At 33.0% G+C, this 72089-nt stretch overlaps 3 protein-coding genes across 9 annotated transcripts in view; all 3 read right to left on the bottom strand.

Moving 5' to 3' along the window:
- The window catches only part of LOC128213808 (interferon alpha-inducible protein 27, mitochondrial-like), a 7250-nt gene extending 2774 nt beyond the window's left edge, over positions 1–4476 (bottom strand). The window contains exons 1-2 of one of the 2 annotated variants that reach the window (XM_052919899.1): positions 4336–4476; positions 645–689 (exon numbers count right to left, since the gene is read on the bottom strand). In XM_052919899.1, coding sequence (XP_052775859.1) covers positions 645–671 — 27 coding nt within the window. In that variant the 5' untranslated portion in view covers positions 672–689; positions 4336–4476. Of the gene's footprint in view, positions 1–644; positions 696–4335 lie in introns of both variants that reach the window. The other variant, XM_052919975.1, reaches the window with a different exon arrangement.
- Positions 4477–41126: 36650 nt separating this feature from the next.
- On the bottom strand, positions 41127–58194 carry LOC128229361 (interferon alpha-inducible protein 27-like protein 2A). Of its 6 annotated transcripts, XM_052941281.1 has the most exons (6): positions 55773–56206; positions 54859–54919; positions 48756–48801; positions 46415–46619; positions 45995–46120; positions 41127–41678 (listed from the first exon to the last, which is right to left on the bottom strand). In XM_052941281.1, the coding sequence occupies exons 1-6, from the start codon at positions 55795–55797 to the stop codon at positions 41587–41589; spliced, it is 555 nt and encodes a 184-aa protein (XP_052797241.1). In that variant the 5' UTR covers positions 55798–56206; the 3' UTR covers positions 41127–41586. The 6 variants fall into 6 exon arrangements, with proteins under 6 accessions (XP_052797241.1, XP_052797306.1, XP_052797520.1 ...); XM_052941346.1 differs by lacking the exons at positions 54859–54919; positions 55773–56206 and adding an exon at positions 53234–53256; XM_052941560.1 differs by lacking the exons at positions 54859–54919; positions 55773–56206 and adding an exon at positions 50120–50186.
- A 4349-nt stretch (positions 58195–62543) lies between these two features.
- On the bottom strand, positions 62544–70860 carry LOC128202636 (interferon alpha-inducible protein 27-like protein 2B). The gene is made up of 5 exons (XM_052935522.1): positions 70808–70860; positions 65396–65440; positions 63547–63748; positions 63104–63214; positions 62544–62884 (listed from the first exon to the last, which is right to left on the bottom strand). Exons 2-5 carry the CDS (start codon positions 65420–65422, stop codon positions 62766–62768), a joined length of 459 nt encoding a protein of 152 aa, XP_052791482.1. The 5' UTR covers positions 65423–65440; positions 70808–70860; the 3' UTR covers positions 62544–62765.
- Positions 70861–72089: the final 1229 nt, after the last annotated feature.

Genomic DNA, 72089 nt, shown 5'->3' with positions numbered 1-72089 from the left:
GTAGAGTTATCTAACTTGGTTAATTAAGTAGGTTGGATGGTTGAGTACCATTGTATCAAGTCTCAATGCAAATACATCAACTCGTTGCTGAGATATTAACCTATGTGTGCTTGCACGCTAAACCTTAACCAGAATTTCTAAGTCAAATAATAAAGGCCTATTATTTGCAATAAATGCAAAGTAGAGTTATCAAACTTGGTTAATTAAGTAGGTTGGATGGTTGAGTACCATTGTGTAAAGTCTCAATGCAATACCTCAGGTAGTTGCTGAGATATTATCCTATGTGTACTTGCACGCAAAACCTTAACCAAAGGGTGACGCTGACGCCGACGCCGACGCCCACGCCGACGCTTGGGTGAGTAGTATACCTCTTCATACTCTTCGAATAGTCGAGCTAATAATAATAATAATAATAATAATAATAATAATAATAATAATAATAATAATAATATTAATTGGCCATAATAAACAACATATAACTTCTTTGTTATTGCTGACCTACCATTAACAATAATAAATAATAATTAATAATATTTCCCATTGGTCCACACTTTAAAACATCTGTAGTTTTTCAGGCAAAATGAGCACATATTTATGGGCCTTCTAATCATGCAAAAGATTTATTAAATCGGAGTCAAACTTACTTTGCCATGTGGTCTGTACAGCTCCATAGTTTGAAATGTGCCAGTCTACAACTTGCAACATATTGTAATTAATTGACCATATTGTATAATGATGTTAGTATTAATGTAAATGTTACCCAGGTTTCGTAGTCATGTTTTAATATTAAGTTAATCCCTTAAGGAAAAGAGCAGGTTTATTTAACATGTGAACTCAAGTGTGACTAAATGGTCAGTTGTGTTGTACATGTTTTGCGTTGTCCACTGTCCTCATGGGTGATCATTATGTGTGTACAAGAACTGGGTTTTCAACTAATTTATTTTTATTAATAGATAATATTTTTATTGCATATTTCCCGCTCTTATTTGTACAAATCACTTTCAAGTCAGGTTTGGAGGTGATCGCAAATATCAGTTTTTCATATTTTATTCCACTGCCCGGAAAATTTTTGTTTTACTGTACTTTGTATGATTGGAAATGTGTTGTAATTGCATTTTAAATTTATCTTGTGCTTGATGTATTAGATAATCATTTATATTATTTGAATTGTGTAATGTATTACGTTTACTTGTATTAAGAACTTATTGGATTATTTTGTACATTTTAGGATTTATTCAAAGTCAAACCTTTGGAGTCTAAATAAAGTATGAATCTGAACCCCAAAACTTTCCTTGTAAATGCTATGAGACGGGGCATGGGTAACATATAGAAAACTTTTTTTCAAGTTCGATGTTTACTCATCATTATACATCAATAAGTTATTTTCAAAGACCCCCTGTTGATAGTTCTCATCATTAGCTGGGCTGCTATAATTACACACAATAATTATTGCAGTCAATCGATATCACACTAAGGTAATACAAAATAACAATTTATATTTCGGTGTTGCCAAAATGTGATTTCTAGCACACGTGGCATTTCAAGCACACCGGATAGGCATTTCCGGTGATTCAGCCGTGCTGGAAAATTCCATTCCCCCCATGGGCATGCCTGCGCTGTGACGGTATACTTTTTTATTTCTTTTATTAAACACTTTATGTAACCACAACTAGGAGATTTCAATAGATGAGTTCCATAAACATAAACTTTACAAAATATACATTCAAAACAAAACAAAATAATCCTTTAAAGACGTGATACTGAAGAATTTCTTGAAGTATACAGTGAATAAAAATTACTTCGCGTCATGGAGTCAGTAAATATCACCATTGTTGGGGAAATGTACAAACATGCGCTTTTATATGTATTTCTTTTTACAAAAAAATAAATAATTTAAGTTATGCTAGAAAAGATGTGATCATGCTCCTAAAATATGTAATGTAAAATCGTTAACCTTATACAGGTAGCTATGAAACAGACTGTCGAGTATAAACACATTTTATTTTGCATCATTATTTCATGTACACTGGTTTATAATAGGCTTCAGCCATTTCAAATTTTATCAAATTTTAATGAGGCCACCAGGTATTCGAAATTATGTGTATCGTGATATATGTTTTGCCATTATAATAACCCTTGTGGCATACTTTTGACAATGAATGGCCTGTTGTCCATGTACCGTTTAATAAATAAATGAGAATATATGGGACACAGACGGAACCGTGGGGAAAGAACTTAATGGCATTAGGCCAAATGATGCAACATAAAATGTGTGTATGCTCGATAGTCAGTTCATAGCTACCTGTATCAGGTAAACGATTTTATATTGCATAATTTAGGAACATGGTCACAACACATTTCTTAAAAAAATGACATAATAACCCTAGCGATGCAAAGGCGATTGAAGTTATCTTCCCTTATGCATCTCATGAATATTATCACGGAAGGCGACCCAATGTTTGTACCGGTTTTATACACTCTTTTAATCATAAATATCAACATTTCGGGGTACCATGTGGCTATTTATAGTTAATTAGATGATGAAATATTCTGGAAACCAGTCAGAGTTCACTGAAAAGGTGGTTTTTCTGAAAGAAAAACGAAAGTTGAAACATGATTAAACGTTTTTTTTCATGTTTTAAGACAAGTACAAAGGATTATTTGGTTTGTTTTAAATTATGGGAGAGGTCTCTCATAGTCTTTTATCACTTTTGATACGAACACAACGTTCTTAGACCATTTATAGTCTTTGCCAAAATGCAAACAAAAATCCAAAATGGCGGCCGCGAAGTGAAACTACAGTTTTCTCTTAGTCAGATGATTGATGATTAATGCATGAAACAGTTGCTGACAGCTTCTAACTAGAAGAACACCTTGTGTAAATAGGTCTAAACATTAAGAGTGAATACATTTTATGTTTATTCTTCAAATATTTGCAAAAAAACAACAATGTTTTTCACAAAAGTTTGTGTTTATCCCCAGTTTCTAACCGTTTCGTTCCCAAATATATTTATGTAATAAAGACGTGTTTGTATCAAATAAAGCCTGAGAAAAATGCTAGATTTAGGTGACACCAGTAGTTTTTGAACTAAAACGTTGTTTTGGTGTAATCTAATAGTAATATTATAATTGGTTTGATCAATATCACATTATTAAATAGCAGTGTAATAAATAAAAACTGTAATTGTAATTAACGTAATACTCGTGTCAGTTTGTATATAAGTATGTACTTTTGATACCTATAAGTCAGTGTTTTTAATCAGATATTTCCCATTTATACCAATATGACCTTTGTTATAAGATTGATAAATAAGTAAGTTCTCTTTAGCATATGTAAAAGCACTTCTTTTATATATGTTATTTTTACAACTTTTGCTTTGACTATGCATTGTATGGTGTCATTTCAGATTTTCTGTCCTGGTTGACGGCAAATTAAAGTTCATATTTTCGTCTGTAAGTAAAATTGTAACATCTTTTTCGATATTTTGTTAAGTAGAAGAATGTTTATTTCACTAACACTTAAATGATAAATGAATATTTTGGATGGTTTAAGTCCAAGAGCAGGATCTTTATATTGTGAATTGCACAAAAAGACAATTGTCACTAAATTGCACAACACTTATTTATTAACAGAATGTCATGTTTTGGTGGTTGTGCTAAATATTAACCTTGTAAAATTTCAGCATAGACGTTTGATGTAGTTTAAAGCTTTTTGTAATAATATATTTTGTGTATCGTTAGAGTCAAATCTTCTTGAAGGTGTTTGTCCATTAGTTTGTACGAAAAACTGCTCGGCCGAAGGGATACTAGACAGGACCCCCCCCCCCCCCCAGCTGTGACTTGTAAGTACAGTTTATTTGCTGTGTTTTATTCAGTTATCATGTTTGCGTGTAGAAAAAAGGCCTTTTGAGCAGTTCTACATGCCTTACAATGAAAATAAATACTTGGGTCAGGATTTCGTGACATTTCAGTTAGTGCATTTTAATGGCGGTGAAGGGTGGGTGCATATAAATTGCTATACATGTATCTTCACTTTAAAATGAGATATTTTTATAATTCCTGCATGTTTATACTCACAATAGATGTATATTAACAGAAATGATAGGTTTTGGAATGCCAGAATATTAAAAAGAAGTAATGTTGCAATGCTAATAACACTTATATTTCCAAAAATCGAGTCTGTGGTTACATCAACACAACAACAGTACGAATTAAGTGAAATCGGTTCTTAATCCGGTGTATTAGCATCAACTTTAATAAACAACCTATTTACGCTCATGCATACTTCAGTAGAGATGTAGAGTGATATTAAATACAGACGAAATTAAAACTTACCGTTAAGTATCCTTTTTTGTTTTGAGTTGACCTAAGCACGAACGTATTTTATAAAACGAAAGCAAAGGAATCTTTTCAGCGTTTCTAAGAAATAGTACATTCATGTAGGTCGCTTGTTTCTGAAAATGAGCTATTTTTAGAATGTGTGTTGCCTGTAAAATATTACGACACGCAGTGCTTTGAAGCGATACTACAAATAACAATAGTAAAGGCGCATGCACGGTTGTGATATTTCAATTTCAGTGAGGTTTATACAGGTAATCAGAGATTCAAGATGAATATTTCATCCAGTTTATCTTTTAAATAGGTCACTGAAAATAACGTTTAAAGAAACAGTTAATAAGGGACATTTTGCTTTGCTTCATCATTTATGAAAAAAGAAAGCGCATACCATAATTGCAGTTCTAGTTTAGTTATATATGTTATAGTTTAAATATTATAATCCCCTTAAAATTTAATCGTATGTTTTCTATTTCATTTCATGTTATGCCAATCATTAATATTTATCATCTTAACATTAAGTTAAATAATGAAATAAACACAGTGTTGATGTCCCAACAACCAACAAGCAGGGTATTTCATCGACAATGAACGAATATTCAAATATTGATAACACTAAAATTTTATACGTAACGGGTTTCAAAAAATGCGTATAAAACAGTTTCAGATAATGTTGGATAGAACCTAATGTATACACAGTGCTTTTATTAAACAGAAATGTTATCATCTATACATGTCCAACAGTATCACTGACTTGATTACTTATTTGTATATGATGTAAAGGTGCTAAATTTAGAAATTTTCAGCACTCACAAACTGTTGAATGTTCATTGTAATTGCAATACATTTCTAATAATCTTATCATTTCGTTTATCATCCTGTTGGTTAAAATATTTTGTGAGGAGACGTCATTTGTGCATAAACACGCGTTGATAAGTTAAAACTTCAAACTCTGCTGGGCCTTTAAGAAATTCAAGTGATATCAAAATTTGGTTTTAACTTTTTCCGGGCTAAATTCAGAATATGCTTTTAGTTGTGTTGCATATTTGTTAATGCGATAGATATAACAAATCATACCAGGGGGTTAAAAGTTAACATTACTTAAACATAGTTTGCCTTTAAAAGTCTTGATTTTTTAACATGAACTGAGGTTGTTTAAAATATAAATGAGTTGAAATTGCTGGTTAAGTAAATAGTTAATTATTAAACATAGCGTTTGTCAAATTCATTGATCATTTCCAACACTTAAAGGTATTTTAAAAGTTTATAACAATCATTGTTGAGATTATTCTGTTATGAAAGCAGTATTTGTTTTCGCTCTTAAAATTCACTTAAATTTTACTTTTTTGTTGTTATGTTTTTTTTTTTTTAAATTACAAACAGATAAGCATTTCTGTAATCTCACTGAAATGTAGTGATGTTGTGTTTGAGTTGCTTGGTTACAGATAGTTCATTTTCAATCAACAATTTCTACAATGTTAACAGTTAGGGATTTTTGTTTTTATTATTATCAGTAATTGAGTAAATGTTTGGCCATGATTAACCATCATTTTTAATAGGATTTTGCCCATTCAATTATAGTAAAAAATACAATTACTCTTGATTGTAACATTCTGCTGTGCAATCATTATTATGTGATCATTTTTTTTTCTGTCTGTTACATATTCTTCAAATGCGTTTGTGTACTTTATCTGAAATGCATAGAAGCTCTATTTAAGTTGAATGAGTAGGACAACTTTGATATATAGTATATAAATGCATTATATATATTGTACACAATATTGTTGTAGATATTTTTGTATATTAAGTAAACTACCAACAAGAGTTGAATTGCATCATATTTAAAATTGGGTGAAATACTCCCAAATTTCACTAACATATATATGGAAAACATTTTCCCTTCACTCCTAGTATGTTTCACTTAGTTATTAAGAAAACTTTAACTTTTACGTGTCCGGCAAAAATAGTTCAAGCCCGTAGAGGCAGCGCTTTAGTTCATATTAGTTGACTTTTGTTGCCATATTTGTGGTGTAAATAATCATTGTGACTTACATAAAGTTAAGACCATGCAAAGAAGGATTGCAAAAATATTTCTTATACAACCCCAGTGATCGCAATCCAATGGTTTATTGCGAGAAATTCAATGGTTAGACTAAAACGCGTAATGGCTTGGCCCCTTGTAACTTTACAGAGATGCTTCTTTTTGTAAACAAAGAACACTATTCACTCAGGTCGGCTTCAAAACGTGACTGTGCTGTATATGATGAAATTGATGTGGCTTTTGTCGGTGAATGAATGAAATTAAATGAAAAAAAATTGTGATGTTGCATTTGTATAATATAAAGTACAGTTTGTAAACCTTCTGATATAAATGAAATATTGCTGTGCATTTTTAATAAATACATATATTAATTATTTGATTCGGTATCATTCTAGTACGATGTGTAATCTTTAGGATCTACCTTCGCGACGCATCAGAAATACCTGCTAAAATCAGTCAAATTTTAGATACATTACATTACTTGATTTTAATCACGCCACCAATAGCATGTTAATAGTCGGGAACATGGTATTCAAAGAAGCATGAGGATAATCGCGAAGCAGGAAACACTTCCGTTCTATCTAGCCAACTAGTTGTTCGCCAATTCGAACTCACAAACTCTCCTCAGTTCTGCATATAACAAAAGTCAAAAAATAAAAACAAATCCTTCGAACTTTCACTTTTTTTCAAATGGCCGCGTTACGTCCTCAGGAAATTTGTCTAAACTCTTAAAATAAGTACCGTTTATGTAGCCAAGTGAAATTACAGTGTAAGAGAGATAATTCTGTAATCAGATAATGCAGCTAGTTTATCAGATTTCTCTCCCTTGTCTTTGTAAAAGAAGCGCAAAATCTCAAGCTTGATTGATTGTCGTGCACAGTTGAATTCTACAGACATTGGTTTTACTTGTTTTAGAAAAAATGATTGTTTCACTTGGAATCGGATGTTCTGATGATAAGTATTGATTTGCATTTGTTGTCTTTTGTGTTTGTCTAAGGTTAGGAATGTATTGGCATGCTCATTTTTCATTCAGCTGCATTGATTAAATTTTGTCATGCAGTATCACGATATCAGCAGATTGTGCATTTAAATCGAAATGGCAGTTCCATAACATTTTCTTAGCCTCTTTCCATATATGGTTGACGGTACATTTCCGAACAGGGTACAAATCCCGAACACAAGCTAAAACACGCTTTTTTTTGTTTACCATGATCGATTATTCGATGATCTAAATCAATACAAAGGCTTGCCTTGGTCACACTTGCGAAGTTTCATCTTGCTTTATTGAGTATTTTTCTAAAAAAAATGCCATTCAATGTTTATACGCTTAAAGATCAAAATGTAGCACACGGGGGAACTGACGTCAGAAGGAGCACGAGCATGTTTAGGTTGTGCAGTTATGCTGACCTACATTTAAGATATTTATAAATATAAATCACGCTTTAAATTTGAATTTCTTGTTTTGAAACATCGGAAACAATAAATAAATTTGCAGCTAAGTGTTTATTTAAAATAGCATACTTATTAATGATAATTGTATGACCATGTATTTTCGCTTTTCAAGTGTTCGGTATTTGTGCCCTGCATAGCATAAATTTAAGGATGATTTACTGTCTATAAAATGAACGATTATCGACATAAAATTGATGAGATCGTGAATCTGTACTTTGACAGATGTTGTCACATTAACCAAAGATGTTTCATACGCAATTTTAACTTACTATAACAAAAGCTCTCCAAGATAATTGTGAAACACCTCAAAAAGTGTTTGGATTTGTATCGTCAACCAGTACTTATATGTGTGTTTTTTTTAAAGCTGGTAACATGCATGGATAACAGAAGTCACCATGGGCAGCGGCGGATCCAGGACTTTCTAAATGGAGGAGCACAACTAATTATAAACATATCAAACTTTTTTTATTGCATTATTTTAATCATATTATGACATGGAATGAACATTTGTCTTCACTGTCAATAATGTTTGGCAGATCAATTGAATTGAAAGGATATGATTAACTAAGATAAACCTTTAAAAAATAAAACTTTTGTTTAATGCACATCATGCACATTCATATCTTGTTGGCACAGAATTATATAAACATATAATGTGCACATGTAAACAGTTTAAAACAACTTATATTTCTGGAATATGATATATTTTATAAACAGTAAATTTATGCGTATAACTGCAGCCATATTTGTCTACTTTTGATCAGCTGTCTGTGTAAAATGACTTTCGAGTACTATATTATACTCGATAATCAGGTTGTTTATTTGCTCATATGCTGACATAAAATTTTAATTGTTACAAACAACTAATTTTTACAGTTAAATCAATAAAGATGTCCCCACCAAAACATTACTTGCCGGCCCGCTTGGGGGAACGGGCCCTATGTGCCCCCCGGTAGATCGCCACTGATGGGAGTACGAGAGAGTGTTTGATTCCATGGTCTCTTGGTGCCAACCAAGTAAGTAGCTCAATACGTAGGACGTCACGTTCTTAGGAATCGACAAGGGTCCGTACCCTCCCCCACCCCCAACTGGTCGGTAAGTGTACCCTCAAACTCATAATTTTAACGTTAAATTGAGATATGAAGTTCAACAATAAAAACGCTGATATATGTGTCATTTCAACAACTCAACAAACTAAACGTTTTGAGGGGGTTTGACTGATGTGCCCCCCCCCCGCCCCCAGTTTTTAATTCCATGAAAAAAAGCGGTTAAGTCGGTTATATTTTAAAATCAAAACTAACGTACGTACATTGCGGTGTCTTCTTCCAAACAAACTCGTTTAATGTATAAAACACGAAATATAGGCTATACGTGTCATAATGAAGGTTCGCGATAACTCAAACAAACCTGGTACACATGTTCTTGTTACTTACAGTGTGAGATGGGTTTGACCATGTTTGAACTGTCATGTTATCTGCTGTTCAGCATCAACACAATATGGGACGATGCAAAGAGTGCATGCGAATAGTCCAACGCTTCGTTTGTTTCGATAACGAGTAAGGAGGAAGACGACTTCATCCAAGCATATATTAATGGAACAAATGGAAAAAATGGTACTCTCTGGATCGGAGCTAGCGAAAGGGAAGTGGAGGGAGTTTGGAAATGGGAGTCGAAGGAGGAATGGATCTATGAGCACTTTGCTTGTTTGTTTATTTGAGTTGATCAAGGTATGCCCGCGCCCATTGGCTGCATTATGGCCTGACCCCGCCGTAACGCCATCACGACTTAAATTGTGTTTTAAATGCCATAAGTGACATGAGATAGAAGTGACAGCAATTCGCAGTCAAATCCAGACATTTGAATAATTGAAGAAACAGAGTGAGATAAAAGAGATCCGGGTGCGATACCCTAGCAGCTCTTTGCGAAGAGACCTCTTGGTTCTTTTAACGTTCTCGGTGTAAAGCACCGATACACGGGATACACCTTTCCTGGGTTGAACCAGTACTAATTACACCACTTGTTCAAGCACAAAGCTCAGACACTTTAAAATGTGATCATGCCCCATTTTTTTAGACAAATATTGTCCCCATATTATAAATATTATATATTGTATTGCTATTATCATTTTGATGTCAAATATTAACCTTGTTGATGGCTTCTTAATTATTTTGACGTCGACGTCATTTCCTATTTTTTGTTTTGCACTGGTGGCGGCCGTCAAGGCCGAAAAGGTTGGCAGGCTAAGAAATTTGCCTCACCGAAACTGTTGCCACCAACACAATCATCAACAAAAACGAGTAAGGTATACGCCCTAGTCATGGTATACGCCCTAGGGACATCGAGACGTGGTTTGCACACTAATGGCCAGCAGACGTGGTACTCGCTCAAGGGACAACGGCAAGCAGTAAACGCCCTAGGGACAAGCGATACATATGATATTCACTACTGACAAGGACACATGGTACACCCACTATGGACAAGGAAACATGGCAGACACAATAAACACAACGAGACGAGGTACACGCACTTAGGACAACAAAACGAGGTGTTTGCACTTTGGGCAACGGAACGAGGTACATGCTATATGGACAACGAGACCTGACATTCGCCCAAAGGACAACTAGACGTGGTACACGCTATTAGGACAACGATACGAGGTACATGCATCTGGGACATCAATACATGACTTACACACAAGGAATTTCGAAACATTGGAACGCCCTAGGGACAAGCCATACATGGTTCATGACATTTAGGCACACACATGCTTGGGACAAAAGACATGGCAGATGCAGTAAGGTCAATACTACACGGTACACAAAATAATCAAATAAGGACAAGGTTCCCGCACTAACGACATCGAGACTTGGTACACGTAAGAATGTCAAGTAGACTTGATACACACACCTAGGGTGACGACATATAATTTGCTTCTTTATAATGAAACCTTCATAAGTAACAATATATTTAACCATCACATACTAAAAGGAGATCACAATTTTAAAGCAAGGACTTATTATGCCTCCCTCACCACATGTTATGGATAAGATGTTTAAGTTGAATATGTGTTGTCTGTATGTTTGTCTGATGTACCATAGAATGTCTCATTACCCCTCTGAAACTTAGGATTCACTTGTAATTTAACTTTATAGATCATAGATTTGTATGATACTAACTATGATTTTTAATTAGTTTTAAATTGAACAGTGTTGCTTTAATTAATATGTCCGAGCGATCCACTTCTCAGTTACTTTCTTGTTTCATTTTTTAACGACATTTCATAAATAGGTTATCTTTATTGGCAATTCATTGCTCTCTACTTATTTTATATCAATTAAACTACAATGAGAAACCTTAAATCGAGTCCTTTCTACATCCTAAATTTTCTTTTGAATGTTTAACTCGTCCTATTAAGCATTTAATTCAAATGAATGGCTATGACTACAGCTGTAGTTGAACTCACCCTTCTTTACTAAACGTAGTTGAACACACACTTCTTTAATACACGTATTTGAACACAAACTTATTCATTTCAAGTAGTTGAACCAACACTTCTTTTTACACGTAGTTAAACACAAACTTTTTTATTACAAGTAGTTGAACCCACACTTCTTTATTACACGTAGTTAAACACAAACTTATTTATAACAAGTAATTGATCACACACTTCTTTATTCAAGTTGTTGAACACAAACTTATTTATTACACGTAGTTGAACACACACTTCTTTGACACATCGTCGAACGCACATTTCTTAACTACACGTAATTGAACTCTGAATTCTTTATTCTATCCTATTTGAGTGTCTGCTGTTTTGTGACGTTGTTTGTCTCTCCATGTGTGTGTGTTGTATTGTAACATTGTTTGTCACTCATTGAGTGTCTGTTGTGTAGTGACTTTGTTAGTGATTGCTTGTTCAATTTTAAGTCGCTAAAATCTTATAAACGCCCCTCCCCATTTTTGCAAAAAAGTTATTGAAACATGGGTGTTTTTTTTTTTTGGGGGGGGGGGGGGTGGGGGGGAGTGATCAAAAGGTTGGTCTTGTCAACGTAGTTCTGCAGCCTGTCATAGGAGCAAACTGTTATTAAATTGGTTTTTATATTACTTATATTGATTAAGTAATAGTTATTGCCCTCTTAATTGTTATGAACATGGGTACATTTAAATGTGAGAGGAGAGGGGCGTTGCTACAGGGGTCTGACAGAACGACGAACCCACCCCTTCAGGTAAAAGTAACTTGAATTTTGAAAATGAAATGTAAGTTATGACAATTAATGTGTTTTTACAATGATTGAAGGCATCGTTCAACATTCAATCGACAAAATAGATACTAATTGTGCAAGTTTAAGTTTAAGGATTGCATAATTTCGATGAAGCATGCATGTACAACTGTCAAGTTAGATTTCATTCAAAATCTTCACCAGAAGTTCTAAGTCGTATAATAAACGGCCATAATTTGCATTTTATTTTATGCAAAATAATTATCTTACTTGATTAGTTAAATACTATTTTTATAAGAACCCTTGTATAAAATATTTGACCAATGTGAACTTACATATACATGTACAACCTAAACCAAAAGTCGAAAATTAAACGGCAATACGATGCATTATTTGAAAGTTAGCATGACTGATTCAAAGGGGCAGAAAGCTTGTTAGTGACACACCCCTATGACCACGAACCTCCCCCATTAAAAAAATCGAAGCTTATGAATGATGATGGGGGAACTGTAACTAGTGGTAACTTACTATTTATATTTTATTTTTTATTCTATAATCTTTGGGATTTCGTAACAAGTTTTGGCTTTCCTTAAAGAGTTTGATAGGAACGTTACAAGGAAAGCACAACATAGTCGAGTTTATTTGAGATTTATGGCCTCTTGAACATGGTGATATCGGTAAATATAGGGAAATACAGGGGCGAGTCGTCATCCTTTTTAAAGAATTAAGAATATTATTTTTTGTAAGTTATCACTATTTACAGTTCCCCATCATTATTAATAAGCCAAAAAAATGGGTGGGGGCAGGAGCGTGGTTACAGGGGTGTGTCATAACAACGCACCTTGACCCTGTTGCTGGATGGTATAAAGTTTTAATGCACTATAATACATCAATTAGTTGCTGAGATATTGACTTCTGTGTGCTTACATGCAAAACCGTATCTCTTCTAGTATCAGTACACATTTTATTTTGCATAATTTATCACTATGAATTTTCTTTGTGTGCATGGAATGATGAACAGTGACATCAGGCATAACATTTATTGTCAATAATAATATTAAATTCCCCAAATTCCAGCCACTGTTGTTATATCAACAGTCCGAAATGTATGAAATCGATAGTTCAGCCGATGATTTAGCATGAACTTAAAACGACCTATTTTGCTTATTTAAAACGTAAATTCAAACTGCAGTGTATCTATCTTGGTATAAACAAAACATTTACATAAATATACCCAAGTTTGATACTTGTTTTTATTTAACTGAATCACAAGCGTTCTCCATCGCACGTTTTCTGACAATGAGATAGCATGTCATACATGTCATGCACTTTGAGCGATATATAAATACATAGCAGTGAATGCTTATATAAATACGCTATGTAAATTATACTGTTGAATGTAAACTGTATGACCTGCAAATCAGGTTTGCATGAGTGAACACTTCTGGTTTTTACTAGTCAAGAAACATCAATTGATAAAAGCTTAACAAAACACAATGCATGTTTAGTGAAAGCACTACTGAATTATATCGGTCATCAATGACATTTAGTCTTATATACTGCTTAATTTCTGTACTACTAATTAACTGTCAGTATTATATTGTTTTAAACAAGCTGCTGTTACTTAATAGCCATAAAGTCATTTTATATAGCAAGTTAATTGATAAAGCATTTATCAAACGGTTATACTTTTATGGAGCAGGTTCAAATTTTCTTTATTGCTATCAAATGTAGTATTTTCTCTCTTTTTGTTTCGTTTTTAAAATATCGAACATAGTGTAATAGTTGTCATAGAGCAGGTTTTAAATCTTTCTTTTTTATATATAAAAAGGAATACTAAAACCTGGTTTATAAACTTTAAAAATGTCCATTTGCATAAGTGAGCTTTTTTATCTTTACAAGTTAAAGCAATAATATTAATAATTATATTAATAGTTAATACAATTAATTTTTTCATTAGTTGCATTATGAAATTATATCGGATCGATTATTGTTGAATGTTAATTTACTTTTTGTTGATGCCAAGCATAAATGCAAGCTGTTGTTTTTCTGCTCTCCAAAATGTTTTTTCCTACTACAACACTATATGATATAGACAGATTATGTGAAAATGCTTCATTTTTCGATACACATTAATGATGACTGAAACTACACATATGTTAGTTAGAAATGGTTAAAACTCATCATTGATAGACTTGTCAAAAATAAACAAGAGTGTTGACTATCAGGTTAATTTTTTTGACTCCATCATTGTTTCTGTTCGCTGATTTTTTCTTGCTTTTTTGTTGTTTTTTATTATTAGGAAAAATGTTTTTGATAATTTAGTTCTGCATATGATAATGTTTTTTCAAAGTCGTTTGTTTTCTCTCTCTTATAAACTTTGTTAAAGTTATACTTTACATAATGGTTATGTATTTCTTACACTGGAATAACTATATTTTTCTGGCAAAATTCCAACTTATTTTTTCTTATGCAAGATATTTGGGCTGGTTATGAAACTCATTTCAGTACTAGTTTTTGACTATGGATAGAACAATATGCACCCTAAATGTAAGAGGTCTAGGCAACAAATTAAAACGATTAGAGATTGTTCATTGGCTTAAAATGGAAAAAGTTTGATATATGCTTTTTACAAGAAACCCATTTACAGTCAAAAGAATACAAGAAGTGGGAAATAGAATGGGGTGGTAAATGCTTTTTTAGTGGAAAATCAACAAATTCAAAGGGAGTAGCAATATTAGTTTATCCAGAGGTCAATGCGTCCATTTCTTCTCAGATAGAAATAGTATAGGGGTCTCTCATTGGTATAAAAATAGTTATTGATGACACAGAGTTATTTTTACTCAATATTTATGGACCTAATATTTCAGTCTTTGAAAAGTTAGAAACAATTCTCTTAAAAAAATAATGATAAAAATACTATCATAGGAGGAGATTTCAATACTATTGTTTATCCAAAGCTAGACAAGGTAAATGGCAAAATTAATTCACATAATAACATATGAAACAAAATAATTAGTATGCTTGAAACCTGCAACATCCACGATATTTGGCGACAACTTAATTCAACAAAGAAACAGTTCACATGGTATTCAAATACTAAACCTAAAATTTGTAGCAGGCTGGACTATTATTTGATTTCAGAAAGTATTGTTAATAGTGTAAGTAAATGTACAGTTACCTCTGGTTTTAGAACCGACCATTCAGCAGTTGTGATGTACGGACGTTTTAACAAACAACAAAAGGGATCTGGCTATTTCAAATTCAACAATAAGCTTTTAATAGAAGAAAATTATGTTGGTCTTATAAAGTCCACAATTCAATTTACTCGTGTGTAAAATACTAATTGCAACCCTAACACATTTTGGGCAGTTTTAAAAGGTAACCTACGAAATTTAACAATAAAATATGCGACGAAAAGAAAGAAAAATATGAATATGGAAGAAAGCATGCTAAATGAAAATATAGAAAAAACTTCAAAATCTGCTTTCAAACGATAATGACGAGCAAATAATAAGAGAATTACATGAAATGAAAGAAAAACTTGAATCTATCACATGTGAAAAAGTTAACGGAATGATATTGAGATCAGAAGCATTGCTTGTCGATCAAAACGAAAAAAATACAATTTTTTTCTCACAGAAATGAAAACTATAAAAAGATTTAAAGTTGACAACAGAATTGTTACTAACATTTATGATATCATTAAGGAACAGCATCGCTTTTTTAGTAATCTCTATAAGGAAAAACCTACACAAAATGAAAGTGAAAATTTGTTTTTTAACATACCAATAATAAAATTGACGAACATAAAAAACAGTTTTGTGCAGGCATGCTTACACATTCTGAATGTGAACAAGCTTTAAATGAAATGAAAAATCAAAAAAGCCCTGGTTCGGATGACTTTACGGTAGAATTTTACAAGCATTTTTGGTAAGATCTGAAAGAACACTATCTTATAGTATTAATTTTTCTTTTGAAACAGGAAACATTACAACTCTTCAAGAACAATAATTTCATTGATACCAAAACAAAGTAAAGATATAGAAAGTCTATCGAACTGGACACCTTTAAGTTTATTAAACGTTGATTACAAAATAGCCACAAAGGCAATTGCAAACGGACTTAAAAAAGTTCTCCCAAACATAATACCAAACACTCAATCCGGTTTTTTAAAAAAAGAAGATATATTGGTGAAAATATCAGACTTATCCATGAGGTCATAAATTTCTTGAACGTAAAAAATAACCTTGGCTTGTTATTTTTTGCCGATTTCGAAAAGGCGATTGATAGTATTAATCATGAGTTTATGGTACACTGTTTAAAACACTTGAATGTCCAGCTGTTATAAAATGGGTTACAACTTTTTATTTTGATGTAACAAGTTTGATACTAAACGACGGTTACCTATCACCACCTGTTATTATTCAACGAGGAGTAAGACAGGGCTGTCCTTTATCGTCGTATCTCTTCATAGTATGCATACAATTATAAGCAAACTATATTGATCATAATCCAGACATCAAGGGACTAACAATAAACGGCGAAGAGATAAAGCAGACACTGTTTGCTGATGACGCAACATACATACAGAATGGCTCAAAGGAATCATTTACATATTTAGTCAATTCTTTAATACGTTTTTCAGAAATATCAGGTCTAAATCTTAATATTGCTAAATCCATTGTTCTAAGAGTTGGCAGTCTAAAAAGCACAACTTTGACATACTGCGACGAACTTCGTTTCCAATGGACATTTGCAAATGCAAAAACTTTAGGAACAGTATTCTTTAACTACAACACAGATATGTTTAACCTCAATTTCCTACCAAAGTTACAATCATTTAAAAACCTGTCTAACACTCCTTGGAAAAGTGACTGTAATAAAACATTTGCACTACCAAAACTGAGTATGCCTTTATCTGTTCTGCCAAATCCACCAAATGAAATATTACAAGAAATTAAAAAGGAAATATTTAATTTTATATGGGATAAAAAAACAGACAAAATCAAAAGAGATACATTAATTCAACCTATAATAAAAGGCGATATAAAAGTTCCAAACATAGAGAGTCTTTCCTACTCACTAAAAGCTTGCTTGATAAGGCGTTATATTGACGAATCAAACACAAGTCATTGAAAAGAATTCTATAGAAAAAGGTTCATAAAAATGGAGGGAGTTTAATTTTTGAATGCAACTTGGACAACACTTTAATAAAAAGAATTTCATTCATTTTTATTCGATATATTAAATGCATGGAAGCAAATTACAAAAACTGATCAGGAGTCTATAGAAAGAAATGTCTGGAATAACGAGTCCATTAAACTTAATAACGAAAGCCTATTTTATGAAGCTTGGTATGATAGAGGGATTAAATTTATATCGCATCTATTTGATTTTCGGTCAAAAACATGGTATGATTTTGAAACATTTCAATCAATGAATCAAGTAAATCAACACGACTATCTAACAATTCTGTCCCTTATCAAATCCCTCCCAATGACTCAAAATGAATATTGCACAAATTAAAGTGTTGTAAAATACCTAATAAGTTTCTATATGCAAAGACTATCCCATCAACTGACACATGTATATTAATTAAACAAAAGTGGGTACAAAAAACTAGATTTAGATGAAAAAAAAAACATATAGAGAGTGGGAAAATATAAATATGAACACGTACAGATGTTCAAATGACACAAACATAAGAAGTTTTCAATATAAGTATTTACACAGAATCGTTCCTTGTAATGAATTCCTTTATAAATGCAAAATAAATGAAACAAGTGTGTGTGACTTTTGTCAATCCAATATTGAAACACTGGAACATCTTTTCTGGGAGTGCCCGAAAATACAACCGCTATGGAGTACACTTAACCAATTCGATAATCATATTACATTAAAAAATATCAGCTTCTGAATAGTCAGCAATGAAAAACACACAGCGATTACTAATTTCTTAATTGTGCTGATGAAATTCTACATCTTTGGTTCAAAGTATAGACAAACAACGCCTCAATTCACTTAATACAGGATATATATGATAATTAGACATAATATAGATAAAGAAACTACCTTGATAGATGATAAAATGAAGCAGCATGATAATAAATGGTTTTACATCCGTTCTAATATTAATCAGTCTTAATCATCACCTGCCCAAATTCCCCTTTTTGTGTTCATAATTCTCTTTTCTTATATAAAAAAACCCATAGAATAAACTAGGATAAACTATGTTCTACATATTTCATATTTTTTCATATATTTTAGTTATCCATGATTATGAAAAATTTATTGTGAAACGCTCAAATGCCCTTTTTTGATAAATGTATAGCTAATAAGTTTTCGAATATCAACCTAATCAATTATCATTTTCTTCAAGAAATGTACATATTGATGTTCTTCTGCACAACATATTACTGTAATATAAATTTGAATAATAAAAAATAAAAATAAATACGCTATTACTCAGGTCGTTCTTTTTTTCAGCTCGGCTAATAGAGGTAATCCGTAAAACTATAACCGAAATGTTAACTTCATATGCCTCGGGTTTCACAAGTTAATTTTTAAACCAATTTATCGAAATTGGCTATAAACAAAGTAAATAACTTAATAGGTTCACTGAACAATAATGTTCAAAGAAACAAGGAATAAGGGAGAATTTTGTTGAGCTTTCTCATTTATTCAAGATATGTTTGTGACGTCATCAATTGATCTTTTTGTACTCTATACGAGTTATTAGATTGCGTTCTGTACTTTATGTCCTATAATATACTGTCCAATATTTAAAGAATGGACAGTCCAATATTTTAAGAATGGACCTCCGATATTTTATAAGAATGGACTGTCAATATTTTAAGAATGGACAGTCATTGTTTAAAAATGGACAGTTATTGTTCTTATCATTACCAGTTATTGTTCAAATAATGGACAATCATTGTTCTAATAATGGACAATCATTGTTCTAATAATGGACAATCATTGTTCTAATAATAGACAGTCATTGTTCTAATAATAGACAGTCATTGTTCTAATAATGGACAATCATTGTTCAAATAATGGACAATCACTATTCAAATAATGGACAGTCATTGTTCTAATAATGGACAGTCATTGTTCAAATAATGGACAGTCATTTTTCTAATAGTGGACAGTCATTGTTCTAATAATGGACAGTCATTGTTCAAATAATGGACAGTGATTGTTCAAATAATGGACAGTCATAGTACAAATAATGAACAGTAATTGTTCTAATAATGGGCAGTCATTGTTCTAATAATGGTCATTTTTCAAATAATGGACAGTCATTGTTCAAATAATGGACAGTCATTGTTCAAACAATGGACATTCATTGTTAAAAAAATGGACAGTCATTGTTCAAATAACGGACAGTCATTGATCAAATAATGAACAGTCATTGTTCTAATCATGAACATTCGGTACAAATAGAAGTATGGTGGTATCATAACGCGTGTTGACAAACTTGTTTTACTTGAATTGTGGAAAACTATATATGCAATTATTTGAAGAAAAAATGTTTTAAAAGCTCTCTTATATCTTAGGTATAATAAATAATAATGAAATGTTGATTTTCATAAAAATCCGATTTTTAGGTTTTAACACCTCAATGACCAATGAAGATGTGTCCGAGGTTTGCGCAGCCGTTAAGGCAAAGGAAAATGTTTATTAGTTGTATATCCATTAAAGAGAAGAAAACAAAAAAATGTTAAACTTAAAAGTTTCCGTATTACGCGAATAATGCACAATGAAAATATAGTTTGCACTTGTTATTTATCCGTAGAAGTTGGATTTTAAGTAAAAGTTAGATGACATTAAAATATTTATTATTAAGACTGGCCGAACCTCATAGGCTGACACATCTGATGCAGAAATGTGTTTCGAATGAGTGACAGTGGGCGGAAAGTTGAAATTCTTAATGGTTAAGCCTCATAAGCCTTGTACTTAATGATTGCCTATCTGCAATTTCATTGGCTGTAAATATATGTATTCTAAAAATAATTATTATTTGAAATTATAACCAACATACTATTTACAATTTATATGTACACGTAAATGAGAGCACAATTGTTTTGCTTTGCCTCTAAGATTTGCATGATTAGTATGTTTTCAACTGATGTGCCAGTGTACAAAAAGTCATGATTTTGACCTCGTTGTTTTCATGTTTTAAGTAAGTGAAACGCCTCAAAGGGCCGAATTCAAAACATTCACTCTCACTCACACTCCAACCATCTGCTCGTATTCACACGCCTCGGTAACACTCAACTTCATCAAGTGACCATTACAGTATATATATATACATGTATGTTTACATGATCATATCGGATTATCTGATTGACTATGGTGGTGTTATACATTGTAAACATATCTTTATTCTGAAACTGACCTTTTGGTCACATTTTAAAACAAGTGGTTAATAAAAATGAACGTTTTAGATGTTAAATAACGGTTGCAAAATGCGTTTGAATGCATGTTGTTGTTTTGTTGTTGTTGTTTAATTTGTAGTTTTTCATTGTATAACCTGATTTAAATATGTATTCATATAAAATCTTGCTTTTGAATTCTGCATGAAGTGGTCCCTGGCGTTTAAATAATAATAATAATAATAATTAATAATAATAATAATAATAATAATAATAATAATAATAATAATAAATAATAATAATAATAATAATAATAATAATAATAATAATAATAATAATAATAATAATAATAAAAATAATAAAAAATAAATAATGATAATAATAAAAATAAAATTAATTATAATAATTATAATGATAATAAAAACAATGATAAAAATGATGCTGATGATATGGTGGTGTAGGTGGTGGTGCTGCTGCTGTTGCTGCTTATGATGATGGTGGTGGTGCTGGTGATGATGTTGATGATGTTAATAATAATAATAATAATAATAATAAAATAATAATAATAATAATAATGATAATGATAATAATGATGATAATAATAAAAATCCAACTGAATGTAGGCTGGAAAATACATATCAATTCCCTGACCATGCTCTGAAATGTCCAAGCGACGTTAAGTTAGCGGACTGGCGGCACAGCTGCCTCATGTTACTAGCGGCCTAAAATTGTTTCATATTCCAAAGCATTTTATATGCTTTCTTTTCTAAAACATGATAGATTAAATGTTTCTATTCATACATCAACATCCTTTTGCGAATATCAGCATTTTCCCCTTTTTCAGGGCTGCTGTATAATTGCACGCCCCTAGGCCGCTGGACTGCTTGATCGACTCTTTGAAAAAATGTTCCAGCGTGGTTGATTAATTTTGCATAGGAAAACAATTATTTTAGCATTGTTTAAGAAAAAAATCGTATAAAAATGCTTTGAAGTAGAAAACAATTTAAGGCCGCTATGTTAATGTACAAATAAAAAACTCTAAATTATCATTAAAATCATTACGAAACAAAACAAATATATGATTGGCGCGTCCTTTTGAAAACTTTATTTTTATATAGATGGCCACATTATTGAAGTTTATGCACTTCAATGGATTACCCCGGTCTCTTAAAAAAATAACTGGGAACGAGGATGTCACTTATTTGTTCCAAATATCTGATATATTTCAGTTTTTCTGCTTGTCGTGTACTTTTATCACTCACACATTCAATTCGTATTCACAACCTATCCTCGAGGGTCGTTCAAATGGCCTAGCCGAGCACTCACAAATGTCCCACTCACGCAAAACACTTGAGTCTCACTCACACCTGTGAATACGGACATACCTTTTACTCGAAAATATCTCGACAGAGGATAACTCATTGAGTGTGAGTGAGAGTGATTGTTTTGAATTCGGCCCAAACTGTCCATTATGTCCGCCAAAAAACTACCTCGGCACCGCGTTTTCGGCATTTCATCCTTACGGAAAAAATATATACAATACAACACAATTCTGACTTAATTATATTTATGAGTTAAATTATTATTTTCCCCATATACTTTCATTATATATTTATTTTTATATTATATAAAAGTAATATTAAAGCAGTTCTCAATTTATTATAAAATAAAATACATAACCAAACAGAGTACCTGGTGTTTTATACCGTTGTCTGAATAATGTAGTAGATACCGTGTGTACTGCTCTTATTTGTAGACGGGGTAAAACAACAGAGGCCCTGCTAAGCTTTTGTACACGTACATGTATAGATGGTTATTATTTACTTACTATGAAAAACTGAAGTCGAAATCCTGTACCCGATTACCAATAATTAGCATGCGTTATATATATATCCTATTCATGTTATTGCATATATTGTAACCTGAATTAGTAATAAAACGTTTTCATATTTGAAACTGTTAAAGGGTGTGTGCTTCGTTTTGCAAATATGAAACAGCACTCTAATTAGTTCGACTTCGGATAATGATAATAGACATTAATTCTTAGTTATGAACCAAGTGTAAAGATAAACAAATACATTTAAACTGAGAGAAGCTTACACGTGTGGCCTCCGGGTAGGCGTATCTATATTGCGGGAAAAGTGATAAACTTACTTACCAGGTGAAAATATCCTCCAAAAACACCAAAATCTCTTCGAAAACCGCCATTTTATTCCACATCACACATCCTCCCACTTAAGATTCGACAAACACAAAACACGTTGGACCCCCTGGTTATAGTAGAATTGAAGGCAAATTTATATTGAAGCATGTTATAATGGCGCTTTCGTTTGAATAATAAAGACAAATAGTAGCATGCCTACATATCTTCGTTTGAGTGCAAGCATGATATAATAGTATAAACAAAATATATGTCATGCGGTGTATTTAATACAAGATCGCTCAGAAAATATTTAAAACAATAGATAATTCGATTATACATTTTAAGAAATGCTCTGAAGAACGATTAATATACTTTGTTGTAGTTAATTAATTTAATTTACATCTAATTATTAAAACAGTGATCGTTACATGTTTTACTGCACCTTCAGGATTCCTTCCATAGTTGAACAGAAATCGTTACACAAGTATCAATTTGAAAGCATCTGTGTATTGTATAAACACAGGGGCAGGATGCTTTTTTATGCAACGCCTCTATAATCGGAAAGGAAAGTCTGGAAAACTTGAGTGAAATGACCTGGTAGCTGGTTCTTTGAATAACATTGCCATTTAAATTCGGATATGCATCCACTGTCTTAGAAAGAGAGTAATGCCTAACAAAATGAAATGTTTGGGAAACATTCCCAAAATTACTAGGCATGGTAGGTAGATATTTTTTTGTTTCTGATTTAGTAAATATGCAGTATATCAAGATCATGGGACTGTGAAAGATTAACAGGTTCAGCAACCGCTATTTATAGTAATGGAATTGCTGAACGCCAAAAATCCTTGTCATTGCCTCAGTGTTCTTGAGTTGTGATATGTTATAAATAGTTAAAGTCTGGAACACGGTTACACTTAAAGATTATGTCAATATTTGTGGTGAAACGATTGAACTTTCTTTTATTCATTCATCGATTCATAAAAACTAAAATCGTACTCTGTCTAAAGGCTATGCATTCATTTTGACAAGGGTTATGGTTTATATAGGGTAAAAACTCAAAAAAGAGTCCGGAAATAGCACTTGACCAGTAGTATCTTGCTTTTTCGATCATGAACTTCATCAAGCAACACCATTTATTTCATTGAACGTCTGTTCAACCCGAACTTCCGAACAAGAAAAGCAATTAAATAAGAGTCCGTTCTCACACAGTTTTGACTAAAGACTCGTATATGACTAATTAGACAATGATTTGATTTCAAACAACATCCATTATCAGGTTGTTTACCAGTGTCAATGGCCAAGTAGTCTTATACAGGGAGCTGCCATGCTGATGTTGTTTTTATCAAAGTAATTATCGTCGTTTGTTCTTTATGCTGTGATATGTTAAACAAAAACAGCCTTTGATATTTCTCTAAACTAATGTGTTCTTGGCGCAGGTCTTTTGATATATGTATGTTTATAATATTCATCATGTGGTTAGGTTTGTGACCGTTTATTAACCTCAACCTTTTAACAGTTTTCGAACCAGTCGACACTCAATTCTGTGACTAATTTCTTAAAATGTGTTTTGATATAAGAACGTATTTAGTTTAACTATCAATGTACAATCCAGGGGTTCCAACGTGTTTTGTATTTGAGCAGTGAAAACACTTATTTGCCAGGTGAAAATATCCTCCCCAAACCACAAAATATCTTCGAACACCGCCATTTTATTCCGCTTCACACAATTCCCTCACTTAAAATTCGGCAAACACGTTGTACCCCCTGCAATCGCTAGCTTCGTTATTCTAATACATTTATATTTTACATTGAAAACCTTTTACTAATACTAGGAGCCAAGCGTTTATATTTATTTGGTATTTGGCATTTGATTGTCGGGCAAAAATACACAAGATTATGGTTAGTTAACTGCCACTTCGATTGTTAATGTAAGCTCTTTAAATTCCTTGTTATTCGTTCGGAGAAATACAGTTGAGGTATTATCTTGTTGTTATTGTCAACAAACTTAACAAACCGATGGGCACTACAGGCACATAGCAACACATTTAACAAACTGATGGGCACTACAGGCACATAACAACACATTTAAAAAACTGATGGACACTACAGGCACATAGCAACACATTTAACAAACTGATGGGCACTACAGGCACATAACAACACATTTAACAAACTGATGGAAACTACAGGCAACTACAGGCACATAACAACACATTTAACAAACTGATGGGCACTACAGGCACATAGCAACACATTTAACAAACCGATGGACACTACAGGCACATAGCAACACATTTAACAAACTGATGGGCACTACAGGCACATAACAACACATTTAAAAAACTGATGGACACTACAGGCACATAACAACACATTTAACAAACTGATGGGCACTACAGGCACATAACAACACATTTAAAAAACTGATGGACACTACAGGCACATAGCAACACATTTAACAAACTGATGGACACTACAGGCACATAGCAACACATTTAACAAACTGATGGAAACTACAGGCAACTACAGGCACATAGCAACACATTTAACAAACTGATGGAAACTACATGCCCATAGCAACACATTTAACAAACTGATGGGAACTACAGGCACATAGCAACACATTTAACAAACTGATGGGCACTTCAGGCACATAGCAACACATTTAACAAACTGATGGAATCTAAAATCCTGAAGCAACAACTTTAACAAATATCATGTTAAAGGCACAGACCTTAGAGACACCAAATAAGAGACACACAATGTAAAAACAACACAGAAAGACCTCATAGACTTACAACTATCTTAATCAATACATGTAGTTACTTTTTTAACATGGCATAAATAATCGCCTCTAGATTGGCTGAATAAAGTAATACAAATAATTTAAGCTTCGTGATCACTGTATTCAATACCATTTTTATGATAACTTATTGATCTAGTTTCATTTTGGTAAATTATGTGTTTCCATTAGTACGATTTTAAGTTATGAATATTGCAATAAGGATCTGTTGAGAATTTTTAATTTATTCTAGGTATTTTCGCATTACTTATTGGAACTACATTTATAAAACTGTCCGTTATGAAATTTTGTTATTGTTTACAATTTGTTGATGGTTTTTCATTTTATTTAATATGTTACTTTGGTGTCGTTACCAATGGTAATTACAGGGACAAGCCCATATAGATTCCTTACAAGGGCATTGCTAAACGGTATTTGCTTTTCTCTTTTGGCAATTTTAATAAAAAAAAACTAGGGTCACCGCCATCGTACCTTATATAAAATGTATGTTTCCTTTTTGAAACTGTTTTTATTAAATGCATACATATTAGAGTAGATTGGAATCGATTAGCACTAGGAGGAAATCTGAAAAGTACAAAAAGTGTGAAACAAGAAATTGGTTGAGAATAACGTAAGCTTTAGTAATAGGAAATTATTCAAGTTTTTGCATTAAGACATCAATATTTTAACTTGCAAATATTTATTGTTATTTTCGGATAATTGTGTCATTAATAATTAATATCAATCTGGATGTATGCACGGCTTATAAAGGGTCAATCTTGGTGAACAGTTTCATAATAATCTATGCTTGAATGACCCTACCCGTTTCCCTGGAATAGTTTTTATTTCTCTAAAGAATAATAGAAACAAAAACACTCAAAAGACTTGCTTTTCACTGTTTTTGACCTTCCGTCGCCCGTTTAAATCTTCCTAAAAATGACGCAAGTGGAGCACGTGCACATTTTCATTGGGCAACTATGCCGTAATCTATAGTCGCCCTACCTTGTCGTGATAATCTCTCTGGTGGAAAAGATAATTGTCTTTATATATTGGCTTTATAAAGTAATATTTGTATTATAACACAATAATCTGGTATTAATTAAAGCGTTTTTAGCAGTTATGCATGCATAACGGAGCTTCGTAGCTTTTAGCGCAGACTGATAATGTAAATTAGGTTGCTGATCACGGCAGTTCTAACAATGCTGGGGTTGATAAACCCGTTGGCGCATTATTATTTAAATGCTAAAAACGTTTCGTCGATCTGCCGCTTGTAGATTCAAATTTACGGTAATAAAAGTCTGCATTCCTAGAGCCTTTAAAATATATCGATTGCTTTGTATGGTTAAAGTTTGTTCTATATTTCATTAGAACAGACTATGGTATTTACTAGGGCGATACATATATAGTACCAAATGTTTCACCCATTCATAGCATGTACAATGTTGTCAATTGTAGATAATTTGAAGAAAATATGACTTTTTTAAGTCATATTGGTAAATTCTGTTTACAGACAGATAACATCATAATTCATAGACGATGGTCGTAGTATAGGTGTTGTATCTTCTAATGCTGGATATTTTTGTACTTTAATAAGGAAGTTAAAGAAGTGTTTAATTTACAATGTCTAACTAGAAAATATAAAACAATCGAAATCATTAAGCTAAACTTAGATTATCCAATGATATTTCTATATTGAACTAGGTATACATTGTGATATCCCTAGACATGTATGGATATGAACATTGTGTAATTTTAACGATAATGTAAACGATTTCATTTGGTATATTGAACCTTGAACCTGGTTAAGTTTGTTCAGTGTTTTATGTACGACTTACATTTCTAGACATCCTTGTGATAGAATAAAATTCATATCCTTTCCTACTTCTGATAAAAATGCCCTGTTAAAAAGATAAGTTATTATATGTAAAAAGGCTATTATTATAAGATACTTTTCACCTTTTAAAAATCCTCACATACATGAGTGTTATCTTCAGTTTTCATAAAGTTATAAAACATGTTTGTAAATATTTGATTACAAAATTATTCAAATATTTTTCATGAATGTAATATTTATTTTGAGTTTATAACGATGAGTACGCTTAATATGCTTATGTAAAATAAATAGTTTGTTATGTTCTGTTAAAACAGGATATTTCTTTAACGGATTAAGAACCTATTAGTCATTGCCGTGCTGCCTGGCAAGGGAGAACGTGTCGATCAAAGTTGCGAGTCAAATTTCATAGTCATGTGAAACAGTTTTCAAGTAAGTACGTTTGCCAACGGTTAAATTACTGTTACCAAATACAACAAATACATCGTTATCTCGGTTGTATTTTAAGGAATGAATTGCTGAATTGATGTCATTATCCGGGTATGAACGCAATTGGGCTGGTAAATGTGTGTGGAGTCCGAAGGATAGTGACATCAATCCCGCAATTCATTACTTATATTGACACCAATAGTTCATTATCTCATTCAAGAATTGTTAAAAAGATACTTCACTTCATTTAAGAAAACCTTCAGAAATCTTTTCGTACCAATTCTGTAAATAGAACGACCCGACTGTTACGGAAACATTTTATCAAATGCCGTCACAATAACACGGGAAAAGATCAACCGCTTGAAATCACTTTTACACGTAAAATTGACGACACTCCTTGGCAAATTACATTTAATATATAATAAATTAACTCTTTCTAAAATGTTTATTTATATTTTACGGGACCTGCTGAAAACAAACAATAACAAGATCAATAATTTTCATGTATATTGTTATGCGATGAACACGCCAATCACTCAACATATTAAGGGCTGGTATTCAATTTTGGTCTTAATTGGATCTAATAACGATGTAACTAATCGGATTATTTGTTATTAATAACTGACCGATAGAGTGAATGAAGTCAATGATATATGACCCTAAGATTACCTTAAGTTGCATATTAAATGCCACCCATGAAATAGATTTGTTGACCTTTATTAAGAAACTATGCACACCGCTAAGATATGCCGTGTGTAATTTTGTTTTTTTATCAATTGTTGTGTTTTTCTGGTCTAGGTCGATACGGATTATTTTCTTTACATTAATCATTTGGATATTTGACTGTCCATTGTAACTATATGTACAACTTTCGTTTAAAGCTGCACTCCCACAGATATACTTTTTTACAACTTTTTGTCTTGGAATGTGCAAATGTTTGCGTAAATATCTGTAAACCAATCATAAAAGATTGCTGACAGAAGATCAAATCGCAGATTTTCATTTTTCCGTTCGAAAATTAATGTTTTTATGACTTAGTATCTCGTGCACACGACTTAGTATCTCGTGCACACGACTTAGTATCTCGTAAGCACGGATTAGTATCTCGTGCGCACGACCTAATATCTCGTGCACACGACTTAGTATGTCTTGCGCACGAGATAAATAAAAACATACACATGTCACCTCTATGCCACCGTACCTTTTGGTCTTTGTATCTGCATATTGTTATCAACAGTTTTCGATCTCTCAAATTAGATATAAACAGATTATACCCCAAAATATAAAAGGGGTATATTAAGGTCATTGTCCTGAGATCGAACTATAAGTTTAAAACTACAATACAACAACCTCCTTAGGTTGATATATTTTAAGATTTAATTTATTGCACTCCACGTATATATGTACCATCTGAAGAAATCTTGCTCCCTTTTCCACCAACTTCATTAAAACGTGAACTCTTTTTAACCCCGAACTAGCATACGTGAAAGACTTCCGTTATAGCTTGATTCACTGTTAGACATAGCCATTCGTGTTTGATTAATGCCACCATGTTTGGGTTTCAAACAGCTTCCATTATCACCTTATTTACCGTTATTTAAAGAGGATAATTATATTCTTTTTCAAGAAATTAGTTCTTTACTGGTTCCGTGTGTGGATCAATAAAGTGATAACGTGATATAAAAGACAATGCCAATGACAATGCCGAATGTCAGTTGCCTCAAAATATTTGCTGCAAAAGTACACTTATGTTTTCGCTTTATTTTATTGTACGAAATGTTGCAGGTATGCCACATTATTTTAGACAGACCTGAATATGTAAAATGGCATCTGTATATTATGTTGATTACGTTGTGATATAAGTTATTGCTAAGAAAAAAAAGAATAATAAACGTAATATCATGGTGGTGGTTTGTCTCCAATGCACACTACAGTATATGCATGAATTCTTCTGAAGTTACATATTTCAAAACTACAGCTCTGGCTTGGTGACCACACATATTAATTTATTTAATATCGATCTAACAATGCTACGGAGTTATGATAGGCAGGATACGTATGTCCAAGGTAAAATGCATCTCTTTGTACCGTAGCTAGGACATGTATGTGCATTGTTAAGTCACCCTGATTGATAAAATCAATGCTATTCTTGTTATGTGGATCGGTCGCTGTCAAAGATGAACAGATACATTTTTAGTAAAAGGCCAGTAATGCTTATTATAAAAGGTGAACAGTAGGCCTCATCAAAAAGTGCAATCACCCGTCTATCAGACCGTCCGTTCGTCGGCCCGTCCATAGGCCTGTCCGTTCTTTTGTTTTTAATTCATTTTATTTTTTGATTTGCTTTACTAATAACTTTCAAAAACAGTTTAGGTAAAATAAAAATACGAATTTCAAAAACATTTGAAATTTTCTCACTGTAACAATACGTTCTTTTGTGGCAATGTATGTAACTCCAACATTTGTATTGAAATAAATCATGTTTCGTATTTGTTCAATTGCATATTTCGTTAAGTAACACCCTTTGATATTTATTTTGTTTTAAAAATATATTGATGTCACTTTTGCTAGGACTCAATTGCAGTGTGAACTAATACGCAATGCAAAATTATTATTTTTTTAATCGTGGATGTTTGCAGTTCACGCAAGCCCTTTCATTATTTTTCACATACTTAATGGTAAGCTTATAGTAAATGAGAACTTATAAAATACAAAACAAATGGAAATATCTAGTTGAAAATGGCTATTACATAATAATAACTTCTTTACTGCATGCCCAATATTTGCATAGTTATGCTGACTGATATGCCTTCAAATTGCTCACAATGTCAAAGATGCTATCACTCGGGGCCCTTATCTCATCCTGTGATTGCTTTAATTGCCGTTTCTTTTTAGAATGATTCAACATTTATAGCAATACACATTGGTTTAATATTTGATTGTCTTTTTAATTTTTATTTTAAATGTCGAAGAATATTTTTAAGTACATATCACTACATAAAATGGATCGATCATATTGATAGAATTATTGTCACGTCTTCATATACAAAACAGGGAGTTACTTGAAATAACTGTAGCATGTATCATATTTGGACGCTGACTAAGTTTAAAGACAGTAGAGAAATCGATTAATTTTTGTATTGTTTTATTTGTAACTGCAATTTATGCCTCTATTTTCTTCTTCATTATCATATTTGTCTTAGGGACCGGTCGCGATGCAAACGTCGATTGAAGAACCAAAATTTAAAATGTTTAAAAAAATCATTTTTTAATTAGTTCTGAAATTCAATATTTAGCAAGCATAATTCATATATCCGTTGCAACATCTAAAGCTGTAAAGATTAGGAGTTGAATTTTTTTTACGAAAGAAGATATTATAAGATTTCCAATCAAAATACATTTACGTTTTCTCTGAAATGTCTTAATACAAAATGAATATGTTATCGGAAATACCCAATCAACAATGTATTGAGGCTTTGTGTCGATTGCAGCTATTTAAAAAAAAGATTCTTTATTTTTTGAAACCAGGAAATGATTTTCATCCACTATTTTTCATTATTATTACGAATAACTTTCTTAATTGACAAAATATCATCAAGAACTCTCAAGACATTGTTGAATAGGTAATCTGGGGCATTTTAAAACAAAAACAAAGTAATAATGTCGACAGACTTTTCCAAAATATGTGAATGCTTTTTGATCCAAAATCTGATCAAATCTTCTTTTTTAAAACTTTTTAACTCCCTACTACCCCAAAACATGTCACCAAGACTGTATGTTTCACACCCCAAAACGATCGTTTCTCAAAACTAAATAAAACATGAACCTTTGAAACGTTTTAGTTTTTGACATTCCCCACCCACTTTTGCATAGTGGCCGGCCTTTACATTTGACGAATATAGCAATAGGCGTCTTTGTGTCAATATTTACATTCGTTTAGCGTTTTGTATAGAGTGAACCTCACTTTTGCACGGGTTAATGGCGTCGATGTTAATTTCGATATTTTGCTCTGGTTCAATTAGTGCGACGCCATTCAACAAATGCTTAACGACGTTATTATCATCGGTTATTCGTTCATTAAGACTTTGATATTATATGATCCTTTAAGCAAATCGTACTCAGCTGCCGAAAGTTTACTTGATTTATTTTATTCGTAATTGATATTTATTTTAAATGTAAACATAATAATTGTTCACGTTTCATGCAATTCGTCCACGTACCCTCCTGTGTTCATAATGCATGAACACACAAAAAGTGTGATCAATCCTTCAATGGTAATTAATCATGGTTCAGTTTGACAGCAAACAAACATCAGGGCAACTCAGTCATAAGTCTTTTTGTCACTCGAGGAGGTCGAACAATTCCAGACAAATGCCTGTAATGAAGATACATTTAGGATGGCATGTCTTGTCGAAAACAATTTAAAGGTATACACACTTAATTCACAGTTAAAATGTGCTAGTTTTGGTAAATGTTTGGACAATCGCGAGATTAAAATGACCTGGTGAATGTTCCTTATGTTTGCATTGACCGTTCCAAGAAAGAACCAAACTAATTATGAATCGAATACATGTTCATGTTAAGCTCGTGCATTTATATTTTGTTTGTGGTGTTTGCTTGTGACGTTTTCGTGTGTGGCTGTGCAATGGTAAAATTATTGTCGAGGTTGAGTATAAACTTAATCATTGAGAACATTTTTTTCAATAACGGTTGTCCGAACATGTAGGAATATATATATATATATATATATATATATATATATATATATATATATATATATATATATATATATATATATATATATATATAGTGTAATATCGTTATAAATTCCACAAAATGAGCACATAAAGCTATGTTTCACGAGTATGGAAAAAGCAAATTTATACAAATCTGTAAGGTTATTTGTCGGTTTGTCGATTTTTCATCCGAAATCATTCCGTCTGAATACTCATCCACATAAGTCGGGTTTCCATTTGGCTGCCACAAGTCCGCCTGTCATGGTACAGTGTATTTGATTTGCGATTACTGTTGTTTTTGTGATGTTATTCTCATACAAATCAGTTAAATTAGAGGTAAAGTGAAGGTAAAAGGACTAAAATAAAATGCTGTTTACAAATCGCACCGTGTCGCGGAAAAGGGAACAGTCTCTCCCGCGGTGAAATATGCGATTTAAACATTTATTTTATTTTATTATATGCCTAAAACGGATATGGAATGACATTAAAAAAATTGCACTTTTGCAGCACCTGGACGACAGATTAGCAGGGTAATCAACTATTTTGAGATCGATGCCCCCTCCCCCCCCCCCCTGACCGTCTGCCATCATAAATCGATTTGAACGCAAAGAAAACAAAAGGCCTAAGGTTTACCTGCTGAATTTAAATAAGTAAACGATGTACTTGCTGCGGAGTAAGATGTAAATACTTCTGATATTGTAAACTGTCAATAAACATCCGAGGTTGTTTTGATGGAAAATGGAAAAGGAATTCAGATTGACGCTTTTCAGTGAAAAAGAACAGAGCGCTCATTGAGTCTTCAATGCATGATATTTTAGAACGTGAACAAATCCCTAATTCATTTAAGACCAAAGGGTGACAATTAGAAAAGACAACCTGTGGAAACTATTGTAGATATTTCCATGAAACTATGATAATGCAACTGCATTTCGTTATGTTTAAGTTAAGAATTTCTCATTGATATGTGTCATTGTTTTTATGTGTTTATGTTTAAATATTGTATTTGTTGATTATTTTTGTAAAATATGATAAATAGATATTATTCATTTAGAATAGTAAAACAAATATAAAATAACTGATAAAATGATAGTAAATTCATTAACTGAAAAGAATACGGTCGACAGCGGCGAAGCCGATATATTATATATTCATTAAGTGATAGTGCTATCCGAATGTTAGACAGGTATTCCGTCTATTAATGATCTATTTTCTGAACAAAGAAAGGATGCGAAACATATTGTGAACGTATACGTGAACATTGTGACTTTTGTCTATGAACTATGCCAAAAATATGTTTTATAATATGTTTAACTATCGTAAATAAATTGTGTTAATTCTGTTTTGTTTGCTTGTTGTTTTAATATAATGTGCCTATCAATTAAAAGACTATCAGTTTTTTAAAAACCACTTGAACGTTCACTGAATGAGATTAATATCCCCCCGCACGCCGCCCTGATTTTACCTTGTATATATATTAAAAATTAAAATGTAATCTAAATTGGCGAAATGAAGGAAATCGTAAAATATCAAATTAGGCGAACCACTACACTCGAAAACTTTAATAATAAATTCCGAAGGCGGTAGCGAATGAAGCCTTCATGATGTCGATTTACTGTAAAAGTGTTTTATTTACACTTTTTGTATCAGAGTGCATGAATTCAACCACGGCTGTTTGTACTGCAATCAACGCCTTTTTCTCGCTTAACGGTGCTAGGACATATCACTCTGGTAAGTGAATATCACTTCTTACTCATGTTTAATAAATACAAAGACCTCCGACAACAATATCTCTAACCTTATTACAATTCGTGGCCGAATCTTAATGAATTTGACAATCTTATGTCCTCTCCATCTGTTCGCTATATTAACAACTTTATTTATCACATTTATATTTTTCGATTTTTGCTTAAGAAGAAATGCGTATTAGCAATAACACTTCAACAAACTGATTAGTAATCAGAATGCTAATGTTAACGTATTGAAATATGTAAATTGTTATCCTGTGTTTTTGTTGCAAACAATGGTATGATATGGCCATAAAATGCCATGCCCAATTCCGTAAAATATCTTATAACTAAAAATAATTTGAACTACAGGTATGAAGTAAAAAAAGTAATTTTAAATTTTGTATCATTGAAATTGACCTTGATCAATAAGGAAACTTTCAAAAAAAGATGTTTGCATGGCTTGCATACTTATATCTTTGTAACGGCTTTTTACTTTAACTCAAATACAAAAACCACTAGTATACATGCTCTGTATGTCAAATTGCCATTCGTTCAAAGGTTATAACTTTTCTGTATGCCGTTGACCATTTACCAGAGACGGCATCCCACTTAAACGTAACGGCTCAATTGGAACTGCTTGTTAATATTTCTGTAAAGATTCGGACTCTTGCTCGTATACGTTTGAAGATACTACGACTTAAGGTTTATTGTAGGCTACTAATTAGTAAAAGAAATAACTTTTTTCTGAATGCATCCATACAAAACCCAATACGCATAACTTCACACGTGTTTAAAACGCATATAAAGTAATATCACCATAGCTAATATAATTTTTGCATATAGTCGCAACACACATTCGCATACTTTTTTGATTTACGCCAAGGACTTCTGGGCTCTTACAAGGTACAGTCACACACAAAACCTCAGGTGCACGACTTAACGTGCTGTGATGAATATTTTTTTGTAAATCTTCATCACACATTATTTTGAATGGGCTCAGCTTAAGTGGAACAGCCAAGCTACGACCTTAATGTTATATTTTACTGCCTCTTCGCATAACAAAATCATAAGGTGCCTTTTTTCTGAAATGTTTACATTTTCATGAATTAAAAAAGATAAGCTATATTACAGTTAAGCGTTTTGAGTCATTAAAGCGGCAAAGGATTTGTTAACATGTATATTCGGTGGTAAATATTTATCGCTATTCTTATCAACTTCTTTGTGTTATTGTATTTACAATAAACATGGCGTTAACGAAAGCTGACCAGTTTTTACTGTTATATCGAGGCGACATATGACCAAAACGAACATCCATCTATTGATCTGTTTGCTGGAATTCATGTTGTATATTAACGCTGGTGCTAAACCGTCTATATATTGTTACATATCGCTTACAGTAAAACTCATTTCTCAAACGACTTATAAATCAATTGTTTATATGCATACATGTCTTAATGTTTCGTTTTATTCAACGTATTGAGCTTGACAGCTCTGACAGCTCTGACAGCCTTGACAACGCCGGGCGTCTTGAACCACCGGTAAATTGTTTGAACATGAAATCCATAATATGTCAGGCTTTGATGCAGGTATTGCAAGAATCAGCACCAAGTTTTGTCTTACGGTTTGAAATATTTTCATTTTTAATATTTGAAGGTTGAATAGATGGCCTGTTCAATGTTCTATATTCCTGCGACGGTTAGTTAGCGGAAAGCACATTCATCACTTTCTGTACATTAAATTTGCCAAGCATAAAATGAACAAGAGCTGTCACAGAGACAGCGCGCTCGACTATTCCGCCGCTTTTCAATGTAAGGATTGAAACGTTTAGGCGAAACATGCATGGATCACTGTTAGATTAGATTTCAATGCAATACATGATGTGCTGAGATATTAACATAAATGTGGTTACATGCAAAATTTAACGAGAATTTCTAAGTCTAATTATAAAGGGCCATTATTTGCAAAATACAGTTATCTAACTTGGTTATTCATTTAAGTTGGGTGGTTGAATACCATTGTATAAAGTCTCAATGAAATACATCAAATAGTTGCTGAGATATTATCCTATGTGTGCTAACATGCAAGACCTTAACCAGAATTTCTAAGTCGCATAATAAAGGGGCAAAAATGAAAGATAGAGTTATTTTACTTGATTAAATTAGAAGGTTAAATTTGCTGAGGTATTGACTTAAAAGTTGTTACATGCAAAACCTTAACCAGAATTTCTATGTTGTATAAAGTCTCAATGCAATCCATCCAGTAATCACTGAGATATTAATCTACGTGTGCTTACATGCAAACCCTTAACCAGAATGTCTAAGTCAAATAATAAAGGCCCATAATTTGCATTATATTAAAAAAAGTGTTATCTGGGAATAGATATCTAATGTTTCAATGCAATACATGATATATTTGCTGAGATATTGACTTAAATGTGGTTACATGCAAAACCTTAACCAGAATTTCTAAGTCGAATAATAAACGGCAATTATTTTGCATTAAATGCAAACTAGAGTTATCCAACTTGGTTAATTAAGTAGGTTGGATGGTTGACTACCATTGTATAAAGTCTCAATGCAATACCTCAAGAAGTTGCTGAGATATTAACTTATGTGTGCTTATACGCAAAACCTTAACCAGAATTTCTAAGTCAAATAATAAAGGGCAATTATTTGCATTTAATGCAAACTAGAGTTATCTAACTTGGTTAATTTAGTAGGTTGGATGGTTGAGTACCATTGTATCAAGTATCAATGCAATACCTCAAGTAGTTGCTGAGATATTAACCTATGTGTGCTTACACGCAAAACCTTAACCAGAATTTCTAAGTCGAATAAAAAAGGCCTATTATTTGCATTATATTTAAATAATTGTTATCTTACTTCATAAATTTAGTATGTTAGATAGTTGGGAATACATATCCAAAGTTTCAATGCAATAACTGGTGTATTTACTGAGATAATGACTTAAAGGTGCTTACATGCAAAACCTTAACCAAGGTGTGACGCCAACGCCGACGCCGACGCCAGGGTGAGAAGTATAGCTCTCCATATTCTTCGAATAGTCGAGCTAAAAATGGACTTTCAAAATTGTATAATCGCGTTAATCATATATGTTGACTAATCAAGTAATCCTTATGTTTTTAAACATAAAAACCCTAAAGAATTGAATAACCATACGATATTTATATATCAAATATGTAATACATGAGTTTGTTTTTATAAAATAATATATATTATCCACCCTTCCCCACACCCTGTGCATCAAGAAACGCATTTTCTTGACTTGTTTTATATATAACAAATATTTCGTGAACATATTTTGTTTAAACAAGGGTGGGGATATTTTAAATCGTAAAACCTTCCATGGTCATGTTTATCTATTTCAAACCATTCACCATCCCTTTTCTAGACTATTTGCTTAAAATATGACATTTAAAAATAATTTGCTTTTAAATTATTATGTGAAAAACTACAGAAACAAGCCGAGTAGCCAAAAGTTTAAACATAAACCGCGCTTAATGGCACAGGGTAAACGCCAAGAACATAGAACACAAAAACCAAACACGGGACTTAATCAGGTTTTAAACAAACTATTAAATGTTAGAATTAAATACGCAATCGAATGTTCGCGGACACACATTTTGTGGAATATTGTTATTTTACGTCGATAGAAAGTCATATATTTATTTCATAATTTCTTATGTTTAGTAAGCAATTTCTAGCAACAAACGCTTTAACTTTATATTCACTCCTAAGACTATTTATTTGATATAAATGGTGTTAGGTACAAGTTACTTGTGTCAAGTTGGAAACCTGTTCAACAAACGCCCGTCGCAGATGGACGGGTATCGCGCGAGAGTCGAGCCTATACAGTGTGTGCATACCACGTGATAAATTGCGTCATAAATGCTACGTCGGAAGGCAATATTTTGCTTCGGATGAAGACTTTAAACAAAGATTACTTCACTATTTCTTCACCATTTTAAATGAAATAAAGCGCAGTCTACGCCGCTTACGGAGTACCGTCTCGGTCTTTTACCAGAGTTTGATTGAGAGTTTAGTTTTTTAAAACACCTCGACAAACCTTTTCACAATACGGCCGTCTGACGGAGCACTGTCAAAACATTATTTTGGAAACAGGTTTGTCGAAGTGTCTGATGAAACTAATCACATTATCAAACTTCTGAAACAACACGAAGGCGGGGCTCTGTAAGCAGCGGCTTAAGATGCCCTTTGTTTTATTTAAATTGGTGTAGTAAAGGAAAAGTTATCTTTGATTTAAATCTTTATTTTAGGGAAAATGTTGCCTTCTGACGTAGCATTTATGACGTAGTTTATCACGTGGTATACACACACTGCTATAACATATCTAAGCCAAACTGCTGAATATAAGCCTTCATGAACCTTCCACTTTCGTTAATAACGGAGATAAGATACGTTGCGATTCACGTATATAATGACCTTTTAAAGTTGAATTGCTCCCTTGACCACTAACTTTATTAAAAACTCATTCAATGCATTTTTTTACCAGTTAACTTTTTTTAACCCCGAACTTCCAAAGGCTCTTAGAAAAGCTAGAGTTACTCGTATATGATTATATTTCAGACAACATCCATTTCACATTATTTACAGACGTTTGAAAAGGACCTTTTGAAGTATACTGCTTTTAAATATTAATTGTAATGCTGCTGTGCGGTTTTCGATATTACTTTTTGATGTTTTTTATAGGATTAATTTTCGTATTTTAATAAACAAGGCAGCCTTTAATCATCAGCTTTCGCCAAGTTTTTATGGATAATGGAGCTTTGTGTTGACCGTTTATTAACCTTCATCTGTTCCATCCAATCAACACACCTTTTCTCGACAGCGAAGATTTGGTTACTGCCTCATCGCATTTAGAATCATTCAGTGCCTTTGTTAATCATTTACAATTTCATAAATGGAAAAAGAAAAGATTACATTACGGGGATGTTTTTTGAGACATTTTAGCGGCAAGGAATTTGTAAATATATGTGTTATAGTGTGCACTCGCTATTATTATCTATTTAATTTTTTAAACTGATTGATAATAAAAATAACGTTAACGAAAACTAACAAGTTTTCGCTGTAAACCCCTGACGAAATTCGATCGAAACGAACATCCATCTATTATTATTTTGGGTGGAATTCAATTGGGATCTTAACGCATATGTGAATCCGTATATTTTCTACTTCTTATCCCTTACTTTAGTGATACTAATATTTCAAACGAATTATGAATTAATTGTTTATATGCATAAATGTCTGAAATATTGTATTTATTCTACGATATGAGTTTGACAGCCTTGAAAAGCCTTGACACGCTGGGCGTCTTGAGCCAACGACATTTAGTTTGAAAATAAAACCCCCCATAAATGTCAGGTTTTGATTCAGGTATTGCAAGAATCAGTACCATGTTTTGTATTTGGTCCGAAATATACTGACATTTTCGATATTTCAACCTTGAAAAGATGGTCTGTTCAATATACAGCTTTAAAATCGGTACAGAAAACCAAACCCGTATGCCAAAATTGAAACAAGCGAGCTTTTCTTATATACCCACCACGAGTTAACTGTTGTATTCAGTTTATTCGTGCATCCGGTAAAGTGATATATACTTTATTTTTCCAAACACTTGTTTAACATAAGCACATCATATGAAGGTGGCTTACCTAAGAATTGAACATTATTTTTTGCGTTTCATTGATGTATGAAGTGTCGGAAAAATTACACCTAATTTGCATAATACCGAAGGCCTTTTGACCTTGAGAACAATGGGAGAAATGCTCAAGAAGAGTAGAATCGACCACTACAGGTTTAGGTGAAACCATTTACAAGCTTTTGTTTCGACAAAGGTTCAGAAAACTATGATGCCCTGAATTTTACATTGATCTTTATCGTACAGACCTACACAATAACAATAATCAGCTACAGCTTAAAATCAACATAACTCTAGAATTACAGGGTCTTAAATAAATACATTATTGTTATTGTGCGAAGGAAGATTACAAAACACTTTTCCTTTGAAGTATTGACCACCAACCTAAAGGGGTTATCGTCTGGTCAAATTCAGCAACCTACCACTGAACTATAATGGTCTAATATGAACACAATATACCGTGTGGAAAAAGTTTGCATACCACTTGGCCTTGAATTACCTTCGAATTATTGAAACAAGTCAATGTGTGCGTCTTTAGAGAAGCAATAAACCTAGGCTGCTGACCTTGTATATGGTGTACCCGAATAATCATGTTCCTTTTGTGAATATGTGCCAACCTTTGTTTGGTTATCTGCTACTGTCGAACGTTCAGAAAATAACAAGAAAACACTACTAACGGCTTAGAAATATTTGTATCAATCACCTTCAGCATAAAAAGACATGTCATCTTACTTTGAGTAAATATTTGTACAAAGAGAGGCCTAACTCAGGTGAAATTCGGTTAATTGCCATTGAAAGCATAGCAAATACGAAGGAAGTATCATTTCCTACTATACAGCTTTGTTTGTTTCCTCGATCTTTGGTTTTATCAGGTTGTTGTTTGTAGTGGCCAATCAGAGCCCATTATTGGTAAACCCGCCTCTGTGTATGATAAGCCCGCCTCTGGCTAACAGTTGCATGTATGTCGATAGTTCAGTTATTGATTAGATTCAAGATCGTGTGCGTATGAGTATGAATGTAATAAAGCTATATTAAACCATCCCGTTTTGGGTCTGTTATATACATTACACTGACAACATTACATTGTTCACTACGTATGTAGCCCGTATTTCATGAAGATACTTCTCATTTCCTAAGCCCATTATAAACGTATTTTTCACTGGATGCAAATTAAATAGCATATCTTACTTCAAGTATAAACCAGAGTTCGCATACTTTAATAAGAACTAAATGACTGTGATAGGGGTAAATAGCTGTTGAAGATATCAACAGTTTACAAATAATAGCCGAACTGTGGCGGGACGAAGTCGAGCAAACTTACACTTGACTAAATTGGCATGGGATTCATGTATGAAAAAAACAAATTAACCGGTAAGGTCTACTTTTTATTCGAACAGAGAAAAGATGACGTCAAATATATATTTTTTTATAATTACACAAGCATATTCATACACCTATCCAAAGTTATCTTGCTATCAACATGTTGTACATATAGAATTTTACATGAGGTCAAAGGCTCGCTTTGTTATTTTGCCTTAATGAATATCCATAGTTTTAGTATAAAATAGCAACTCATGTCAGATATCTTTTTTCAAATGATTCATTCGTCTTTAAAAATGAAGATTATTTTAATTTTTCAGTCAAATATTTGAGGTTTCATTAGAACAGCAAAATGAAATAGACGTTAAGATATATTTAATTAATGTTTGATAGGCAAAAAACTGTATGGTTTTAACACACTTGAAAAAGCAACGTCATGTGATCACCAAAATAACTGGAATGCGCCATAAAATGCACCAGATGTTGACATAAGTTAGTAATTTACATATCTTAAATATGTAATTCGTCACTTCCTTTCTCGTCCTCATTTTCTGATTGCTCGTCTTCTTCAGAGCCATCAATGTTTTCCTCATTTTTGCTTTCTGAAATAAGAAGAAAAGAATGTAGACTTAATAAAATCCGTCTCTTGTCTCTACATTTGGTGATATAAAGTAAATGTTTTAATTTAGTACACAGATACAAATATTTCTCCATTGGCAATCGAGTTTGGAATATAAACAAATTAATCAATCTTTATACGACTATACCCTCAGCAGAGCTATTGAGTTTCTTTTTACGGTTGTAAGAGAGCCGTGCACGAGAATTTCGAGTAACCCCACGAGCCGATGTATTTAGAAAGGCCATGCTAATAATCTAATGTTTATCTTTCGGAAAAAATAATTGAATTAATCTATTGATAAATCTGTACGTATTTATTAATGCAATTATTTGCTCACTTAAAGCGACAGTCCGCAAAAGTAACCGTATTTCAAAAGTTTTTAATAAGTTCCACATTGTTTCAGACCGACTGAACCGCAATTATTTTTTAAAAAATCGCTTTAATAACTTAGATTTAACAAATTGAAAATTGCCGAAAGTTGCTATTTTTAGACGGCAAAAGAGAAAGTAGGTCTACGGTTTTTCCGACTACTCTTGGGGGGCGATACTATTTCCCGGTCCCGGTCTCATCCGGTCCCGGTCTCCTCCGGTCTCTGTTTTATAGTAGCTATCGGGCGTGATCAAAAAGGTGTTAATGACCGCGGGGGGTAATAGGATTACAAAAGATTACAGTTGATTAAAACATTAGATATTTGATGATAATTATGTCACTATTTATTTCAAATTTTATATCAATAAAACATAAAATAAATTTAGGCAAAGATAAAAACATGAAATATGCACATGTACTGAAATTAATGTCATGAATAACAAACACATTGAGTGTGTGTTTTTTTCATATTAAATTCAGTTATAAGTATACTATTGATAATAGTAATAAAAAAAATAACAATGCTTGACTACATGTAAATCAAATTTGTAAGTTATCTCAGTACTTCAGGAATTCTATTATCCTTCTTTTGTTTAACTATTGATTTTGTTGCAGCAGATGCGCTTCCACGACCAGTTGCCTTATGTATTTCTGCCAACTGATCGTCTAATTTTAATTTTTATGCCGACGCATTTCATGTGGAATCTTTTCCTGCATGTTCTATTTTCGCAAATAACTAAATTATCGACGAATTCTGGCATTTCACATGAACAGAATGTTTTTAATTTGAAATTCATAGGGATCGCGACTTTTCATTTTCTCTATAAAACGGATTTTTTTTATTTTCTAGACAGCTGACTAGATGTTCCCTCATTTCACTTACAACGAAATTGACGTTTGTATTTACATAGCCATTCTTAAAACAAAAATCCACAGCATTAGCAGTTGCAAAGACACCACAGGCATGTACATTTGGTTGTTATAGAAGTCGTGGAACTTTTATAAGCTGGCATGATTAAACGATAGAGTACCAGTAGATAAAGCTGTTATGTATATGCAGCTTGCGTGGAAATCGTGGCTATCGTGAGGAAACGTGTTGGAGCGTGTCAGAGCGTATCAGAACGTGAACGACAATCGGGGATACCGTAGGAGAGCGTGACGCAACGTGGAGCAATAAATGGTAGAAAAGTGTATATCGTAACAGATCGTGGTAGATCGTAGCAGAGCGTGGAGCTATCGTGAGACGTCGCAGCGAAGCGGGATGAAAAAATGTGTCCACGCTGGTCCCGATCTGTTGCGATTGTACTCCACGTTCTGTTACGCTTCGTTACGTTCCGTTACGTTTTGTTACGAAGGCCACGCTATGTCACGATTAGAAAATGAATCGGGGCAATCGTGGTGAAATTTAAGTTTGATTTAAAATCTGTCCCGATGCCCAAGATGTCCCAATTCAACCACGTTCCGTTACGCTCCCCCACGATCACCCCGATTCGAGTCCACGCTCTGTTACGTTCGCCACGATGCTCTGGAATCGGGGACATCGTGGTAATCGTGGCCTAATATAAACCTAGCATTAGCGAATAGCACAAAATTATAAACGAAAAATGGAGACATAATGTGTTGATTACTTCAGAATGGCGCAACTTCAAAGAAACACTCTTCATCTAGTAGCTTTAATGTCTAAGCACACGCATAATTACTATAATAGGATGTTATAACATTGCAACTTTTAGCTCCAGAAAATGTGTTTGTGTACTTTTTCTCCATTCATTGATTTACTTGTTTACATGCGATGAACATTGTATAATGTTTTACGCAATAAACATATCGTATCGTATCGATATGAGTCGGATATGCAAACATGGAATTTTTCAATTGTAATCATTTATGCTTAAAATTTTTTATGTCGGGGGGGGGGGGTAAACATAAAAGGAAGAACAATAACATAAAATAACATAATTTAAAAGGTGCAATTCTAAGTTACTTCATACTCTAGCCGTCCTCAATCTTTTATGCAAAAAACATGAGCATTTGTACTGCATCGCATCTTTCTCTACACCTTTAACACGAATTGCATAAATAGTGTATACCTATAACAAATTGCATAAATTAAGACATAATGTTTATATATTTTATACCATTTTGTTACATATAAAAACAAATAAGATTGTCAAAATCGTGTTATAAACATCAGCAACACAATCCGTTGCCTGGGGCCATAAGTTATGAACTGGGAATTATGAGACCGGATGAGACCGGATTTTACGAGGAGAGACCGGGAAATAGTATCGCCCTGCGCATGCGCAAGAACTTTGGAATCCCACTGTTTTTTCTATTTATATTACCGTTAACTCTCGGGGGCCGATACTTACGAAGAGATATTGAAAATGACACGAAAAACTCATTTCTAGGTCGATTTGAACCAAATTTTTTTTGGATTCGTCAGTCAGGAATGCTTATCAACACATAGATGAATTTTTTTTTTTTCATGGCTAATTTGCCCGATTTGCGGACTGTCGCTTTAAATATATCTTGCCTCGGACAAAATTGGTGTTCGTCGTACCGAAACTGCTTCTTACGTCTTACGGTCTATAAGAGGACACTTTCGAAGAAAAACTCGTACTGTATCTATTACTTCTATCCTTTTAACATCTATCAATATTGATATAGAGAATTCATTTAGTGGATTGTAATAAAGAAACAAACGATTTTGCACATAAATTGATTTGGCACAGGGACCCGTCACAAGGAAGATCACAGTCTTCAATATACATGCTTTTCTTTTGTTATCTTGCATATTAGTTTATATTTTTGAAGATTGAACTTTCTTCAGTACTAAAACTAAAAGCAAAGAGTTGAATATGACATGAAGAGCTGTCACAGGGCCAGAGCGCTCGACTATTCTGCCGCTTTTAAGTTTAAGGATTGCATAATATTGGTGAAACATGCAGGGATCACCGTATAAGTGATTACATGCTTTAACCAGAATTTTTAAGTCGAAAAATTAACGGCAAAACTTTCTTTTACATGCAAAACAGAGTTATTTAACTTGACCAATAAAGTACGATGGACGGTTGAGAACCGTTTGATAAACAGTCAATACGATACATCAAGTTACTGTAAGGATTGACTTATATGTGCTAACATGCAAAAACCTAACAAGAATTTCTAACTCAAATAATATTTATTACGATCCAAACTTTAAAATATAAGCAAGTAAACGCTATATAAATTCATTAATGAAATTGATTGTATGGTGGGGACTTATTTTAAGATTCAATGCAATATATCAAGCACTTAATGGAATGTTCACATATCCACGCTTAGATTAATCAGATAAATACAGGGTCATAATTACATTACATACAAAACAGAGTTATCTTACTTGATTAATTAAGTATGGTTGGTAATTGGCAACACCAGTCTTTAGTTTAAATTCAATAAATGAAATCATTGTTAAAATATTGACTTAAATTAGTTACTCACGAACATTTAACAATTTCTAAATCAAATAATACAGGTATATTATTTTCAAAATGATGTTATCTTACTTATTTAATTTAGTACGATTTATCATTGAGTACTTTTGTTAAAAGTCCCAATACGATACTGCATCAAGTAATTGCTGACATATTAACATATGAATGCTTACATGCGAAACCTTAACCAGTGTTTTTAAGTTGAATAAGAAAGGGCACTAAGTTGAATTATATGAAAAATAGTGTTACCTAAATTTCGTTATTAGATAGTTTAAATGCAATACATGAGATAATGACTTAAAGGAGCTTAAATGAAATACCTTAACCAAGGTGTGACACGAACCCTAGGTTTAGCAGTATAGCTCACCAGATTCTTTGAAAAGTCGAGCTAAAACAGTCAACTTTTTGGCACTTGTTACATTAATACAGGATTACGATTTCAAACAATTACTCTTTCCTATGCGTTGTATCCCTTCTTGTACAACAGCTGTGGCTGTTCCAGCAGTCACACCGATCCCCGTAAGTGTACTTCCGGCTATTCCAACCACTCCCGCTGACTGGCATGCCGCGAATGTACCTTTTGAATTAGTTATGGCAATAAAATGATCACTAATTAAACAAACTCATATTTTAAAATTAAGCAGTAATTTAATGAATTGACAAATTTGATATTGTGTTAGGGCATAATACGCCGATATAAGTATATTAACAGCTATATTGCATTATTCACTTTGCATGAAAAGTCAGTTTCTACCGAGCAATTATTATCCAGTCATTACAAAAGACTATATACATGTGATGGTGTCTGTGAATATTATGTCAAGCGAAAACAATGTTTATATAAGAGAAGATGATTTTCTAGAATACTTACTTCCAGCAACAACGCCAACGCCATTCCATGCTGCAATAAAGGACATCCCTTTTGCGGCCAAGGATCCCGCAACGATACCGCTAGCGCCAAATCCTGCAGCGGACAAAATTAGTGGGGCGGCAACAACTCCGGTCCCGGCGACTGCTAGGGGCAATGCAGCTTTTTTTAACAACAACCATGAATTATTTTGGTTTGTTGGGTTGTTCTGAAAAACGACAACAATTTGTTTATCTGTTATCAAAAGGTTATCCAAACCTTGTTTACCATCATGCTAAATTCGGATGCCATTTGATCCCATTTTCTTTTGTGAATAATTTGAGAGGGTTAAAGGAAATAAAGCATTATTAAATTAAACAAATGAAGTATGGTTCTATGCATCAGTTATATAGCAAAGCTGTGCAATGTACATATTTAATCATTGTAATATGTATTCATGCATAAGTCAATGTGCCTTATAGCACATACAATAATTGACCAAAATATACAACAAATTAATAGACTTGTGTACTCTTTTAAGTACAAACAGTCTTTTCGGTAAATGTAAACATTTGTTCTCTACACATCCAATTCTTTCAAATGATATCAAAATAATATGGGCTCATCCGGCATCTGAAATTCAAATATTATACATATGACACACTAATTAAAAGTACATTATACAGGTTTTCACTAACTGTGTTTTCGATCGTCTAAAAGTAAAAGAACTTTCATTCTTGGAATTAGTTAAAAAAGTAAAGCAAATATTATAATATGTATATTTTTTAAATCTTCACAACGTATTTAAGGGACTGTACACCAGATCTGCACCCAAAAAAGTTTTTTTCTGTAACGAATCTCAGAACAATTATTTAATAGAATGCGTTACGTTTTCATAATTGTAAAAACAAGAGCTGTCACAGAGACAGCGCGATCGACTATTCCGCCGCTTTTCAGTGTAAGGATTGAAAGGTTTTGGCGTAACATGCATGGATCACTGTTAGATTAGATTTCAATGCAATACATGATGTGCTGAGATATTAACATAAATGTATTTACATGGAACATTTGAACCAGCATTTTTTAGTCTAGTTTTTAGTTGGGTGGTTGATTACTATTGCATAAAGTCTCAATGCAATGCACTAAATAGTTGCTGAGATATTATCCTATGTGTGCTAACATTCAAGACCTTTACCAGAATTTAGTCGCATCATAAAGAGGCAAACAATTCATATAATGTCCAAGATAGAGTTATCTTACTTGATTAAAGAAGAAGGTTAAATGGTTGGGAGCATGTGTGTAACGTTTCAATGCAATACATGATGTATTCGCTGAGGTATTGACTTAAAAGTGGTAACAAGCAAAACCTTAACCAGAATTTCCATGTCTTAAAAAAGGGCCAATTTTTAAATAAAATGCAAACTAGAGTTATCTAACTTGGTTAATTGAGTAGGTTGGATGGTTGAGTACCATTGTGCGAAGTCTTTTTGCAATACCTCAAGTAGTTGTTGAGATGTTACCCTATGTGCGCTTGCACGTAAAACCTTAACCAGAATTTCTAAGTCGAATAATAAAGGCCTATTATTTGCATAAAATGCAAACTAGAGTTATCTTACTTGGTTAATTAAGTAGGTTGGATGGTTGAGTGCCATAGTATAAGTCTCAGTATAAAACCTCAAGTAGTTTCTGAGATATTAACCTATATGTGCTTGCACGCAAAACCTTAACCAGAATTTCTAAGTTGAAAAATTGCAGTCCAGCGTCGTATCGACTGAGCTACAACAGCTAACTCTAAATGGGAGACATAGTTAAGATATACGCCTACCTCGGTAATATCACGTGATAAGACCGAATAGCCAATCACGCAAAAGGAATGAATTCTACCTGGTAGACACACCCAGTATTTTTTTAATGGAAAAATACGAAATAACTGCTAAGTTTCAATGCATTGTATACATCGATGTCAAATTTATGTCAATTTTCTTTTTCCCCCGCTAATTTATTATACGGTTTACGACCCCTTTAAAGACCAATGTGAAGTCGCAGCGCGACTAACGTCTTCTATTTTCTGTAGAAACAAAAGCTGTCAAAGATTTTGACAAATGCCCCCGAATTGTCATCCAGTTCAACTTATTATGCATTTCTAACATGCCTTCGTTCATAAAAAGCTTAACATATGCATACGCTAGACACTATGATGGTTGCTATCACATGTGGGAGAGTGAAAAAGGAAAAAGAAAGGACAAAAAACATATCCATCAGTTGAAAAACGAAAAAATCAAGAGGTTTCGAAACATATAATATCATAAAATAATCTTCAGACAGATGAACAGGTACTCAATAATTAAACCGCAGTCAAACCTACGTCTTTAGGTGTGCTGTGCATCTGCATAGTTTTCATCTGTGTCAATCTACAACATGCCATTTTCAATGATCAATTCAGACAACAGTATATTTAATAATGTAAGTATGCACGTAAGGAGGCTATTTTTCTGCTTCAAGGTTTCAACATTTATACAACAAAACACAGTGTGTGTAAACCACGTGATAAATTACGTCATATATGCTACATCGGAGCATTTATGACGCAATTTATGATGTGGTATACAGACATTGAAATATCAGCTTTTTAAAATAGCTACTATTTCTTTTCTTTGCTGATATTACCCTGGGCACTTCAAAACGGATAAATTACACATAATTGCATTAATTCGATTATTATGCAAATCGAAATAAAACAAAACAAGATTTTTTTTTCTAAATCAATTACAATTTCGCCACACAAACATTGAAGGAGATGTTTCATGACGTGCCATAAATAATTGATGAAACATATATTAACAGTTTAACTTGACATTTTAAAATATTAATTTTGGAATATCAGTTGAAATTAATTTTAATTAAATGTACTAGAATCACTTTGAAAGCATGTATACATTGTAAAAAATCTTATTTAAAACAAAGTGCAAGCCTATTAATTAAGTACTAGTTAATGATCCCCATGTCTTGGGTTTAAAGAACCTTAATTATTTTGAAAATTCCTTTTGCATCCACAGCGGCCCGATTTTTTAATTAAAATGTTATTGACATTAAACAGATTTCATTTTGCATAAAAAATCACTGTAAAATAATATTTTGTTGATGAACAAAGACATCAACATTGCTGCTAAATATTTATTGTCAATTTTAATGTTTCGTTTCAAAACATCGAGCCACTATGGTTATTATTAGCATGCGTATTGCCTTAAAAAAAATGTCTGTTTCGGGTAACCCGACCCTACCTATAAAAATGCGCCGACCCTAACTATTTTTTCCGTTACATGAGCAAAAAAATATTGGTTAGCGAATAGAGAGTTACGAAGGGCGGATAAATGCAAATTGGACGATCAGAATTATTGTTTATATGGTAAAACAAAGTCAGGCAATGACAGTTATGTAGGAAAGACTGCCATGTGCAAGGAAACACTCTGAACTTACGACAGATTTTGAAAAAAAAAATCCCTACCTTCCCTACCTAAAAGTTTTGGGAAGGTTACCCTAAACAAACAAAATTTTTTTGGCCTTATATAAACAGCCCGAAATGTGTGAAATCGGTACTTCAGACGGTGTGTTAGCTGTTAAATTAAAACACCCATTTTTAGCGTTTTTTAAATTCACGCTGTAGTATATATCTTAGCAGAAACAAAACATTTACATAGATTATATCCAAGTTTGAAAACAGCAGCTCACCTCTTTGTATCCTAATCCTATTTTGTTTTATTTAACGGAAGCACAAGCGTGTCTTATCGCATGTTTTCTGAAAATGAGCTATTATTAGCATGCGTATTGCCTTTAGGACATTACGTCACATATACAGTACATGGTGTCCTTGTAAACAATATTTTAATGAATAGCAGTAAAGGCTTATTACCCGGTTTTTCAGGTCTTTTTTCAGTTCGGCTTCTAGAGATAATCCGTTTTAAAGAGACAACGATAACCGTAGCATAAATCTCACTTTTCTCGGGTTGCACCGATTTCATTATTAAAACCAGTTTATCGAAAATGGCTATAAACAGACTTAATATCTTAATCTTGACTGAACAAACACGGTAGAAGGAATAATTTCATAAAGCTTTATCAAGTTCAGATATGAACAATTAGACCACGCTCACTCTAATCCAACCAATCGGCTTTCGCTATTTCTTTGCTCCATTTCTCATATACACGTTGCACAGGGGCAGGTTGCGTTGTTTTGACACACCAAGCCCCCGTCCGTTTTTTTTTTTTTTTTTTTTTTTTTTTATCAATTTTTTTTTATCATTTTTTAGTAAGAATATGACGTGGTAACTGTAACATGTGATAATTGGCAAAAAAATAATATTTTTTAAATTTTGATAATATTATCTTAGTAAAGGGTGACGACTTGACCCTGAATTTCCATATATTTGCCGACATGACTCTGTTAAAGAAGCCATAACTTTATCAAATCTTAACCAAACTCTACATATTTGGACTTTTCTTGTAGTGTTAGTGTCTGGAAAATATCGGTGAAATTAGCGGGTAGTTGGTTCGTCGAGTAACATGTTTTAGGAAATTCGGGTTAGAAATTGCATTTGATTTCGTTGAAACTGTACATTTTCTTAAAGATTGACACTACTCTACAAGAAAATATATATATACCTCCTAAAACACGATTTCCTCGAGGAAATATGGATCACATAAAACTGTATTCATAGGCCAAGAAAATTAATCTGTATTTATCAGGCACCTATTTTTAAAACGTCTTTCATTGTTTAATAATAATCATTGAAAATACTTTAAAAGCATGTTTTGGTTGTAAGTATCTGTATCGTCTCAATGAAATCTTAATAATGTGAACAGCTGGTATATAAAATAAAGAACAATGAAAAACGATCCAGCGCCAGTTGCTAATCGATTATATTGATTGTGGTGAATTCTGACTAAAAGTGTAATATGAAGAGTATTATGACACAAGTATAGTTATCCAAACCCTTACGCAAGTCGTTTACGTCAAAACTATTTTTTAAGAGTAAGGAATGCTCCAATAGAAGTTTTACCCCACCAGGTAGGGATCGTGGCATTGTGTGTTTGGCTGGAACTCAAAGGATATTAAGACAACCTGATGATAGCGTAAAAAAACGTCTAAGCATACAGAAAGTCCAAGGATGGCGTTCTCAACCCCGACTGTGGTTTATCTTCCGACATATAAATATCAAGTCAACTTTATCAACAAAAGACCCCCCTCCCACCGCACAAACCACTGTGCCATATTTACGAAAAACACTGACTTGTGCATGATGCTATTCTCAATTTAGATATTTTTGACTTATCTCTATTACTCGGCAGATACTAGCGTTGGTAACTAGTTCAATGGCGATAATTATACATCAAACAACAGTTAATGCTACTGAAAACACATTACATCTTTTCCCAAAATTTACAAATCAAACTTAAATTGCATTTTTTGTTAGGCCATACCAAATCACTTTTTCGGTTAGCTTTATTCAAACATCTGAAAATCTTTGAAAGCGTTAATGAGATAAAAACGTCAAAACATGAACCCTTTATGATGTAACAGAAAAAAATGCAGATATTTTTCATGTCGATCTCAATATCAATTACATTAATGCAGAAAATAATATTCAATCTAGTTTTCGATCACCCGTTTCAAAACCACTCCGTCCTTGGACTCTTAACGGAATTCCGATATGGCAATTCCAATTATGGCATATAGGTTATAATCCTTGCCTTACAATGTGTACGGTAAACATTAATTCTCTAACCATAGAAAATTCGTGATTTAGCCAAACCAAATTACGCATTGTCTGCGGTAAACAAAATTAAATGGTATTTGAATTTTATTTGTCTTTAGACTGAAGAACAAGAACCAAACCTCCTCGCTTTGGTTCTCGTGGTCTAAGTCGGATAGACACCTCGTGGACGTATCTATGACAAATATACCTTCGCTACGCTCGTTCACTCGTTGTCTATCCTATACTGAATTGTATACACTACCATTACATTGTGTCTAAATCATATTAAAGCTGCACTCTCAAAGATTGGGTGTTTTGACAACTTTTTTTTTTTTTTGGTCTTGGAAATAGCCAATTTTTGCGATACTGCATGGAAACCAGTTATATAAGACTGCTGACAAAATCGACCGCCAATTTTTATATTTAAGTTCAAAAACTTATGTTTTATGCATTTTTCTTGAACCGTTAATAATTTTCGAACGGAAATATGGAAAATCTGCAATATAAAGTTTTGTCAGCAATCTTTTATCATTTGTTTTCAGATATTTACGCAAATTTTTCTCTTTCCAGGACAAAAAATAAAATAGTTATAAAAACGGTATTATCGGTGAGAGAGCAGCTTTAATGATTTGAAGCATTATCTCCATATAACTGTACTTTATATATTTCTATTCAAATATAAATACATGATGGTTTGAGGATACACTGAATTTAAGCACAAAATTAAAAATAAAGCAGCATTCCTTTTATCAGAAAACGATAGTTTTTTATGTTTAAAACTGTCAAAGGGTGCGTTCCTTGTTTTGTAATATAAGCACTACTCTTATTGGTATAACTTCAGATAATGATAATAAGTAGTTATTCTTATTTTCGTGCCGAAACGAATGAACTAGTGTCATATATATATATATATATATATATATATATATATATATATATATAAACAGCAGTATGATAACAGCTTGTCTAATAAACAGTTATAAAATATATTTTACAGTTTTACAGTATGGTATAGATATCAAGTTATTTAGTTTTTGCTATATACTTAGTTAATACAATTGTATACCAGTTGATACTATTATTTACATACTTATCCATACAATTACTTTATATCCGGTAAATACTGTCATCCGAAACGGAAGAAAAACATACATAATATTACACGCGGCAATCAAGTACAAGTTCCGTTATGATAACTTTCTCAAGGGCATTTATCAAGCAAGGTTTACTTTAAAAATCTACATGGTATTTCATCATTCGGAACGCCTCGGCTATTTTTATCGAAGACAACCTCAGATGTATATATGGACGGTTAACAATGTCAGAAATCGGTACACTTTAACTACACTGCAAGTAGATCGGATAGTAATTTCAATTTAACAGTTAAACTTTAAGTGACATAACTCTAGGAGTTCTTAACTTTGTTTGCAATAATACAAGGGAAGTTGTACTAGGGAAGTTTTATTGTGTATTTTTGGTCACTATACATAATTTGTTTGCATCCCCACATTGGGAATGGGGGAGGGGGGGGGGGGGGGCTGAGCACCCATATGTTTTCTTATATATTTTTATAAGTAATAATATTGAATGCTATTTTCTTGACAGACCACAAGGCACACGAAAACCGTATTGTGTATAAGTGATGAACATTTTATTGATGAATATAAACTATCCTAAAGAATATTTTTTCTCTACGCACATATCCTTTTATATTGTTTTGTAATATCAGGGCGACATTAAGTTTCATTTTTACCAAAACATGTGGCAAAAGAAGATTGTAACAGAATCATTTATAAAAAAAACTTGAAACATTGTAATACGTGGGGATATGTAAACAAAGTTTTGATACACTTGCATGCAATTTAATGAAATACAAGTTTCAGGTAAAAATGCATATACATGCTACATTTCAGACTGCCCCAAATAACAGATGTCAAAATTTGATGATAAATAATTTAAGAATGTGGTTAACACTACATTCCAGGATATATACCAATGTTGGTATTATAGGAATTGCAACATAATGTTCACTGATGTGAGTCATCTTACAATGGAAGTATTTCATTTTAGTTAGAATAAGTTCCAACTTTATATCTTAATTATATCAAAGAAAATAAAAGAATACCTCTTGACAGATACAATGTATCTACATGTCGGATGAGACAATATTTTAATTGTTATGTATTTTAAAGCTGCACTCTCACAGATTGAAAGATTTGAGTTTGACAACTTTTTATTTTTTGTCTTGGAACGAGCCAATTTTTGCGAAAATCCATGGAAACCAGTGATACAAGACTGCTTACAAAAAATTTAAATCGAGGATTTTTATATTTAAGTTCACAAATTGATGTTTTATGCATTTTTCTTAAACCGTCAGTAACGGTTAGTAACGGTTTAAGCCATAAAACATAAATTTTCGGTTTAAGCCATAAAACATAAATTTTCGAACGGAAATATGAAATTCTACGATCTGATTTTTTGTCAACAATCTTATATCATTGGTTTCCAGATTTTTACGCAAAAATTGCCATTTCCAAGACAAAAAATAAAACAGTTGTAAAAATGGTATGTCTGTGAGAGTGCAGCTTTAAAGTTTTCTTTTTTTATTTCATAAACAAAAATCTGGTGTCAATGATCAAATGGTGGATAATTATGAAATTCTCGATGTGATTCCTGCTTGTCTATTCAAATTGCTTTATGTAACTAGTCACTCACATAGTGTTTTTCCAAGTTCCACAAACACCTAGAAACTGTCCACAAGGTAATTGCTTGCAACCTGTAATTCAAACCAGCATCATTTAAGACATTCAATATGTGATATCAATCAGTATCAACATGAATATGCACATGAAAACCTATACCTTAAATTAAGGAACATTAACATTTAAGTACAAATGACATTTTTATCATTTGATATTAAATGTGGAAATTTATGTGGCGAGCACAAAATGGTGTACGTAAAAGGCATCCAGGAAAGGGCAGAACCTTGCTATCTATGCCTACACCAATATCATAACTCATAATGCACCAGTCAATTCCAACAACGCTCCCCCCCCAAGAGGTCAGGGGGTATACCGGGTATAGTCGGGGAAATGGGCCATGTTTTTAACTTCCATGAATGTGGTGGTTTTGTCTTTGCGCCTAAATAAGCAAAATGGGCCTTATCTAGGGTTCCTGGGGTGTGGTGGCATTTGGCTGATACTTGACCAGCAGTTGGCTTGACCGAAAGTCAAAGTGTCCACTATCCCCCGGACCTGGTGGGGGGGGGGGGGGTAAAACTGACTGCTGCATAAGTGACAAGAGAACATTGAAGATGGTCACTTTTCAATCTTGTTAACTTACATTAACACAATAATTATTTGCCTGTCTGATTACTTGTCCATGATACTTGTCCTCTGCCTTTACAGAGTTGCTTGACTATTTTTGTTTGTGCTGGAACAATGTTAATCTGTTCAAAAAGTTATCTTAACACGCACTATTGACTTTTTATTGAGAGTAGTTCAAGACTTTGAAATATCATATGATGGATATTATGGATATTTAAAAAAAAGTCATTTACTCAAGTTACTGTCAGTGACTGAACAAACGTTTAAAAACTACTTCACATATAATTAAGGTTTAAAACATACCTTTATGAGTGTAAATCTTTTGCATAAGAACTCCTGTAAGGAAATGTTGCCTGGCTTATGTTGATATATTCGTTGGAAATACTTTATCTACAAATCTTCTTCCATGTCTGTCATATATGTCAAAATATTAAGCTTCATCTACTTCAGGAACGCACGCGAAAGTGTATTTCGGTTTTTCCCTGTATTTCGGGATTTTTGTAATTCCACCGACCGTTCGGGAACTGTAAAATTGCACACATCAACTCGGTTATACTGGTTTGTATGTTGATTTGGATATAAACAATGGGATAGTACTTTAGATAACACGTTGTTACATCATATTTTTAACACCGCAAACATATCATAGTCCCTGCTAATATGCCATTTCAATAAAGGTTACAAAAGTCCTCGCATTTGTTTTGGTAGTGCAAATCACCGAATGTGAGAAATCATTAAACGAGAGCGGTAAACGGAAAAACTGAATTATGAAGAAATTTAATGAAATTCGGATACTTACTTTATAAAGACTTCAAAACAAGAGTATTCAGCGTCAATTTTCGTATGTGTCTGTGTGCTTTTATCTGTTTTTATCGCAATCTAACTTATAAGACTTAGAGTAAGGCTACCAAGGTGCTTCCTTATATTTTAAGAGTGGTCTTAAAAGAAATCCTACTATAATATCAATATTGAATAACACTAATCTTCGATCTAAGATTTAAGAACAATCTAACTAGAAAAATCTAATTTTTTAAGAAAAAAATAGATTTAAGTTTGATTTTAATTCTAAGATGTACATATTGAATACGGCCCCTGTATATGTACGGTTTACAATGTCAGAAATCGGTACACTTAAACTACGCTGCAAGTAGATCACGTAGTAATTTCAATTTAACAGTTAAACTTAATGAAATACTCTTGGGGTTCTTAACTTTGTTTGCAATAATACATTTCACTGGCAATCATTTTAAACTTAGATCTACAAATACAAGCTAAACACTACGTTTCATAACTAATATAATTCATTAGTTTACGAACTACTTCTACTGATGAACCGGCAAATATCCGAGGTTATTTTCGGTCAAAATGGCCGAGGAGCTCAGACTAGTTATTTTATACAGTACAATTTGGCACTTACACCATGTTAACCATGTACAGCAGCTTTTAGGTGCACCATATTCAGACACAATTCTGTAATGAATAAATCAGTAAAGGTGTTCCAACCGAACAACGCTTAAAGGTGCACTCTTATTCCAAAATAAGATTTACCACAATTAACACAAGTGTTTTAATATAGCAAAATGATGAATACATATCGAAAACAATGGTTCTTATGAAGAAAACCGAGTTACTTTGAAAGAAAGGGTACAGAAAACACGATAATTTTAACTGATAAAATGATAGTTAATCACTGTTAATATTTTAACACTCACCAGTCATTTAATGTATTTGTGTTTTAGCTATTATATACACGGCTATCACTTATTTATATTGTCCATTATTGTATTATTTGGTAAGAAGTTAAAGGTGTATCGCTCAAATTTTATGTTTATTATACATGTATATTTATCGATTTTGAATAAGTGCGTCACTTTAACTTTGTACCGGAATCTTAAATATTAGAGTCCAAACAACATATAATATAATTACTGCTGCATAAGACATCGCAATCTTGCTTGTTTTTTTATAGTGCAATGTATTCTTTTTTCATTTCATACCATAAAAAGTTATAACTTAAATAAATGTGCAGACCCGTTAAAGTAGATTTGGAGGCAAATTTATATTAAAGCATGTTTTAATGGCGCTATTTTCGAATTGTAAAATGATATTAAAGAGTACCATGCCTACATAACTATCTACTTTCCAGTACAAGAATGAGTTAATATAGATGTTAAATAGTTGTCAAGCGGCGCTTTGTCGATTTGACATTCTTTGTCAAAAGATCTTAAGTCTTCGAACAGGCTGTTTACATTATTCAAACAATAAAGGATTAAATATTGTTCGGGGTGCGACAACTTTCATCGATTCCATTATTAATTACAGTCAGTTTATTATTGTTTGTATGATTCTTTGGTTTGATATGAACTTCGAATCCAGTGTGTCCCTTAAACTCATCGTCATAATGAAAACGCAAATTGAAATTGTTATCTTAGAGCTAAAAGCCTAGATTTGTTATGGTCTCCACATTGACATAATTGCATTATTAAAACATGAGGATAAATTTAGGTAGTAAACATTTAACAATAATTAGTTATTATACTGTGCTGCATATAACATCGCATCATGAACGTGTAAAATAAGACATATCCACACTTACATGAGGGATCAGTGCTTTATCCCGTTCATATTGATTTTAACAAGTATAATTTATGCTGACCTGTATGTTCACGACGTTGGATTTAATTAAACTCCAATGTTTATGTTCAACCATACTAATATTACGGATCGTTAATACAACTATTTACCATATTAAATAATCAAACATTGTGCTTGTAACAGTGTGGATCTCAAGTGGCTCCTTGTTGTGCATTGAATGCCCTCATTTTCACAACAAACTTCAACCCGTTTCTGATTGTATTTTCTAGAAATGGTACATATCCCTAGTACCACTGTGTATGATATAATCGCTTGTATTGTTATGAGGGCAAGTTTGATTAATGAATATTGGTCGGTCTTATTACAACCTGGACTTGTTAGCAAAGCATGAAAAATGAGTTCGAAGTCCGACAACTGTATCTACAAAAACTGTACCTAAAACCCACCAAACAACTTCACACTTATTTACAGTCATTTCTTATGGGTCGTTACCTTTATGTTGCATAAAAGTTCTTCATTTGTATTTAATCATATTTCTTTTCTCATCAACACCTTGTAAATAATTACTACTTCGCCCCTTAAAGCTGCACTCTCACAAATTTACCAATTTTACAACTTTTTTATTTTTTATCTTGGAAAGTGCAATTTTTGCGTAGATATCTGCAAACCAATGATAAAAGATTGCTGACAAAAAAATCAGATCGTAGATTTTCATATTTCCGTTCGAAAATTGATGTTTTATGGCTTAAACCGTTACTAACGGTTTAAGAAAAATGCATAAAGCATCAATCTTTAACTTAAATATAAAAATCTGCGAATTGATTTTTTGTCAGCAGTCTTATATAACTGGTTTCCATGGATTTTCGTGAAAATTGGCTCGTTCCTAGACAAAAAATAAAAAAAAGTTGTCAAAACGTCCAATCTGCGAGAGTGCAGCTTTAAAGCATATTTGTGAGTTTTGTAAATGTGCAATGAAGATTGATGTTTGTGAATAATACCGCAGGTAATTCATTAAACTTTTACATATTATTAAACTATGGTGTAACTATCGCCCCATTGTTAACCTTGCTTGATGTTGTATACAAATACTTGTACCTGTTCCGTATTATATACATTACTTTGTATGCATTGTTGTAGTTGCTATGCATATTATATTTGTGGTAAACGTTGTAAGCGATAAATACGAATCTTTCGTGGTGTAAACCTGTTCGCCGAATCTACCGCCTGTTTGAGGTCAAGGGTAACACGGCGACAGTGGCGCCAAACGACAAGCTCAACATGACGTCGACGTCTATTGTTTCCCGCACGTACGAGTGGTATCGTGTTATACGAGAGATGCTCAACTTGCTCAATAACGTATACAATCTTCAAGATAGGGTCACACGTTGCACCTGCTAGGATTTCGTCATCGACCGTTGAAGAGACTAAAACTTACTGACATTTATTGTGGATATACATGTGTTCATATAAGATTTATTTAATTCAATACTGTATTGATTTAGATGCAGTAAATAATATTGCATTATTCGTATGATTGTATTCAGTGTGCATGTTAAGTGTTAGACATATTTGTTGAGTACAGTCCACATATTTGTCAATATTTCAATATCAATCATAGGAATGTACTAGGACATTACTTTCTCTTTTGTTTACAGTGTCACGGTAACTAAACGCCATTTGTCGGCTATCGACACCCTATCAATTTACAATCTAGGAATTGAGCTAGGAATTTATTAGTTTTATGAACATTTTTTTTAAATAGTTTGAACGATATTAGTTTATTACCACTTTCATCAATATGTTTAACACTAGTTTGATCTTGTTCGACTTAAACACATAAAATACTGTTGTTTAAGTTCGCTCCGCGGTGTTCTTGATTTTTTTATACACGGCCCCTAGCTCACTTTTGAAGATCTCTTATTGTATTTGCCTTTTGTACATTACCTACTATAATCCGGGGGGAGATATGGGGCTACAGTGGTACTCTTGATTGCGCTAGTCTCTCTCGACAACAACAGCAACAAAATATATGTTTTATTTTCCTTACATTTACTAGTATTTCTTGAAAGCTAAATAAATATTTTGAATTGAATCTAGTGAGATCAGGAATGGAGTATGCAGCCACCATCTAGGAAACCCATATAAAACCAAAAACTGTGCGCTTGAACAGATCCAGAGATGAGTCGCTCGCTTTGCCAGATGGGATTACATATCAAGAAACCGAGGATACGTGATCAACATGCTGGAAAGCCTAGGCATGGATTTGCTACATCCGCGCCGGAAAGTGTTACGACGCACTATGCTCTTCCGGATACACAAGGGTCTGGTGGCCATCAGCATAAATGTTTTCTCAGAAAATGCACCAGTAGGACAAGGGGCAACCGCAAGTTTTACAAAGATCGCATTTACTGGAAGATATACAGATTCAACTCTTTCTTTCTCACAACAATCAGAGATTTGAACGTGTTGAAAGGATTGGCCGACTCGGTGGAAAAAAACAGAAAAAAATCACATTATTACTCCAGTCAACCATCTCCACATGGATATTAAAACTGGTAAACTGTCTTTAACTTTTTTTTTGGGACCAACACTGTTCCATTTCATTATGCGTTGTCCCACAGATCCTTCTACAGTCCACACTTAGGGACTCCGGCTCATACATGGAGGAATAATAATTTATGAATTGAAATAGTACATGCATTTGTTCAATGTTTCAGTGTCTAGGGAGCCGAAAATGTTCTACCCTGCAACCGGAAAAGAATCCCCTAACAACATGAAGTGTTGCTCAATTAGTGTGTTATCATGTATGGATTAAAAAAAATACACTACTGAATTTGATTAAGGAATTAAAATATAGATGATAATTATTGAAAATATCTTTCAATGAGAGTGGTGATGTTGTTGATGATGTTGTTTTTATTTTAAAGGATTATAATAAAGGTAAAAAAAACAGGATCGATCACATTTGGAAATTTTAGACGAACGACCTCACTTTTTATTAAATAAAGACTCTATGCTGTCTATATACTTGTAGCTGTTAATTTTTACTGATAAAGGTGGTATCAACATAAACTATTTGAATGGTTGCGACCACACCTAACTTTAATTTTGTTCATCATTACATACCATTATCACAGGATTTGTATTGGATAAATTGTAATAAATTATCTTTAAATGTGATTGTTTGTCAGGAGCCTTGCTTCAATATACCAAGTTGCTGGAGTAATTCAAATTACCATTTCTCTATTTTTATGATTCGTTTTATTTCTCAACTAAAGCTCCGCCCCTACTGTCCTGTGATCTCTATTCTATGAGCCTAATTATTCTTAACTAAATCTCCGCCCCTACTGTCCTGTGATCATTCTAATTCTGTTCAACTAACTTTTCACGCATGACTGTTCTTAATTTGTCAAATGCTATAATCTGTGCATTTGCCATTATCGGTTGTTGACTACAGTCACTACAGTCATATCTTATTTTCATAAATAAATATCTTGGATATTTATTGCAGGTAGGTTGTATTTGTTTTTTGTTGTATTGTTTACGTATTGTTCATTGTATGTCTGGGCATTTGCCATTATCGGTTGTTGACTACAGTCATACTTTATTTTCATAAATAAATATCTTGGATATTTATTGCAGGCTGGTTGTTATTACTTGGCAAAATAACAGAACCCAATAAATTTATGCCGGCTCTAGCTACCGTCGACACCATCAAGAAACAAATAAAGGGAAACAATCGTTCACCAAAATGTCTCGTTTTTATGATAATTAGTCATATATTGTTGTGTTATCAGTAATAAATGTTCAAATAAGGTAGTATTTTGTAAAATTGACTTGTATTGTTTTTGAATGGGGCCACCATATTCAATTAACAACTTATATCAATCTTAAATTTAAGAGTAGAATCTAAGTGATTCGATAGGACTGTAAACTTAATTGATTAATTAACTGAATGGAATCACTGCATGTCTAAGGAGTTGGATAATAACTATATTGAATTTTGCTCCTCGGCAATACATTATATTTAGTTGATTGCGTGAATTCCCTATGTCATGAAACTGTAACTGATAACTGATTGCTGTAGAAGGTACAAATAGGTAACAATTGAAGACGGACGGACTGAGAAAATAAACAGTCGACTAAATCGGTAAGGTATTAATGAATTCAAAGTCAGCTATAAACCATTGATGTCTAATTATATCTGAGGAGCAAATTTCTGTTTCTAAATTATATAGCAGTTTGTACAATTAAAAGTCGCATGTAACCGTTTATATGCATACATCCACCCAGAGTAACCCGGCTAGCACCATTACATACAGGATCTTACATAATACTAATGCTAGCTTTATAAAACATATAGGATCTAGCATGACACTTGAAGCTGTCCATGTTTTTATAAAATGGCTACTTATGTAAAACAATATAACATAACAAATTTGTTATAAAAGTTAATATTTTATTTTCATTTCTAGCGCATTACTATTCCCCTTGAAACAATTATTGTCATTTGAAAGAAATGTTTATGGTTGTAAATAACCCATATAATCAGTAGAGTGCAGCAGATCTTGTGACATTATTTAGTATTTTACATGATTACTTTTTATTAAATAAGAAACAATTATTGTCATTTGAAAGAAATGTTTATGGTTGTAAATAACCCATATAATCAGAAGAGTGCAGCAGATCTTGTGTCATTATTTAGTATTTAACATGTTTACATTTTATTAAATGATTCGTCACTTCCTTTCTCCTCATCATTTCTTCTGATTCCTCGTCTTCTTCTGTGTCACCGTTGGTCCCGTTACCTTTGTTGTTATCTGAAAGTGAGAAAAAGAATGAAGAATGCAACAAGTAAGTCATGTAAGAACAAACGCTATGCTGCTGCACGTAAAGTAAAGAAAATCTTCCATATTTGGTGATATATACTTATACTTCAATTAAGGGTTAAGTTTAAAAAATAAAAACAACATATCTTTTGACATAAGTGACGTTTTAACAGATTAAAGTTTTAAACAAGTACTCTTTTTAAAGGTTACTTATTGCTTTCTGTACAGCAGCTGTTACTGATCCGGATAATGCCCCGATCCACGTCAGTGTATTGCTGGCTATTCCAAGCGCTCCTGCTGACTGGCATGCCGCGAAGAAGCCTTTTGAAATTTAACATCAGTTATGGCCTTTTCAATGACCTTTAATTGACCAAACTAATCTTTTTCCACCTTTTAAATTGAGAAATATTTTTTATGAATACGCTTTTTTGTAGTTTGTATATGCACAAAATCGAAATGAAATAGAAAATGTAATGAGCTTTATGGCAAAATACACTTTGGATTGGATACCGACCCATGAAATAAATGACCAGATCCATATTTCTCTTCCGAACTTTTTACCAAGCAGTTCTTATAAACATGTTGTTTGTGAATATGATATAACAGGTAAACTGGGTCAGTGTTCCAAGGAAAAAAAATGCTACAGAACATACTTCCGGCAGAGGCGCCAACGCCATTCGACACCGCAATTGCTGACATTCCTTTTGCTGCCCAAGATCCTGCAACGATGCCTCCAGCGCCAAATCCTACAGCGGACAGAGCAATAGGAGCGACGACAACCGAGGCTGCAGCGACTGCAAAGGGCAGGGCAGTATTATTAATCCACGACGGTGAATTATTGTTTGTTGGATTGTTCTGGAAAAGAATTTGTTTATAAGTTATTAACTATAAAGACCTTGTTTACCATCATGCCTATTCGGATGCCGCTTGATCCCATTTTATTTTGTGAACAATTTGAAAGGGTTAAAAGAAAAAAGGCATAGTTAATTACACAAGTAGTTTGGTATATACTTAGACACAGGACACCTTAATTTAAAGGGAAATATACGATCTTCACTACTACCAGCGTTTGTCGATTATCTAAGAATAAACACAAATTCCGGTCCCCATATTTCGTCTTCTTATGAATAGTTCATATTATAATATAACACGTTTCTCCATTTGTGGCCTAGGTATTGAATTAATTATATAATGAGCATATGTAAAAAGCCATGATGGTTGATCTCAAGTGTGTGTGTGTGTGTGCGCGCGCGCGCGCGCGTGTGTGTGTGTGTGTGTGTGTGCGGGGTTGACGAAGTGAGGAGTATCTGGGTCTTTCACATGACGCAAACAAAAAGTGTTGTGTTATGATTTTCGAAACTGGACCTCCGTGCATTGCAAAGTCACCGCCCGGACACTTAAACCCAGCAAAGCAGACAGTCAGTGCGATTTTTAATATGTTCGCTTTCAGGGACATAGAAATGTATACATTTTTCGTGGATACAATTGTTTGTAGACCAATAAGAATCAAGTTATGTTCAAAATTCGTTGTCACACCTCGCCTAAGAGCCAATGACGTTTTGAACAAAAATGATGTACATTTGTAATTTTATATTTTATCGTGCAGTTAATTAGGATATGGGATATGATCGATAAGCCGATGTATCGGGATGCAAAACATAAGTGATACATATTGACACGAAGGGCCAATGATATTAATATTTCCGTTTGTGATGTGATATTTTTTGCCAATTTTTAATGGATTGTATTCTTGTGTTTATCTTCAATTTATTTCCGTGTCAAACATTTTTACAAATTAAATTATTACTGAAAACTTTACAAAAGTTATGCTCATCGCGAAATCATCAGTGTAGACAAACCTTTCACACTATACCGATGCAAATCAAGTTATGACGAATACATATTGTACATACATAATTGAGTTATATCGTTATCATTTTTTTCCGAACAGTGTGATCAAAATTAGTAAGTGAAATTATTTACATCAATGCTCTTTTTTGGTCAAAAATGTATACCGATACGCTGATGAAATTATCGTGATTTATGGCAATACGCCTTTGCCTATGTAACCCACCCCTAGCAGTTGGTAGTGCTGCAGAAAACTAATCACAATCATTTTGTTATAGGAACGATACTCACCAATACCATTTAGTGTTGTCTCTAAAACAATTAATAATTATAAAATTCAAATTTTGTCAGTCATATTTGTTCAGAATATAATTAGCAATTAAGCCTTCTATGGAACAAAAAGGCAACAAAATATAAAGCTAGAGACAAGGGCTTTGGTGAACTTGGTGCGTTTTGTCTCTGGCAACATATGTACCAAGTTTCATCTGAATATCTTGAACAAGTTTAATATTGTATAGGCCGTCGAAGCCGACAACAACACCAATGCTTACAATAACTCAATATTTTTCATGGAAAAAATGAGCTAGCTTTACATGAATGGATTTCATAGATAAATTACTGCGTACCCGTTGATAAAACTGGGGTCAAACTTACGTTGCTAGGTGTTCCTTGCAGCTCCATAGTTTGAAATGTGCCAGTCTACAATATGTCATATATTGTTATTAAGTGTGTGTATATTTAAAATAATGTTTGAATGAATGTACGAAAGCTTTCTTTCTTGTTCGGCGTTTATTTAATGTATAAATAACCATATATCTGCCATTTTAATTAATTTGGGCTGATATATCTCTTTTCGGCCTTTATCGCCATGGGCACTTTCACACGGGTCTATTAAACACAATTGCATTTATTCGATATGATAATCAAATTAGGAATTACTGATGTCATATAGCCTTTGCTATTTTGTCGTGGTGGGGGTGGTGGTTTGTTGATTTCATACGATGTTGAAATCTTATCAATTAAAACAATAACAGCACAAAACTTATGTGAAGCATAAATGGGCGCCATTGTTACACGTCTCGTCATAACTCGACATACTAACACCACTTGACAGCTTAACTTGCGTATTTAAATATATTTTACTATGCCACATACGTTTCAATTTATTTGAATTAAAACTACTAGTATCAATTTAAAGCGTGCATATATTGTATACAATCACGATAGCAGCACAGCGGTAGGGTTCGTGGTTTTTCCTACACGACTTAAGTCGTGTCACCCTCCCTCCCCACCAACACACACACCGTCCCCATCCACATAGCCCACGGATTCAACAAAACAATATTCAGACATTTCGGGCAACGAAATTTATGCCAACCTTTATTCGTATACACAAATAATTGTAACGCACGCAACGCTTTTATACCGTTGATACAAACAGGGAACTATTCGCATACTCACTCATGATATGTTCTCTAACATGGCGGCATATGTGTAAAATAAACACGGATTGAAAATCGAGTGTATTGCTTTATGGGACGGCTTTAGACTTAATAATTACAGCGATCGTTACAGTTTTATGGTGATCGTTAGAGCAGATTATGTCGTAGCAGGATATTACCTTTTATAGCATTAAACTTTGGTATTCATTGTTTTTCTGAAAATTCAATACACACAACTCTGGGGTTTCAGGACGAATTTCTTAATTTGAGGAGGCTTATGTCGCGGTTGGAATCTGGTCACTTGTTTGGGAGATGTGATTCCCAGTTGGAATCCAGGGGTGCGTTTCAGATAGATTTTACGATCTGCCATTATCGTAAATTTACGATCATAATAACGACCAATTTAACGATAATCATATAGGCGTTTCAGAAACGTCTCGTAAACTCTCCGGTCGTACGTAAAATATAACGATAAAGTTCAGCGTTAAAGCGAGTGACACAGTCTGAAGTAAAATGACGTCACGTCATATTAAACTGGTGAGCGCACCTGTCATTTATTAATAATAATAATAATAATAGTAATAATAATAATAATAATAATAATAATAATAATAATAATAATAATAATAATAATACATCCAATAATGGAATCAATTAATGTTACGATACAAACTGATTGACTATTTGCTTCTAATGCTACACTTATATCTATAGTAGGACATTTTGTTGGAGGCAGTGGCGGCTATATATCGTGGGGGCACAATGGCCCGTGTTCCCCCCCCCCCCGTCGTTAGCGAGAAAATGAAGTTTATTTAAAACATAAATTGATACCTTTTCGGGTAAAATGCTGATACATACATAGCGTTTTTCTACGGTTGTGTACACCCCAGTTATGTATCCCTGGACCCGCCACTGGGGTGGGTGTTGAAACCATCGGAAGCCGCCTCACAATTTAATGTAAGTCTTATGCGTTGTGCTGCTTGTGGAGTATTCAAAAGGCATTTGTTCTAAGAATATGAGTAATATAATGGCATCAAAATGGGTGCTTGCAAGTGACTACTATTACACAATGATGAATATGATTCTGTTTCTGCCGGGAAACCCGACTCACCGTAGAAATTTTTGTGTAACTCTGATAAAATTGGACAACAAAATACGATTGGTTTCATGCAGGCAGCTAATTTTAAAGTTATTATTTAAAGTACGGGTATTATGACTGCCCTGAGAAGTAAATGCAAACGTGCAGCATGGTGCTGATGATGATAGTAACGATTATGCGACGACAACGACGATGATGATATAATAATAATGATGATAATAATACAAGGACTACGACGACTAAGGTGATGATAATGATGGTGGGATGACGACGACAATGATAATGCAGAGACAACGACGATGATGAATATAATGATTATAATGATGGTGATGATACGACGACAATGATACTATTTATGATGTAACGATGATGACAATGATGATGCGTAAATGTTGTTGATGATTGATGATGGTGGTGGTGTTGGTGGTGGTGGTGATGATGATGATGATGATGATGATGATGATGATGATGACTGATTCGTATTCCCAACAACTGGCATTAGTTCATATAAGGTAAAGTTCATACTTTTATGCATCAACACTTTGAGTTAGAGGTATTGCATTTGGGAAATGGTTCAAAAATATAATTTTGACTGGTTGGATATGTTGTATGAAGACAATTCATAAATCAATCTTTATTGTGTCAATCGTTGTGATAACTGTTAAATAAACAGTATATTAGATCCATTCATAATACTTGATAAAATAAACAGTTGCTGACATGATTCAAAGACTTGATACACATAATGACTGAAAGAAATATAGCTATTTTACAAGCTAGTCTCATCAAAACGCATTATTTAACAATAAAATAAACAGTTGCTGACATGATTCAAAGACTTGATACACATAATGACTGAAAGAAATATAGCTATTTTACAAGCTAGTCTCATCAAAACGCATTATGTGCAAAGATGTGCCAGTCAAAGTAAAATAACAACAACAACAAGTTATTTGTATTCAGAAATATCAAAACATTCACTAAATTTCTATAAAAAAGTAGTATGAACGTTTCATTGAAATTAAATCAATGGTAATATTACATGAACAACCATGGTTGTGTGTGTTTCATATATTATCATAGGATTCAATAAATGTTTCATTTAAATTTTTCCTTTATAATTCAAAATTGTTTAAATGCTTGGAGGAAAATATGTACAAATGGACAGATGACACTATATAAATATATGTTTTGGAAAATCAAATGTTAATGGCTTTTCCAATTCAAAGTCAAACTTAAAAAAAAAAATCATTTCAACTTATGAGGTTAGGACAAATGCCTCACTGCCTATGAAACAGTTTGAAATTTTATGCTGTGTTGGAATATGCAATGAATTGTATTGTCTGTGTCCATATATATGTAGCTTAAAGTCTGCTTGGTCTGGTATCTCCAGTGGATGTTGGTAAGTACTGTATTGTCACAGTATCCTTATTCACATTGGAATGCTTGGGTGAGTATCTTGAAGACTGACCATGAGCATATTCTAGATGTCTGAAACCTTGGATGACTCAGTGGCCTGAAAAAGACAAAAAGTTATAATATATTGTTTAATACAGCACTACATAATACAACAATACATTTATGTTACACCTTTTAATAGTTTACATGTTTGTATATTTTATAAAAACTATTTCTAATTTAAAAAAAAAAATGAAAATAAGTAGGGTATGTAAGAAAACATGAAACACACCATTCTGGTACCAATTTATTTCTAGTTCAATGTTTATACCTAGCTAAATATCACATATGTTATACCAGTATTAACTGTTCAAAATTTATATATAAGATGCTCAACAAGGTATTAATATAAAATTCATTGTATTATTCATAAAATTGGTTTGTGTCTTATTGAATTTTAAACTTTTAAAAGTGAGTATATAGAATATCAATTATCATCTGCACATAGCCTGTGGTTAACTGCAGATACATAAAATGGTTTTGCAGTTAAATTACTTTAATAGTCCTTATGACAATGTGTTCATACATGTATGTTAACTATACCTACAGTATATTATCTTTTATAAAACAAGCATTAGATTTTATTTCCCTTTTCCATACCATTATTAAATATATGTCTAAGAGGTCTGAGGAGCACAGCATATTCCATCAAGACCATGACACTTTGTTGTCAATCTTTCATCTTAGGTTTTTGTTGTGCACACGGCATCAAATGGTATGTCTGAAAAAAGAAAAGATGTATCTTTTGTCATTTGAATGCTCACATGTATACATATAGTGATACTGCAAAGTTCTACAAAGAACATATGATAACTTAGTAAAAACAATCAGCTTTTACAAGTGAAGATGAATTAAAATGATTACATTGTGACCAGATATTGTGCATGGTATTAAACTATCAAATAAACCAACTAATTGGTTGTGACAGTGGTGTTTACAGTACAGGTATATTTACAGACTTTAATAGCACCAGATTAAGATGTTTAACTATAAGGAAAAGAATGAAATGTTTATATCATGACATGATTCAATAAATGGTAACATTGTTTAATAATTCACTGACTATAATATGCCATAGAGGCCGGTAACATTACATTGAATCTGTTTGTTGTACAGGCATTTATTTATCCGAATTAAAAACCATCCGAAAAATATGAATATCAAGAAATGTTTTACAGGACATGTTACACAGCAATGAAAGCAAATCAAATTCTACATCATATTCAATGCCTAAGATGTACACAATGTCAGCGCATTAACTAAATATAACATAAAGCTTACATCTTCTACAGTTAAAATCATTTTTTTGACAGATCGGCGGAAATAGAACATTTTCGTACTGTTGAGCTATTTTTAAACATTGATAGAAAATTCCACACCAGTGAACGTGCTACACGCAATATTAAACTCTTAAATGTTGATAAAAAGTTAAAATATACTTTGATATGGAGAAAATCTTCATCCGCCATCTTGATCGTTAAGTTTACGAGTGCCTCTAGTCGGTCGTAGGTTTACGATCAGAATTGACGATAAAGCAGGTGCACGTTGCGTCTCTGAAACGGTGCCGATCGGTATTTTTGGTCGTACTACCAAAATCAGCTAACGATCGCCTTAACGATCGTCTCTGAAACGCACCCCCGGTCGGGCTGCACATTTGTGTTTGATGTTATTCTTGTTCGTTTTCATATCATCAATGGAAAACAAATAACTAGGGTCGGCGAACTTTAGTAGTTACCAGTACGGGAGTAGATCTCAGACAGTAGTAGCCACGAATTTTGATTTGAAGCTAAACATTAATGAGGTATTCATGTATCGTGTGTACTTAAAAAGTGGGAGTCCAGGGCATTGAACCTGTGGTTATTACTACAGGAAAACATTGATTATTAGAAATCTCGTGTTGTATTCATCCGAAATGTACGTATCAGGTACATCCGGTGTATATGCATCAACTTAATAAGACGACCTTTTTTCGCGTAAAAATAAATTTAATGCATATAAAACAAAGTCTTGATTGACAGGGTAATACATTTGTGTTAATTTTATTTAAGTATAAAAGGAAAATCTCACCTTTATGTATCCTATTTTTTGTTTTAATTTAACTGAAACGCAAACGTTTCCGATAAGACGCATCTCTTATCGCTGAAATAGTGGGTCATATGCTTTCTGAAAATCGTGCTAAACTATTGACCAGTTAGCTGATTATATAGTATAAGCGGAAACTGCTGACGACATAGTCATAAGCGTTTCGAAATTAAATGCTGTTTCGACATGAATTCTTCTAGCTAAAATACTATATGTCATTTTCACTTCAATGTCAGTCAATTCCTCATACCGTCCTAAAATGGTGATATGTTCAACCTAGCATCTTTCTCAACGAACGTGTCTTGTATGCAAAACCCCTTGTCACCCATTACACTATCCCCTGCTTTTGGTTTTAACATGGGAAACCACTGCCCATGTAATTTCTCTGTCAGAAATATTTCACAAATACAGTTGACTGACAAATGTAATGCTACCGCATAGAGCTTTTCCTATCAAACCCTTTAAAGTATTGAAGCTTTTGTAGTTTTTATAAGTTTCACTCTTCAATTGAAGTGAGGATGCCATCCCTGTTTTGATTTCTTTAAAATAAAGGGAATTTTAATGAGCAAGCTGACTGCTAAAAACATTGAACCGTCGTGCTTTGTCACATTCAAATAGACTATAACCGAACCTGCACAGAAACTGAGGAGCAGGAAACTATTTCGTGTTTTTATTATTTTCGTCTCATTGGCATTCTGAGACAATTGATACCATTTAACACTAATAGATTGTGTTAAAGAACAGGTTTTGTTAAGATCCAAGATTTTAAACCTTTTTTAGAAACTTGCATCAACAATCTGTGCGTTTACCTACATTATTAATGTTGCAAACACGTTATTTTTGTTACAAAAACAACAACAAGTAAACATCAATGAATTCGAATTTTTCAGAATTGAATCCGATATTGAATAGCCTTTTGTTTACAGTAAAGAACTAACGTAAATCTATTTCACCAAGAAAGACATCGTTGGATGATGTAGGTCCCAATAAAATTGTATAACCATCATCGAATTCATATGGTTTTCCATTTACAGACCATGTTAAATTACGATGCGTACACATAGTTTTCTTAGTGTTGATTGGACAGGCTTCGTATTTGATTTTTGGTGGATTTTTGATGTTTTAACGACTGAAAACTCTCCATACATTTTGACACGCCTTCTTCTTTAATAAAGAAGTGTATGCTTTGAAATGTGTAATAAATTATGGAACCGTATCAGAATATGTTGGGTTGTAAACTATTGTTCATTCTTTGACATTGTGTAAA

Source organism: Mya arenaria, chromosome 1 (assembly GCF_026914265.1).
Source record: "Mya arenaria isolate MELC-2E11 chromosome 1, ASM2691426v1".
Classification (NCBI taxonomy): Eukaryota; Metazoa; Mollusca; class Bivalvia; order Myida; family Myidae; genus Mya; species Mya arenaria.
The sequence above is the reverse complement of the archived record's forward strand: the minus strand, read 5'-3'. Positions and strand labels throughout refer to the sequence as shown.

Coding starts and splice junctions, on each gene's coding strand:
- LOC128229361 (XM_052941281.1), bottom strand. CDS start 55,797: ATGCAAAAGATTTACACTCATAAAG. Junction 54,920..55,772: donor AAAGATTTACACTCATAAAG/GTATGTTTTAAA, acceptor TTTGAATTACAG/GTTGCAAGCAATTACCTTGT. Junction 48,802..54,858: donor GGAACTTGGAAAAACACTAT/GTGAGTGACTAG, acceptor GGCATGTTGTAG/ATTGACACAGATGAAAACTA.
- LOC128202636 (XM_052935522.1), bottom strand. CDS start 65,422: ATGGAGCTGCAAGGAACACCTAGCAAC. Junction 63,215..63,546: donor CGTTGGCGCCTCTGCCGGAA/GTATGTTCTGTA, acceptor AAATTTCAAAAG/GCTTCTTCGCGGCATGCCAG. Junction 62,885..63,103: donor TGCTGTACAGAAAGCAATAA/GTAACCTTTAAA, acceptor TCTCACTTTCAG/ATAACAACAAAGGTAACGGG.